The following is a 62,911-nucleotide window of genomic DNA, read 5'->3' on the forward strand; positions in this document are numbered from 1 at the left end:
GTTTTGTGGAGTCAAGTTGAACGTTTTCAAAGGAAAGGAAAATTAACACTAATTTTGTGGGTTTTTTTTTACTATGTTTCCATGGTACCATAAAAAAATATCAAAAAATGAAATTTTGTCAATAACAAAAGGAACAACCAGGGCACAAACATGATGTATACAGCAAGTTTTGTGAAGTTGAGTTGAATGGTTTTGAAGTTATAGCCAGAAAAATCCAGTGGACAGACGGAGCCCATGTTAATATTCCCCGCAAATGCAATTCATGGGGGATAATAAAGATTATTAAATCCATACTTGATAAAAGTTTACAAAATATAACTTAGGGGAAATATTTTCATTTAAGAATTTTTGTGATTTCTACCTGCTCATCCTGCCCTGTTGTCGAGGATCAAACTCTGGTCTTCCTGGTGGTGGGCCCCGGCCATATCTACGATCATCTGGGGACATCGCCCTAGGATCACGATGAGGATCATCCTTCTCTCTGCCCCGCCCTTCACGTGAACGTTCTACATCCTTCTCCTTCTCATAACGCTCCTCATCACGGCGTCTGTCCACTGGAGACATATTTCTGCGATTCCTTTGGTACTGTGAGCCTGACCTTTGTGACTCTGGCGAATAGTCCCTACGTGACTCTGATGTCTTTAATGGTGGTTCAATTGACAGTGACCTCCCCTGTCTTTCCTTGTCACGTGAGGTAGAAGCTGGACTAACAATCTGCCCACGATCTTTATATCCTTTACTACGTTGTTCCCTGTAATCTCTTGGTGATTCAGTTTTATCTGGATCCTCATACATATCTCGCCGATTGTCCTTCTCTCGTCCTGTACTTCCTCGGTCCTTGGACTGATCTCCCTTATGTTTCTTTCCTTTACGACTACGTTCTGGAGATGGTGCTGCCCTCTCCTGACTGTATGGAGAACCTCCACCATCTGAATAATAACCACTACGACTTTCTGCTTCCTGTTTATGTTTGTTCTGTTTCTGTTCTTTTTTATTCTTCTTTTTGATGTGTTTTTCCTCTGGCTCCCTCTTGTCTTCAGATGGAGAATGTGTCCTCCTTTCTTTCCGAGGTTCTGGGGACAGATCATCGCGTTCTTGTGCAATTTTGTGGCGTGGTTTTTCCCGACTTGGTTCCCTGTCTTTATCTCTCTCCCAGGTGTCATAGTCTGCATGGTCTCGACTAGACTTTTTCGATTTTTTCACCTCTGGTGAAGGAGTTCTGTTTGTTTCATATCGATCAAAATCTGAAGGCGTTCTCTTGGATCGCCCACGGTCATAACCAGCTACAGGTGTAGGTGACCTTGTGGGTGACCTTGAAGGAGATCTTGATACTGATTTTGACCATGATTTTTGTCTGTTTTTCTTGATGACAAACTCTTCATCAAATTCCTCATCAGACTGGAAGCTAAGTTTTGGCCTTTGCTCTGCATGCTTAACCTTTGAACTTTTAGCCACTTTTAATTTCTTAGACTTAACAGTGTCTATTTCAGGGGGTTCTTCATCAGAGTAGTCAGCATATCTTTTTTCCAAAGACATTTTCTTTTTCTTGTGTTTTTTTCTTGAATCTTTTTCTGGTTCATCATATCTGAAAATTGGAACAAGTTTTGTTTTAACTTAATCTTGGAGAATTCCTCTTTCAGGGGATTATGTAAACAATTTTAAACATGATCTCCCCAGCCACCAGTCTCCTCCAGTTCAATGCTTTGTAATGTTATTTTATCCGTAATTACAGAAATACAGAAGTACAACTGAAGTACAACTGAAACAAAGTTTGTCGGTCAATTATCCCTATGATGATAAACATATAGTTTACTCATTTTTTCCCTGTTCTATCAATCCTTGAAGCAGAGTCAAATGTATTTTTCTGACAATACCAATACATGTACAGTAAAGACAGAACTGGAGATTCTACCTTTTGGCCTTGTCCTTGGGGCTTGGAGAAAGAGCTTTCCCTTTGTGTGCAGGAGATTTGGAGGTCTTGTGTTTTTTCTTGTCCTTTTTCTTGCTGTAAAACCAACAATGTCAACAGATTATTATTGTGTTCACTACCAAATACAAGAAATGAGAACTAGTAGTAACAAGTAAAAAGTTCAGCCATAAAATTAGACGATACAGTGAAGAGAAAGCTAATTAGTCTATAAAAATTAGACAATACAGTGAAAAGATAGGTGATAAGTCTGTAAAAAATTAGACAATACAGTGAAAAGACAGCTGATAAGTCTGTAAAAAATTAGACGATACAGTGAAAAGACAGCTGATAAGTCTGTAAAAAATTAGACGATACAGTGAAAAGACAGCTGATAAGTCTGTAAAAAATTAGACGATACAGTGAAAAGACAGCTGATAAGTCTGTAAAAAATTAGACGATACAGTGAAAAGACAGCTGATAAGTCTGTAAAAATTAGACGATACAGTGAAAAGACAGCTGATAAGTTTGTAAAAATTAGACAATACAGTGAAAAGACAGCTGATAAGTTTGTAAAAATTAGACAATACAGTGAAAAGACAGCTGATAAGTCTGTAAAAATTAGATGATACAGTGAAAAGACAGCTGATAAGTCTGTAAAAATTAGACGATACAGTGAAAAGATAGCTGATAAGTCTGTAAAAATTAGATGATACAGTGAAAAGACAGCTGATAAGTCTGTAAAAATTAGACAATACAGTGAAAAGACAGCTGATAAGTTTGTAAAAATTAGACAATACAGTGAAAAGACAGCTGATAAGTCTGAAAAAATTAGACAATACAGTGAAAAGACAGCTGATAAGTCTGTAAAAATTAGACAATACAGTGAAAAGACAGCTGATAAGTTTGTATGAATTAGATGATACAGTGAAGAGACAGCTGATAAGTCTGAAAAAATTAGACGATACAGTGAAGAGACAGCTAATAAGTCTGTGAAAATTAGACGATACAGTGAAGAAATAGCTAACAAGTGTGTAAAAATTAGACGATACAGTGAAAAGACAGCTATTATAACTAAGAAATATTTCCAGCAGGTCATTTCTGATAGACTTGTTATCTTAACCCAATTTCAACATACCCGGTATGTAAGATTTTAAATGAGTTTCATTTCATATGAATTTTCCTGAGACAAGATTTTAAAATTTTTATTATTGCAGACATTTTTAATTGTCATTTAAGTAAAAATGGAATAGAGGGCAACATCAAACAGAGGCAGTCCTTCTGTTGCTTCATTTCACTATTCATGATATAACATCAATGCGGATGTTACGACAAGTGAATTTGATTGACTTAGCCATGACATATGCTCTTGTGGATATCATTCTAATGACAAATGGAGAAATATGGACAAATTCACTGGATAGCAGACAAAATGTAAAATCATACCTAATGCATTATCAACTACATGTAGATTTTCATAATATTAATCATAATCATAAAGTTAAACACGAATCATTATCTAATCTAATCCCGTCACTAGGATTCCGATCTGGGATCTAATGCTTTTTAGTCTTACAATCAACCAGTCCTGCTAAAATATCTAGAAAAATCACTTCAGCCGAGACATTTATTGTGGTGAGTAGTAATCAGAGTTACAGAAGTGTTCTTGTATGGCAAATGAATGATTAGTTAAGCACCTGGGTGACTTTGACATTTTCTTGTGAGTCCGCCCACGTTCCACGTTGATGTTCCCGTCACTGTCACTGCTGCTGATCTGAAACATGACATATTAAACAGATATGTAAAGGTACATCAGGATGTCGTGGTATTAAAGGTTTTCTGACAGTGACACTTAAAACATCTTAATTTCTAAAGCTATGGAAAGTCCTTTATGCCAACACTAGAAAGGGGTAAATAACAATAGAATATATTCTTACATAGATTGTTCTATTTCTTATTTCCTGAATTTATCTTGAAATTAACGGATAATAATGAAGGACCTAATATGGATATATGCTTGTTTACACACAAATATTATAACTGCATATAAAAACATGTTTTTTACTATAACATCAATATCCTGTAACAAAAAAGGGTTAAGAATTTTTTGTTAAATTTTCTTGTATGTTGTTCAAGTTTTGCCTCTTTTATTATTGATTTAGTATGTTTGTCAGTGTTAAGTGAGGAATAATATATTAAAAGAGACAAAATGAGGATGTCTTCTCTTTGGGCGAGTGAAAGTTACTGTATCTGTAATCTGTATATGAGGGTATTTGTTGAGGTATTGAGTCACTGTGTTGTTTCTATCTATATAGAAGGGGTAGCTGTCCTCTTATAAGTAGTAAACCATAATTCTATCATGTAATATTTCTTATCACCTTATAAACATACTTATTTTAGCTCCATCAAAGTTAAGTGTAGAATCAATTGTGAAGGAGTAAGCACCATGATGAAATTGTGCATTCACTATATCAATGACAAACAGAAACTAAAAGTTCCATTATATTTTACAACATTATTTTTAGTGTAAATTTTCCATTGCTAAAATAAAACATACCAAACCATATTTCAAGCTTTGTCGAGGATGGTAGATTTCAATATATATTTTTTAACATTAATATACTGAAATATTTATAGGAATATGGAAATCCTTGTTATTACTTGTTGAATTACTAAAATGCCTTGCCGGGTTCAGACCAGCATGTTATGAATGGTCAGTGAGTGATTTGTTGTTTCCACCAGGCAATAGGTCATTAGAGAGATCATTTTATACAAGCGCTGCTCCCATCAAACCTGCATGTGCCTGGAAATCATCTTTGGATTTTTCACTATAACTTAAATATGTACCTCTCTCTCAATGTGTAGATTCTCACGGACATCATCTGTATCCTCCAGCTGGCTAAGTTCCTGTCTCAGTTTCTGTCTCTGCCTCACCAGTTCCAGCTCCTTCTTGTAGTCCAGGCCTACATAAGCAATGATAAAGTAAACTACAGGTAAGACCTGACATATTTATTACTGCCTAAAGCTGTATGTAAATTAAGTTAAACGTCAAAATAGAAAGTTAGTGGGATATTTCAAATTTTACACATACGATTCAGAAGCACTTGTCTGATGAGAAAGATAGAATGTTCCAAATCTATAATTTTAGGTCTTTTGAGTACTCACCAGTCAAGGCCTCCCCTTCTTGACCCCAAGAACTTGAACTGTCACTCTCAAGGTCACTGTCCCCTCCACGGGATCTTTTAACAACAATGGCTGATTTTATTCTTGCTTCTTTCTCCTTTCTCGACTTACTACGTTTTTTCCTTTCTACAGATTCATTGTCACTGTGATCACTTGTTCTTTCCCTACGACTCTTTCCCCGTGGTCTTGGCTCATCAGAGCTGTCATCCTCTCTCCTATTCAAACATTGAAATAACAGAATGTATTCTTGCAGAATGTACAAAATTATGTAACACTAGAAGATATACACGTTTCCATGATAGTAATTGTTTTCAATATGTAAATGTACATTTGGAGAAGATGAGGATATAAAGTTGTAAAAACTTGTGTCTCATCCCTTGTTCTAAGGTTTACAATAAATATGTTTAAATTGATCACTGACTGACTGGAAAATGGCAATTTTATATGACTGTTTTTATTGTTTACATAATATTATCATCTAAATGATCTAATTCTTCAAAATCATAAAACAAGCATTTGAAATCTGATGTTGCATAGCATGGCTATTGACAACCTCCTATTCCTTCCATAGTGGCTGCTACCACTTATTGAACCCATTCAGCGGAGACTATTTCTTAACAAAGCACTTAAGAAATATCAAAGAATTTCAACAATTGATGATTCTAATATTGATATTCAATGGAAACCAATATCTTGGAGTAAAAGCACCTTACTGAGTTTTGATAACATTTCCATTATATACTTAGATGTATGTTCATCTATGTATGTATAGAATGTAGGTCTACATGATATACCTTGTTAAGTCTGTGTTCTCACTTAAAAAAAAAAATTATGACAAGCACATTTCTTTTCAGTCAGATGGACAATTCTAAAGCATCCTTAAAATGATTTAAATAATGAACAGCGTGTGAGTGATGTCATATGCATTTTAATATGGTTCTAAAATTGAATAATACTATTCATAATGATGAGTATCTACATATCATTTAGCAGTTGATGAACAATACTGAAGCATTACGTTCAAATCCATCTCAGTATATTTTCTATATTGATATGGTTAGTTAGAAAATAAATTCTCTGACAAATATGATTGGAGATTATTATTACATAGACTTATAATAATGGATGTTCTTTGGCCATATCTTGAACTGAACAACATATTGATATTTAAGGTAAGCTCTACTCATTTGAATCTCATGTGACCCCTATTTCTACACTGAGATTTTTTTTCTGCAGTTTGTGACATAAAGCACTGATTGGCTAGGTGTGGTCACATTACCGAGTCTTGATCAAGAAAAAGTGCCTGGATACATCAGAGGTACTGACAATAGGCCTCGGTATCACAACTACGACATGAAGCAGTCATTTGTGAGTAATCACAACAACAGATTTAAGTCAGAGTAAATACTTACTTTGATGATTTCCCCTTCTTGAAAGATCCATGGGAAAATTTACATTTGGTACCAAATGGACATTCCTCATTTTGCTGCCAGTACCGACATTTCTCTTGGGTATTTTGATAGTATCTTTCTCTCCTCTACCAACAGGTCAAACATAAAGCATAATTCATTGTAAGATCAATCTCAGATGCTAGATTAAATTTTACAAACTTTGAATGCTCGATAAAATTAAATACGATTATAAGCCTGTTTTACACTGTAATATTAAAACTATTTTTCACTATTGAAAATAATGCAACTCTTAATTATAGCTTTATGACTTTTTTATTTTGTCTTACGATTTTGTAAAATTAAGATAAGAAGGACATTAGGTTAGGTAAAATTCACATATTAATGATAATTATAACATAACTGCTCACATCTGATTCTTCGGTGAACGCCGGCTTTCTTGCTCCACCTGGACCCAGTCTTTCGAAGACACTGGGCTTTCTTCTTTCGCCTTCGTCTGGAACAGGCTTTCCTGCGTCCACTGTTACCTTGCGCTTGGCTTTACTCATGATACACGATGCAATTATCTGCAAACTTCATTTCTAGAGCAACAACAGACGCATGTAAGTCGCCATCTTTGTTCAGTTTCGTTATCACCGGAACAGGCAGTGGGTAACTAAATTTCGCCCGGCATTCCGGAATTTGTGTAATTCCAATCGATAAAATAAATAAAAATATAGTAGCTGGCAAAATTTGTGAGTATAAACACCGACGTGATGTTCTTGTTCTAAGTCACACAAAGCTGATTGGAATACCGACTATACAGCGTAAAATGTGCTGGTAACAATTGTATTGGGTCGAGGGTTCGTCCCTCAAAATGCTGCCCCTTTCAAACAGTGTTCAGCCTTTGTTCTACTGATGATTGATCGAAAGTTCACAGTCATTTGAATACGCGAAACAGGGATTAATTCATTTTCACAAATTACCCTTTTCCCCCCTAAATATTCATGACACATTCTTGGTTTTTTTTCGCGGCAATATTTCTTTTCAAAAAAGTTTTTTTTTTGTTTTTGTTTTTTTCCTTAGTGAAAGGTAAATAGCAAGAGAGTTGGATATTTAATAAGTACATAAAAAATGTGTAAACGCTAAATTTTCATTTGAGTGACCTAGATGCGTTATTTGATTACCTTCTAATATTGAACTTTTAAGACTTTGTGCTTAAAACGAGATATTGTAAGAGAGAGAGAGAGAGAGAGAGAGAGAGAGAGAGAGAGAGAGAGAGAGAGAGAGAGAGAGAGAGAGAGAGAGAGAGAGAGAGAGAGAGAGAGAGAGAGAGAGAGAGAGAGAGAATTGTAGATTTTGTTTCTACACTAGACGTAAAATTACATCTCAGGGTACAGGACGACGGAAAGATACGCTTCGTCATTTATACTGGTTTCTATCCTTCCGTTAACAAATACGGGACACCCTCAGAGAGTTACCCCCGAATTCAAACCGTTGGAGCAATACTTTGGTTTAGTAAAAGCAAATTTTGGCCCTCGCGCGAACTGTACATACCCGTTCTGCCTGTCAAGCGTTATGGAAAACTCCAATTCCCTTTATGCTACACGTGTGCAATTAAACGAGAATCAAAAACTATTGTCACGCACAAACGAAAACAATGCATTTTGAGTTGGTGTTGTATCCCCGAAGTTTAAAAGCAACTGAAATGGGTTACGATGTGTTCAAATTATATGAGATGTATCACTTTAAAGACAAAAGTAAAATTATATTTAAGGAATACATCAACACCAGCGATTGGCAGTGTTGGTGCAGCACTGAAGGAAATAAAGTACAGTGCATAGAATCGTATTATCGTAACGAGGACCACAACTAAAACCTGAGCATACCACACTAACACAGGGCTACACTCAGTTTCTAAACGGCAGTTAAACAATTTCTGTGGAAAGTTCGCACAGAGAGGTGTGTATGTCAAATGTAAGTATTTCAAGGGGAGTGAACTGTCCTATTTCTGATTAATACATACCCTACCTTCGAACTCGTAGACTTTTGACACAGTGAACGACAATCTGATGTATGTACAGCACAAAACCGAGAACTGAACAAGTATACCATAGCGACAACAGTAAATATTCATTGCTGCATTTACCATCTGAATTTGTTTCGGGAGGTCCGAAGAATGACGCGTTTATTACGTACAAGGGAAACATTGTATACAAATCAGGGGTTTCTCACTGAATGTACTAAAAAGGAGGAGTGTAAATTTCTCTGTTGTAAGAGAGAAAGTGCTATCCAGCCGTGCAACTGTTAGAGAATCTATAGACAATGAAATCCTACGAGACAAACAACCCCCCCCCCCCCCCCAAAAAAAAAAAAAAAAAAAAGAATCAAGAAAACTTTGCAGTTTTTAAGGAAACGAGGGTAAAACAGTACAGAATTGTGTACACAAAAAGAGTGATAGATAACACTACCATATAGACGTATCCTTACGGTTATTAATGCTGAAAAAAACACCTCGTTACAAGTTACTTATGTTAGAGAAGACAGACTTTTAATCGTAAAGACAAAACCATAATTTTTGTGAACCAAGACAGACTTTTAATCGTAAAGACAAAACCATAATTTTTGTGAACCAACACAGACTTTTAATTGTAAAGACAAACCTATAATTTTTGTGAACCAACACAGACTTTTAATCGTAAAGACAAAACTATAATTTTTGTGAACCAACACAGACTTTTACTCGTAAAGACAAAACTATAATTTTTGTGAACCAACACAGACTTTTAATCGTAAAGACAAAATCATAATTTTTGTGAACCAACACAGACTTTCAATCGTAAAGACAAAACTATAATTTTTGTGAACCAACACAGACTTTTAATCGTAAAGACAAACCTATACTTTTTTGTGAACCAACACAGACTTTCAATCGTAAAGACAAAACTATAATTTTTGTGAACCAACACAGACTTTTAATCGTAAAGACAAAACCATAATTTTTGTGAACCAACACAGACTTTCAATCGTAAAGACAAAACCATAATTTTTGTGAACCAACACAGACTTTTAATCGTAAAGACAAAACCATAATTTTTGTGAACCAACACAGACTTTCAATCGTAAAGACAAAACCATAATTTTTGTGAACCAACACAGACTTTCAATCGTAAAGACAAAACTATATTTTTTGTGAACCAACACAGACTTTTAATCGTAAAGACAAAACCATAATTTTTGTGAACCAACACAGACTTTTAATCGTAAAGACAAACCTATACTTTTTTGTGAACCAACACAGACTTTTAATCGTAAAGACAAAACCATAATTTTTGTGAACCAACACAGACTTTCAATCGTAAAGACAAAACCATAATTTTTGTGAACCAACACAGACTTTTAATCGTAAAGACAAAACCATAATTTTTGTGAACCAACACAGACTTTCAATCGTAAAGACAAAACCATAATTTTTGTGAACCAACACAGACTTTCAATCGTAAAGACAAAACTATATTTTTTGTGAACCAACACAGACTTTTAATCGTAAAGACAAAACCATAATTTTTGTGAACCAACACAGACTTTTAATCGTAAAGACAAACCTATACTTTTTTGTGAACCAACACTAAAGTAAATGGAAGAGAACAAATATATATGCAAGTCCTTATATAGGAAAACTCTACTGTAACAAACTCTCTGAGGAATTATTTATAAATTATTATTTTTGTTAAAAAGGTTAAATGTGATAATAGCAGATTTCATGTTCTACAAGAGATAGAAATTGTTTGTCACACACATACTTCACGAGGTACGGCTCTAACTCGTTGATTACCTCAATTATATGTCTAGGTTGTTTAAACTTAATGAATTGCAATCAAAGATGACACATAGATTAATGTCATCAACGGACTGGAACTTTTCTGTCAAATTGTGACCAGTGTCGCATTCTGTTGTTTCTACTGTTTGTCACACACAATCTTTACGAGATACGTCTGGTTAAATGCTGGTTTACTGAATAAATATTCAAACAGCTTCTCTCGGGATGATACTGATATTGGATTGACTCATCTCGTAGAACATCGTATTGATACCGGAAATAGATTAAAAAATCCAGCAGATACTGCATAATGCCTTGAACTTAAGCTTTTGCTGGGGAGAAACAGATGGCCATAGAATAGTTGACGCAGCAAAACGTCATCCAGAAATCTTAGTCTTCATCTACATGGATTTCTCCTATTTGTCTTGTCAGAAAGCAGTCTGGAAAAGTGAGACCATGCGTTGATTATCGTAGAGTCAACAATGTCACAGTTTAAGATGTTTTTCCTTGACCCCACGTATAAGAATGTCTAGACTCTGTTACTGGCGCAAAAATATTTCTCTGCCTTTAACCTAACATCGGGACATCATCAATTCCCTGTAAAGAAGAAAGATACACCAAAAACTGCCTTCGTCAACAAGTTTGGATTGTGCGAGAGGTAAAGTTGAAACAAGAAAAATTGTTCCAGAAGCGCCATTCCTTGATGGTATCTGAGAGTGGGGTCAAACCAAATACAGATGTTAAGAAAATATTAGACAACACCAGTAAATGTGAAGCATATCAGATAGTTTTTAGGGATGGCAAGTTATTACAGTGAATACAAGATTACAAGCTAAAAACAACCCAGAAGCAACAAAAGGAAATGTAACCTGGACCCCATGGCAGTCTTCATACAGTTTCAAAAACCTTAGTTATCTACAACAGAATGATGATGATCTCTACTATATATACCAATTGGTGGAAAAGGGCACTCGACCCAGGCATAAACAAATTATTAAGTGTAATTCAGCAATCAGGCATAATTGGCACAAACTCCACAGTCTTACTCTTCAGGAGAGTGTACTCTGTAGAGAATTCCGCAAAAAAATAAAAAAAAAAATAAAATAAAATAAATGGAACAGGACATTACCTGCAGATGTTAGTACCTCATGGGTTGCGAGATAATGTCATGATACACATGCACAACAACTTGTTAGGGTGTCACTTAGGGAAATAAGAAGACAAAGAAAAAATACGTGAAGAAGTCAGCCTCTGGATCTTACATTGTCATACATGTGGACAGACGAAGTCTAGAGATCAGAGTGGATGTGCATTAAATTGACTTGGATATATAAAGAGTTAGTCTATTTTTCTTATAAGCTTTATGCATACCGATTAATGTGTTCCAAATTTTCTGTCCTGGAAAATGTTAATTGATGAAGACTGAAATGACTCAATAATATTGGCCATCTTACTTGTAAAATCTGTAATCAAAGTATCTCTAAATATTGAACTAATGTGTGAATGATTGTGCGAGTCTGATCAGACTGTCAAAGTAACTAATTTCCTAATTAAATATTGAATTTTATTACAATATTTTAGTTTTCTTTACAACTGAGGTTTGATCTAAGAAACATGACTTGTTCACGGAATCGTTAAATGGTCCGGATCTACTGAGTCATTCTTTACTAATCAGAGTGACTGCCTTGTTAACCAAAATTGGATTACATAAAAAGGTCAAGTCTAGGTCAATGTAATGTCAAGGTCAGATTGAATTAAAAAGGATAAACTATTACCAAGAAATATACCAGTTTAATCGGAATACCTGGAGGCTACAGAACGGAACCTGGATTTAGTCCTGACGGCAGAGGGAAGGAGTTTAAGAACCTGATGAAGAGTGCTATTGTTATTTGTTATTTTATTGGGTTTAACTCTATATAAATTGTGACAGCTTTCCATGTTTTATAGACCCAAGATTGGGCCCAGATCACTTTGGCGTCACAATATAAATTAAATCTCGATAAATTGATTAACCATGACATGGAACAGCGAGGCTTTTCATTGCATTGGTCAGAGCTTTTAAATAAATTGTCGACCTCCCTTATCAAGGCACCGATAACACGGTGAGGACGTTATGAAATTGATAACTAGACATTGTCTAATGTTAGATAAGAATCCTTAAGTTAAAACAAAAATGCACGGTTTGACCCCGGCATGTTTGCAATTGTACACTCAAAGTTAAAAAAACCTGTTTTGTATGTGTATCTCAGCCCTTTTAGAACTCTATATATAGTCATTTTTGTGAGTGACGTGGACAGTTGGTCTGTTTATCAGTTGGTAGTTATGGCGGCCATCGGCAATAGGGGCAATCATTGGGTATTCCTTTGTTTAATACTTCAGGTAAGGTGTGTCGCATGGCATGTCATTGATAATGTAAACGACAACATGATGTAGACAAGATGTAAAGCTTAGTGTATTCTATTTGCAGGTCAGCAGCTCCTCGGCGCTACATCAACCACTGAAATCATTTATCAACTCATTGAACTTAGAAGATGGTAAATAATTGCATTGCATGCTCTAAATGTGATTTTAACGGGATAAAGTGTAAAAATAATGTGTAAAGGAAATTTTTACTTGTTGTAAACTTTGTCCATTATTTTATTACATGTACAAAACTAAGCTGAAAAATACAAAAGTGGGAACATTAACCAACACGTACTTAATTTTTTTCTAATCATCAGATTTGACTTGTTATTTATTCATATACTATTTCAACATTTATGCTTTATACATCTCGTTACTTATGGTATTGAACCTAAACATACAAGCTTCAATGTTTCCTCAGATTTCTATTCCTTTGTGGTAGGTGTTAACGTAGTAGTAGGTATTATGTTATAAAGGTTTATACAAAGACATCAAGGGACGTTTAATAACCAATTAAGAATTATATGCCGTACAGACAAATAATGAATTAAACTGCAATAAACAGCTGTTTTTTTGTCATTCTAGAACCCGTCAGTGACTTGCATGTTGATGTTCGTAAATATACACATGTACTTTAATAAGTAAAATTATCGCATATGAAAGAATATGGAGTTTAATTATTTATGGTGCTGGTTCAGCTTATTATTACTGATTTTCAGACTTTTCTGGTCAGTTTGGATTTTCTTTAGTTGCCCACTGTGTTTAGAAACTAAAGCCTTTACCATCGCTGACGAATCGTAGAAGGACGGAACAGCTGTATGATCCAGTTTGATTTATCAACCTGACTCTCCAGAATTCAAATTAAAAAGTTTTATTAAGTGTTTTATTTATTTGTGTGTTTTTACAATATTTTGATTGTTATGATATCTATAGTAGATTTGGTTATTTTTACGCATTTGATAGTCCTATACAATACATGTTAAGAGTCTTCCGCTTTTTAGCTGGATACAACGACTTCAGCCTGTCCACCATAAACGACGCAGATAACAAAATGTAAGTGCAGTACACGTGAACCGTCTATCACATAAACAATATAGATGGTGAAATGTCATAGGGAAACTGAATTTTACAATGGAAAATATACTCTTCTTTTGTGATTTCCGCAACTGAAAAAATAAACAGGAATTCAGTGAAATACATTGAGCGAAAATGTTAGTAGTCTGTCACGACATTCACTTAGACGCAGCGATCATTTCCTGTGCTTATGTCAGGACTTCTTTCTCTCTTATTCCTAGGAAATGGATCATATTTCATTACATTCTCTTTCACCAGACATAACCTTGCTACAGCAGCACTGCACAAGCGCACTTTGGCCAACAAGGATATTGAGTTTAAGATCCCAGTATTTGGCGAGGAACTGCACCTAAGGACAAGACAAATCCGAACCGTGTTACACCCCTTGGCAACGGTGTTAGTTACAAATGGGGATCACGAAAATGTTTGGACTGGACGTCATCCAGACTGCTTTCTATCTGGAGATGTGACATCACACAATGGAACGGTTGCATTGTCTTACTGTGACGGGCTGGTAAATATATTAATTAATCTCGTAAGCTAACACCTGTTAATGACTGTAGATGTTGGTAGAACATTTATACAACAAAAATCGTGTATTTTATTACACTGTATTAGATTATAAAGATGAATTTCATAACATTACCACTGTCGAAAAATTAATAAGAATATATAAAATATATGTATTGATTGATAACAAAACCTAACACATTAACTTAGTATTTTGTCGAAACAGCCTGGTTAGGTCTCCTGAGACGAAGTCCTAAGTAACCTATTCTAGTCGCCCCGTGTCCGAAGTCGTCCTTTCGTGACTCTTTAAAAAACAAATTTCATTTGTAAAAAACACAGAACCAATTTCAATGACAATTTGCAGTGAAATACAGTGGAATATCAAAATCTGCTCTCGCGTGACCCCAGGTATGGCAGAATTAAATCATCGTTATGGTTGCAAGTGTTCCAAGGTCCTTTATCAAAATGATTAATTTCGTGACCCCGGGGTTCAACATTTACATAAAACTTCTGCAGACCTACAATAGTGGAAATAAATAATTTCCATAGATGGAAGGATATTGAGGTGCTTGCAACTTTCTTATTTTAATTTTATGACTCCCAAGGTCCATGTTAACTCCAAAATTATGTTTAAATAGACTCCATATTTGGGCAAATGAAAATGAAGATGAAGGTCTCCTCAGGTACTTAACCGAATTATGTATTTTTTGACCCAGTTTCCATCCAGATTCCTTCAGAATTATTGACGTGGCATGATAATTCAATGTTATTCACATTATACATTTGTATTAAATAAACAGTATTGTTTAGGTAATTCTTAATTAAAAGTTTGAACAACAAAAACGACAGTTTTTATAGAACTCTTGTGACTGTTAATGCCCTTGTTATCAGAACTGACTTGACAAGTATAATGGACATATTTTAGTGTTCTTTAACCTTGATATCTTATTTCCTACTTTTTACTAAACTTTTTTATTGGTTTGTTTTGAAACCACAAACATAGTACATCGATTTTTAAAGGAAGTGTTTATTTTCCAGAACGGATTGATAACTACTCCGACACAAATATATCGAATTGACTCGATTCCGAGCCATCTTCTATCGTCAGAGAAACCTGCAGGTGTGGCGACAAATATCCTTATCTCCCGCAAAAACAACACGGGTGACTTCAGTGCACATGACAGAGGTAAGCAGTTACTTTCTGCACTACCTAAATGCCTTTATATAGGTGACGTAATCTGAGCCTGTAAAATATATTTACCATAGAAATTTTCTTGCAACTCCCAAACCGTTTCTCTGCTTGCCCCATAATTACGTACTCGCACCTGTATTGCAGGTTACGATCCGATTGTACTGCAGATCCCGATTCTCGCACAATTACTCTCCGTATTAGGATACGGCATCTTCTAAGATATCGTGTTCTGGGCACTATTGCATAAGCACATCAAATAACCACTGACCGAATCTTGAAAGTAAAATATCTTGCATAACCCATTTATGCATTAAATAATTTAGTCTCAACATGTCGACAATCATTTAGTCTTGACATGTCGACAATCATTTAATCTCGACATATCGACAATCATTTAGTCTCGACATATCGACAATGATTTAGTCTCGACATGTCGACAATCATTTAGTCTCATTTAGTCTCGACATGTCGACAATCATTTAGTCTTGACATGTCGACAATCATTTAGTCTCGACATATCGACAATCATTTAGTCTCGACATATCGACAATGATTTAGTCTCGACATGTCGACAATCATTTAGTCTCATTTAGTCTCGACATGTCGACAATCATTTAGTCTCGACATGTCGACAATCATTTAGTTTCGACATATCGACAATCATGAAAATGCTGATTCCTTTTCTCATTCCTTCGTGGATAGTAACGGGGGAAGAATTGGGATCTGAGTTGATAAACATGTGATGAAATAAATTGCTACAAAATAAAATGTCTATAAGACCATTCTACGTGTGTGACAGAGGGTTCAAAGGTCACCAGAACATAACCCCACGCTACGTGTGTGACAGAGGGTGCAAATGTCACCAGAACATAGCCCTTACGACATTCTACGTGTGTGACAGAGGGTTCAAAGGTCACAAGAACATAACCCCACGCTACGTGTGTTACAGAGGGTGCAAATGTCACCGGAACATAGACCTTACGACATTCTACGTGTGTGACAGAGGGTTCTAGGTCTCCATAACAAAACCCCTTACAACATTTTACGTGTGTGACAGAGGATGCAAAGGTCACCAGAATATAACACCTCACGACATTCTACGTGTGTGACAGAGGGTGCAAAGGTCTCCATAACATAACCCCTAACGACATTCTACGTGTGTGACGGAGGGTGCAAAGGTCACCAGAACATAGCCCCTTACGACATTCTACGTGTGTCACAAAGGGTGCATAGATCACCAAACCATAACCCCTTACGACATTCTACGTGTGTGACAGAGGGTGCAAAGGTCTCCATAACATAACCCCTTACAACATTTTACGTGTGTGACAGAGGATGCAAAGGTCACCAGAACATAACACCTCACGACATTCTTCGTGTGTGACAAAGGGTGCAAAGGTCACCAGAACATAACCCCTTACGACATTCTACGTGTGTGACAGAGGGTTCAAAGGTCACCAGAACATAGCCCCTTACGACATTCTACGTGTGTCACAAAGGGTGCATAGGTCACCAAACCATAACCCCTTACGACATTCTACGTGTGTGACAGAGGGTGCAAAGGTCTCCATAACATAACCCCTTACGACATTTTACGTGTGTGAGAGAGGGTGCAAAGGTCACCAGAACATAACCCCTCACGACATTCTTCGTGTGTGACAAAGGGTGCAAAGGTCACCAGAACATAACCCCTTACGACATTCTACGTGTGTGACAGAGGGTTCAAAGTTCTCCATAACATAACCCCTTACGACATTCTACGTGTGTGACGGAGGGTGCAAAGGTCACCAGAACATAGCCCTTTACGACATTCTACGTGTGTGACAAAAGGTGCAAAGGTCACCAGATCATAACCACTTACGACATTCTACGTGTGTGACAGAGGGTTCAAAGGTCACCAGAACATAACCTCTAACGACATTCTACGTGTGTCACACAGGTAGCAAAGGTCACCAGAACATAACCTCTACGTGTGTGAAAGGATTACACAGAGTGTATGACATCATCTCCGACATAATATATTAATGTTTTTGTTTATATTACCAAGCGGGTTTCGTTTTAGTAACAACAAATGGTTCTTTCACAGATCAAACATTTATTGAAAGTCATCTAGTTCAACATTCGACTCGCCAGAAGAAAGCTGTTCCATCACACGACATTACGATAGAGATGGCCGTTTTCACAGACGCTCCGTTTACCAAACTATTAGGTACCAACGATACAGCGAAACGGCTAGAACTTTTGATGTTGAAGTACAGTATGGTAAGGAATTGTGTTGTAATGGGAACTTTGTAAGAATTTGTCTCCAACAAATCAAACAATTATGGATTATCAATTCATTGAGTGGTATAACCTAAGTCTGTTCCGCCAAAATAAGTGTCGTCTCCCTGAGAGACTTCCTTTTTCGTGAAGAGCACAGTCAATAAACTGATACATTTAGAACCACCATTCTGCTGGTCATATGTAAGTCATGATAAATTATTGTAAGATACACAAATTATTTGATATAATTGATAATATTTTTTTTATATTATCTCATTTTATAATTATTAAATGTAAGTGTATTTTACTTATATATTATATAATATATTGTATATCATATATTGTGTTCAGTTGATCGTCTCAGTATAGATAAACAATAACAATTTACACCCCCCCCCCAAAAAAAAAAAAAAAAAAAAGCAAAAAATAAACCATATCCGACCATACCATTAGATACAAAGTTGTTGTGCATTAATATACATATCCGATGGATAGATGGCCGCGATGTATATACAAATGGACTTTGTGACCTGTTCCCAAGGATCAATGTGTAATTCATTATCAGTAATGTTTATTAACTGCATAATTATATATTCCATAACAAATTGGATCTACCTCCCCTTGCATGTTTAAACCCAATGATCGATGTAATGTAACAGAGAATATGTATTGTATTCATGCACTCAATTTGGATAGTACATACATAGGCATAGCCTGTTGTGTGATCCTATAAACATATGAAAGGTTAATAAAATTGTTAAAATTGTATGTTTAATATTACATTATCATAGAAAAACGTAAAGCTAACATAATTTTATGTCAACTAAGAAACTCTGCAAGTAATCTGAATTTTGATTTATTCAATTCCCACCTTAAAGATAACCCTGCCTGTAACTGTGGCCACCCAGTTGAAGATTGTACCCACTTCTTTTTCCACTGTCCCTTCTTTACTAACCAGAGACAACTCCTCTTTAATTCCCTTTCTGACCTTAGTGATTCTATACCTCCTACAATTGATACATTTCTCAAAGGTTCTCCTATACTTGATGCAAACATGAATAAATTTATTCTTGATATAGTTCAGAGATTCATAACTGACACTGGTCGCCTATTTTAGCAAATGTACATCCCATTCTATACTTCTATCTTTTCTATCTCTCATTTGTATTTGATGTTTCAAGTGTGGGTCCGCCTGTCCATTTTAGGGACTCAGCTCAGGATTATGTGCAAATGGACTGTTTGAACCTGCAGCCTGTCCCACCACAAATGGACATATTTTGACCCAGTCTTGTAATATCTTGTGATACCTAATTTGTATTTTTTAGTTTATGTTACTGTTCTGGAACCCTATAATACAAACGATGGTGATGCCTATTTTGCATTTCGGTTATATAATCATCCATTTGAATCTATCTTCTACATTCTTATTCCTAATATTATTATTATCTGTTATCTCTAATTTTGATTGATGTGTCTGTATACTTGTTTATGCACTGTAAGGAGAGGTCTTTCATAGGATCTGCCTGTTGCCCAATTCCTACTGTCAATACCACCATGACAATAAAATATTCTGAAAGAAAGAAAAACGTACCGTGCTGATTAGCAAACATGTCATATTTTAGGTACAAATGGAGTGGTCGCGATCTCAGATGCTTGGGTACAATGTGACATTCCAGATCAAATATGTCAATTTCTTTGAGACTGATCCAGTAAGTAACATTTCAATATGTTTTCCCCCATTCTAATCTCCTTATAAAATGACCATAAGTTATATCAAACTAAGGTGCCTATGACAATCAATTTTAGGACAATGCCACTTTAACCTTTAAGTTGCTGTGGAATTGTTTCATTGTCTTATTAGGACAGTATCTATATATCTTGGCATGAATTATAAAATCAACCAATCAGTGCAAAACATACTGACTTATACGAATATTTATTTTTCATTTATTTTATAGACTTGTTTTTGACTGTTTCAGAGCTGGTATACAGTATCTGGTGATAACTATGCCGGATTGCTGAGCAGTTTTTGTACAGGAACACAACATCTTCCACACGACCACGCGTTCATACATACAGGGTAAGTTATGTGCATATATTAATGTCACGACTTATAAATTTATGAGAAAATGGTGGACAATGGAGAGTATGATTGATGATACTGATTAAAATTTGAAGTTTTACAAGAACGAATCCAGTCGAATAACGATAGCCGTATTTAACATAACATTTTCCAAAGTGGGGTTAATAGGTAAATATGTATTGGAAATACAATATTACAGCTAAGGCGAAGATTTATATGCTTATAACCCTGGTATAACATGTAAGTTTAGAATTTATTTTAGTTCTGCTGAAGAGGCTTTCAGGTCTCAAAAAGTGTTCCCACACAAAATGTTGAATATTTTGTAAAATTACATATACGTGTCTTCATAGACATATCGCTCGGGCTTCGCTGAACATGCAGGTTCGTTTTCGAATAGGGAGTAGGGGGAATGGTTGGTTAACTTTTGTGTATATCAAGGAGGCGTTGTGATTTGGGATCTTCATATAAACAAAAAGCAAAAAGTATTATAAGTTGCCTTCTCCTTGGAACTAATCACGACATTTACTTCTTACGTTTTCTTTGACTTAGTGACAATATATCGAGAAAATATTTTGTTGACGTTATGAAAATGATTTCAAAACCTCAATAAATCAACTAATAAAAGACAAACAATTGCAAACCTACATAAACACTTTGAAATTCTAAATTGCGAATCGGAGATTTCACTGAACTAAAGACTAATTCGAAACGTATTGATGAGGACAGAATTGTTTCAGATACCATGGCAACACTTTGTTGGGGGTATCGTACCAGTCAAGGATTTGCCAACCCGTCTACCGCTGTGGGTTTGAGAGTAGCCGTGATATCATCACATATATTGCAACAGCTCACGAAATTGGACACGCGTAAGTTAGAGTTTCAGATTTCTGACGTTGTGTCAATGTTTTGTCTATGATGGCTGGGTGATAAATTAAACTTACCTTCCTATAGCGTTTTTGATGCCATGATTGCCTTCGAACGACCAAAATATGACAAGGATTATGATATATGAAAAGAACCATGCATTTTTTATATGAATCAATTAGGGGGTTGGAGTGGACGAGGTCCATCGGAAAGTTGCATAGTCGGAACCGTGATTTAGAATTGTATTGATTTATTGATTAATTGTATTCGATGCCCGTTTGTAAGTTTGGTGACTCCACCGATATTCAAAATGTGTTTCATTTTTGTCAAATGCATTTAAATCTTAATAAAACTCTCCAAAAATCAGACCTAAGGACAAGTAGAAGGGATGATGAACTGTCGCTCTAGGATTACTATTTAGAGATGATGTAGATCAGAAATAGATTAAAACTACTTGACATTAAATGTTTGAATGATAATGTAATACAATGTGATATAGTTTAACTAGTATAGGAGATTGTCACTTTCTATATCATCCTAATCATTCATTGTCTCTTACTTTTGTACGGACGTAAACCCTAAACAAAGCACCTGCATATTGATAAAACAACCTGTGTCTGTTTCTACATCCACATCTACATAGTATTGGTATGTACCACGACGTAGACCGCGGTTGTAAAACTCCTGATGTAGGAATAATGGGATCGTACGGAGCAGGCTGGAGCAGCTGCAATAGAAACGACATGGACTCTTTCATGAAGTATTGATCAATTTCTGTCCTTTTTTTTAAAAAAAAAAAGAATAACATTTAGTTCATTGTGAAGGCAGCGGATTTAACTTTATTACAGTCTAAGCAGATCTTAAGTAAAGCGAAATCATACTTCGATATTAAGCCCCAGTAACCAGAGTATGTAATGACCGGATTGAAGAGATCGTGTCCTGTTTTCCCAACAAATATAAATAATGCTGTAAAGGAACTAATAAATAAGTTGTCAACATGAGTTTTTATAATACGTGTACTTTTGTTGTGTACAGCTCTGGACGCGCTTCATGTCTGTGGAGAGAAGATGTTCCACTGACCAACGTAACCTCATCTCTTCAAGCTGTCCACTTCAAGGAGGAACTGTTAGGTAAGTATTCGTCAGATATCAACAGCATTGAGGTTCAACCTTGATTTGAAAATAGTCAGATGATGAGTGAAATTTAAATATTCTCTGTAATTGAAATATAGTTCTGTATTGTTCAACGTCTTATAAAAATATGGTCAGTTTATAACGCTCGTCATACATACTTTGCCATTTCTACTACCTTTCAGACCATTATAACTCCAAACCTCTTTCAGACAATATCTCTGCTTGTATTAGTGTCCCTTTTACAAGAATTAAACAATAACTTATTGTCATTTCCACGAGTGAGCATTTTACTTTATCTTTGTCATGTGACCAACTTCAAAATTAACACACGCTGTTCTGTATTACTACATAAATTTAGCTCGAGTGTTTCAGTCATCACCAACTAAATTATTAACACATTGATGGGATGACTTATAGCGAATTCTCAGCAGAATCGTAGCTGTTCTTTGTTATGATCTTAAGGGACATAGGAGAGACCAAAATAGACTTAAAATATTCTTCTTTCCTATTGCTTCTAACTTTCTGTGCTTTCTCATCCAATGTCAACATTGACACCCGCTTTCATATGACTTTACCTTTTAAGTGGACGTTTAACCTTTTGCAAACAAAAATAATGGTAAATATTGAATGTATAAGTATGTTATTTTCGTCCTGTTATTTATACATTACTAGCACGTGTGTATTTCCATTGTCTATTGTTTATTTATAACACTACTTGATGAACTAGGTCAGCGGTACACTCCAGACGAAGTTTGTGAAATTCTACACGGGACTGGATTTCGTTTCAGGAAATATCCTCATTTAAACGTGAGTAGCATTAGAAATGGTACAAAGATCAATAAAGAATACGAAATATCCTCATTTAAACGCGAGTAGCTTTAGAAATGGTACAAAGATCAATAAAGAATACGAAACATCCTCATTTAAACGTGAGTAGTTTTAGAAATGGTACAAAGGTCAATAAAGAATACGAAATATCCTCATTTAAACGCGAGTAGCTTTAGAAATGGTACAAAGATCAATAAAGAATACGAAACATCCTCATTTAAACGTGAGTAGTTTTACAAAGAAATGGAAATACAAAGGTCTTTAGAAATAAAGAATAACGAAACATCCTCATTTAAACGCGAGTAGCTTTAGAAATGATACAAAGATCAATAAAGAATACGAAACATCCTCATTTAAACGTGAGTAGCATTAGAAATGGTACAAAGATCAATAAAGAATACGAAACATCCTCATTTAAACGCGAGTAGCTTTAGAAATGGTACAAAGATCAATAAAGAATACGAAAAAATATCTATAAAATTTTAATTCAAACACTTCCTCGCTGAGATTATGGCAAAATGAGAACAAAAGAAAAGTTCTCGGGAAAGTCCAAGTATAACGATATCAGACTCTGTAGACGGGTCACCTGCCATGTCAATCCAAATAAATAATGTCGCATTTCCAAAGGAGAACAAAGAAACCAACACGCATAATGAGCACCAAACACATCAAGCTAAGAACGAATAAAATAAAAGTGCATCGAATCTAGCATCCTGCCTATACCGTCATAAAGCAGAACAAATCAAATCATGAAAAAATTATACAAAATAATCTGTAAGGTTTCCCTTGGTTAACTATTTAGGTTTTGTACAGTGAGACATCTGCGTTTAAAGAAGTGTAAGTCTAAGCGAAATATTGGTGTTCAGCACGTGTAGTTTAATCTTTATTTTCTCTGCAAAATGCAATTAGAATTCGTCTTATTGCGTCTCCAGGTTTGTCAGTTATTCACCTGTGTAGACATGAATGATGGTCCATTGTACGGTCGCATGCTCCGACACAACAACAATATCCCAGGCCAATATTGTGACGATGGAAAGGTATGTAACATCAATACCCCCCCCCCACCAAAAAAAAAAATATCCAAATTACCCATGGACGAAATAGTGCTGAGCATCTAGCCTTCTAAATACTGATATCTGTCTTGACAGCTGATAATTTTGAGTGTACAAACAGCGTCAACTAAAGCGATAAAATTCGGTTGGTCATTTGTGCATACCTATAATTGTCCGTCTTTTTTTCCAAATACTAATGTTGATTAATTTCATTTGTTTTCCATATTCAGCTTTTGTGAGAGGCTTAATTTAAACCTTTGACAATTTGATTCATAGATTTGTTTTAAAAACGGATGTGCCACGTGGGACTATGCTAGGGAGTACAACCTCACGGTGCAGGCCGGAGGATGGTCAAAGTGGACTGCGTGGCTACCGTGCACGCGCACATGTGGTTCAGGACTATCGTATCGAATGCGTAGCTGTACAAATCCAGCGTATGTTAACACATGCATTAAAACAAGTGGCGGTATTTTACACTAGCTGATCAGAGCCGAGTCTACTTTATTGTTTCTTATTATTTTCTGTAAACCAATGCGCAAAGAATATGCTTTACTTTCCATTTGTAGGATATCTTATATAACGATTAGTGATATACAGTATCGTCACTATTTCATTGACGACAAAGACATATTTAAATCTTGCTAATCACTACATTTGCGTGTTATATAAAATAACTTTCACTTGTATATTTGCTATTCAGTAGGAAATTTTCGTCAAATAAATAAATAAATTGATGTCATTAATTGTATGTAGATCACTGTCTTCCAACCCTCCACAGTATTGTCACTTTGAGTACTTCCGGTGTAGATGTATTTTTATAATCTTTAGGCCGAAAAATCATGCAACGTGCAAAGGAGACGCATATCAGGCAGTAACCTGTAACACAATGGTAGGACCTGTTTTAAAACATTTATTTTAAAAGAGAAACAAATGCACCAGTTTGTTGGATCACAAAAACCAAAGAAATTATAGTGATATTAAGTTTGTAGACATATTTGAAAAATTATGATTTTTGTAAATGTCTGAATGGAAACAAAAATACTTCAATTGTTATCAGTACGTATCTGTTAAATCATACGATTAAGAATTTCCGATGACAATGCAACAGTGTAAATGTATACATGCTATTCATTCATATAATTAACATTGATATTTCAGCCTTGTGAAGGCGACAGCGATGATAAACAGGCATTGATCAAACAACGAGCCTCAGAGACTTGTGCTCGCCTGATAGCTGCAGGGCATCTAAATGGGTCGCATCATCTGCCAACTGGAGCAAGGTTGAACAATGAAGCAGGTAAGCTACTTATCAGATGTGATTTTGAAATATATGTGATATTGTAGAAATTGTACAAAAGGAGAACAAGTCTATAGCGGCTTTAAAAACAAATTCAAGAGTTAAGATATGTAAACTAAACTGCATGATACAGCTGCTTGTATCCAGCACACGACATTAATTCTAGGTAAATCCTTGGAGGCGACTGTGGAAGATCAAAAGTGGTCGAAATGTCGATCAAACACCAACAAGTACACTAACCCAAAAATTGCTATCAATGTAATTTTAAATGTTGAATGATTTCAAAGAAAGTCAAATTCTTGTGTGTGAAAAATTTAAACGTGTCATACATTTTTTTTTAGAAAAAAAAATTTCATGTAGCATTGATAACTAAGGGAATTGAAAATTTTAATGAGGCATTATTTTGATTGAATCATCTTGCAATAAAGGCAAATTTGATTCATAGTATTTTGATTTCTGATTTTCAGTATTGTGATTTTACAGTATTTTGATTTCTGATTTTCAGTATTGTGATTTTAGATTTTCAGTATTGTGATTTTACAGTATTGTGATTTTACAGTATTGTGATTTTAGATTTTCAGTATTGTGATTTCTGATTTTCAGTATTGTGATTTTACAGTATTGTGATTTTAGATTTTCAGTATTGTGATTTTACAGTATTGTGATTTTACAGTATTGTGATTTTAGATTTTTATTGTATTTTGTATTGTGATTTTACAGTATTGTGATTTTGATTTTCAGTATTTTGAGATTTTCAGTATTGTGATTTTGATTTTAGTATTGTGATTTTACAGTATTGTGATTTTAGACAGTATTGTGATTTTACAGTATTTGTGATTTTTATTGTGATTTTACAGTATTGTGATTTTAGATTTTCAGTATTGTGATTTTACAGTATTGTGATTTTAGATTTTACAGTATTGTGATTTTCATTTTGATTTTAGATTTTCAGATTTTACAGTATTGTGATTTTAGATTTTCAGTATTGTGATTTTACAGTATTGTGATTTTACAGTATTGTGATTTTAGATTTTAGTATTGTAATTTTACAGTATTGTGATTTTAGATTTTCAGTATTGTGATTTTACAGTATTGTGATTTTAGATTTTCAGTATTGTAATTTTACAGTATTGTGATTTTAGATTTTCAGTATTGTGATTTTAGATTTTAGTATTGTGATTTTGGACTTTCAGTATTGTGATGTTCAGATTTTCAGTTTTATGATTTTAGATTTTCAGAACACAAAGACATTGCTCCTTTTGGCGGTAGATACATGTGATAACTATTTTTGTGCCTTCTCAGTTTGATATGAATATACAGAACATGTAAATTATACACATCATGTCTACATATATCTAAATTGTCCATTAAACCTCTAGAAATTGGTCAGTGTGAAGTCCAGTGTGATCACGTGACTGGGTACAAGACCCCGGCTTTCACTAGGTTTGGCCTCATGCCGGATGGTACACCATGTGACACGTCGGGAGAATCTTCCTGGGATAAAAATAACTGGCCTAGAAAATCGGGCTTGCACGGTCGATGTCTTCAAGGTCGTTGTTTCGTAAGTAAAAACAAAAGATTTTATAGATATTTGAAATTAGATCTTCAATGTCTATTATTTTATCAAATCAAATGTGTTTGTTTGCTTAATAACATATTCTTGAGAAATGGTTTCCTTTTCTCCATTTTTTTAGTGCCCAGCCAATCCTGTATATTTTCAAGAGTATGCATAAGCGTTGGCGTGACTTTATTTCGTGTTATATCTAATCAATATTTGTACATATGCCGTACATGAAAAAGAAAGAAATGAAAACATATCATATTTAATTGTTATTTGGAAGAAAAAGTATTCAGTGGGAACAGAATGAGATAAGGAAAATGAAAAATGAAAATAAAAATCTCGTTTCTATCATTTAGCCTTTTCCTCAACATTTTGTTAAACTGATCATATTATTCAATCGATTGACAGAAATTCGACTGTGATGGAAAAATGGGTGATAAAGTATTCGATGCTTGTGGTGTTTGTGGAGGAGACAACTCAACATGCCGGACATACAGCGGCGTTTATTCGGATTTTTTGGCCAAGGGTAAGTCTTTTGAAAGCTCTAAGTACAATTGTTTGTTAAACATAAGGACCACCTGATTAAGGGTAAGATTAGGGAGGCACTTGGTACAATACTTTAACATAAGAACCACATGATTAAGGTGAAGATTGGGGAGGCACTTGGTACAATAGTTTGTTTAACATAAGGGCCACCTGATTCAGGGTAACTATGTGGATACGCTTGGTACAATTGTTTGTTAAACATAAGGACCACCTGATTAAGGGTAAGATTAGGGAGGCACGTGGTACAATGTTTTGTTTAATATAAGAACCACGCGATTAAGGGTAAGATTGTGGAAGCGCTTGGTACAATAGTTTGTTTAGCATAAGGACCACCTGGTTAAAGGTACGTATTGGTAATTGACAAACGGCGAGTAATTGGCGTTGTATTTTAGTGTGTTTTAGTAAAGGACGGCAACACTAAGTACAGGTTATATATTTTGTTAGACTGAGTCTATCAGTATAACAACTGAACTAAAACAAATCGAAACAGAACAGTACATTTTTATGGTCAATACTTCATCTAAACTGAAATTTACAATGGCCTCCATCTGGAATCACTTTTTAGGTTCAATGCAGTGTTGTATGACAACATAGCTTAAAATACCGAGTTTGGAATTGTTCACACAACTTCCTTGTATTTTAGACAATTACCACTTTCAACGCAGCTTCAACGACAAACATTTTGAACAGCTTTCAATTGCTTTTAATCATGGTATTATAATAATACGAAAGATCGACATAAGTCGAAAACAAGTAAGAAATACATTTGTCTCTTTACTGTGTACTGTCTGTGTGTTAACAAATGATTAAGATATACGACTGGTCCTCATTGTTTTTAAAGTGTTTGATGGTGATTTCTGAGAATATCACCCCCAGTGTCAAGTATTGTTTTAAAATATAATGCAAATCTGTCTTTGGTTATAATGTACAAATCACTGTGATGTTTTCATAAAACTCTTAGATGTATGATAATACTCTGTTTGAACAATTAAGTCACACGTCATACCACCATAGTTTAACGTTAACCGATAGACGTTATCTGTCACTCTGTATGACTTATACATGATGGTCTGATTAGTTCACGGTTGACTTAATTCTATTTAATACTAAATCACCTCAAACGATTATTTGTCATTGGTTCCTTTTTTACCTCAAGGTGATCGAAAGACGCTTGCTGTACTGCCGACCGGAGCATATAACATCCAGTTCTGGGTAGAATACTCCCACACACATCAAACATTTGTAGGTATGATATCGTTACATTTTTGCACAACTAAACCCAGAGATTTTATTTGACAGACAGACAACATAATATAATGAATATGTTACATACTTAAATTTTATGCTGACATAGGCAGAAAATGTTGCAAGTTACTTTATAGAACGGTTAAAGGTACCTAAACTTTCTTAGCAAGGAATATAACTACTGAAAATTCAAGAGATTACGTGCCCGATTGCAGTTATAAGGCGTGACTAATGATATTCATCAGTTTTCATTACTAAAGGATTTCAAATAAACTATGATTTAATTAGCCATCACGTAAGTCAGTGCGATTCGCCACTGGTTATATCAAAATAGTTTAAAGCAGTTTTTCAGGTTAAATTTTGTTTCTACCGTTGTTATTTAATTTTAAGTATGATTTCTCAGTCTGTTTAATGTTTAAATGTACGGTAAATATTGATTATGTGTTCCTATACGTTAGATGATTTGGGTCAAATATTACTTCTTTTATCAAGATATGTCAAACATTTGTACATCTGATAAGGATACTAGACAGTCATGCTACTACAGTTATTTTTGTACCGACAATTATGACTCAGTAAACCTGCTTTCCTTTTTTCCAAGGCTTACATAAGTCATAGTGTACTGCATTTTACTTCCTTTGTAGATTTTTGAAAAAAAACTTTGGACAGATCTTTGTTTCCTCATGAAATCGAAAATACAAAATTTGTGTCAGCATGGGTCTTTTGCATGTCTTAAGTATAATCATAGTAAGCCTTTGTTCATGAGCAATATTCTAATTGGCGGTACATTAATGATGATGATTTCTAATATTTTATCTCTATCCTTAAACAGGAAAGTGCTTCGGAGTCTATCACTATATATATATATTATATATATATATAATCATTGGAAAGGTTGTTCGTTTGTCTTTGACAAAGAAACGTATCTCGTCCCGGTATATATGATTTTGTATCCTAAAGGTGGACAATTTAGTTCACATCTAGAAGATTATCAATTTTCCCTAACATTTCTCTGTCGCCAAATACAAGTCAACATAAAGGTGTATAAATCTCACAGAACGTAATGACGCATGACATGTGCTACATAATTGATGTCCCCAAAGGATGAATGATTACCTTCAATGATTTCTAGTCAACGTTGGTGTTTCATTTCAATTCGAATCAATTTAAGAAAAACATCCAATGACATAAAGTTGATTAGAAAATGATTTGGTGTAAAAATTGATGTTTGAGTTCCCATACTAATTACTCACTCTGGTTTAAAAACTTCCATAAATTATCCTTTCAGCATCTGTTTATCTGGTACGGATGCCTTATATGAGGCGTGGTAAAATAGAGAAGAAAATTGACTTCCATTCTGATCGTTTTAGAATAACACTAATACGTGTTATTTTTGCAAATTTGTCAATAGAGTGAAGTAAAACAAATATCCTCAAAACCATCTAGTTAAATTAATTTCAACATTTCATATTTATTTTTACAAAAGGATGTTTGTTTTCTTTCAATATCTCAAATAATTAAAGTGGCACCCCCATGCTTTGTAGAGTTATGGAGTAAAGACGAAGTCCCTGTGTTAGCTAGCTACGTGGTTAGTAGTTGGGTATTCGATGATTTGGCGAACCCTGTAGAATTCGACGGCACATACTGGTACTTCCTGTTTTATGACCAATACTTGTACACAGAAGGACCAATTACATCACCAGCTGTCATCAAGGTACATCAAGGCATTTTAGTCCACCATATTGATTATTCAAATCAGTGATCCGTCCATGCGTCCGTCCGTAAACAGGTTTTGTTATCACTTTCACGAGAAGTGCCCAATGAAACTTTCTCAAATTTCAAATGTAGGTTCCCTAGATACCTTGATATTCCTGTTTGGATTTTGAGATTAATTCGAAAAATAAAATGGCCGGCAAGCAGTCATCTTGGAATTTTTATAATGAGAATATATTATCGCTATTTCATGAGAAGTACTTTACATAATTTCCTCTTGGTTTCTAGCCAGGCCAGTTTGATTTTAAGACTAAAAAAACAAACAAGGCCTACAGGTGGCCACCCTGTATATCAACAATGAAATATTGCTTTCGGTATTTCTTGAGAAGCACTGGGTTGATCTTTTCAAATTTCAGCTGTAGGTTCTCTTGGTCCATAGTTGTTCTCTTTCGAGTAAATGACTGATCAAAAGACCAAAATGGTCGACAGCATCTTGGATTTCAACAATCATCGTTATCTCTATTTCTTGAGAATTGTTTTTCATATGTAGTTTCCAAGTGGTCTCTAGTTGAGCCCGTGTGATTTTGAGATAGATCAGAAAAACAAGAATGGCCGACAGACGGCCAACTTGGATTTGAATAATGAAGTTTGTTATCACTGTTTTGTGAAAAGGACTGGATGGATTTCTCGCGAATTTGATATGTCGGTTCCCCTTGGTTCCTTATTGTGTCCATATCATTTTGGGAATGATCAGAAAACAAAATGACGGAGAGACGACCCTGTTGTATTTAGCAGTTAAATATTATCATCGCTGTTTCTTCAGAAGAATATTAAGATCTCGTATAGTTTAGAACAGAACAGTGAAGAGAAGGACTAAGAACTAATAAACATCAAATAATGATGAACATCAAGACCCCGTCAGGTCTCTCATTTAGATGACCTGATTCTTCTTACTTCGTGTAGTGTTTGCCTAGTCCACTTATTTTTTTCTTTGATGATTGTTGCTTTTTATTTTCATTGTTTGGTAATTTATTTTGTAATCGGTTTTATTTTTTGTTTCTTTTATCAAATTTGTGTTTATTAAGTAAGACTATATATTATAGCATTGTACATCTATGAAACTGTGGTAGTTGAATTTCTGTTTAGTATTACCCAAATACTGGCGATATGAATTACACTTAGAATAGATCAATACGTTATGCACAGATTATTTGTGTTTTTCCTCAGTCTTTGACAATCCAAGTGTAACCATTCACTAGTTATTATCTCTGGAATTTAATATTAACAACCATTGTTCTGCTCTGATGCATGTCGCATTGAAATGTATACAGTTATTGGTGTGTTGACTCGTGACTCGTGTGCGGTAAACGTAAGATACAGGTGCTTTATTAGTGTGTGTTGTAAGCAAGTGTATAGAAGATACACTTGTAATTGTTATGCCGTGTCCGAGCTAATCGAACATCGGAAAAATACAAATAAACAGCTCCCCAGAGTTTATGTATCCATTTGTTAGAAATTGAGTGTGCTTGTAAATCATTTTTTTTACGACGAAACGGACTGTTTCATTTTGGCCGGTCTCGATAAGTTTCTGTTGCGTTTTAAATACCGAAACCGTTTTATGCAGAATTCAGTTCGATTTCTAGCAAGTTACGGAAAATAATCTAAATACCAAATGCTATCATTTCATTCGCCTTCGGTATCAATACATTCACTCCAACAAATGTCACCACTAAACATGATGTGTTACGAGAACACTGTCAGAAATTAGTGCTGATAGCAACAAGAATATGAAATGAGTAGATGAAACAACTGGTGTATGAATAACTATGTAATATAATATTTTAACACTGTACAAAATCTAAATGTTTAATCTAGGCATTTCAGCATTTGTCAAACCACACCATGGGAATCCATTACGCCTACTCCGTTCCCCTGTCAGGTAAAGTTGATTTTTGCCTTTTATAACAAATCTAGATTCTTGTCGCTACAACCATACCTGTATTATCAAACCCGGTCTGTAAAGCGGAGTCATGTTTAGTAATAAGTGTATTCCTTATTCTGCCGGATTACATTGTCTTATTCTTGAGCTCTTTCAGGATTATCGTGTAAACCTTCATATTTTATATTCAGTTCAATAAATCTGAGTTAAGATACTGACTGTGTTGATTTAGTATCTTCCTGTTCCGGAAACTGTCAACACGGTGGTACCTGGAATCACACTATGTGTTCTTGCGATTGTCCGGACCATTTTTATGGTAAAATTTTCATTTCCTTGCCTCCAATAAAGTACAGTTTTGCCTCAGGTGTAAAAGTGATGTACGTGTTTTGTAGACAAACTACTGAATTAGAAGTATTTAAAAAGCAATGGATATTTAGCTTAACGAACCTTCATCGCTGAGTATAATATTTTACTTTTCATCGTATCTGGAGATGTTCTAATCTCTGCCCTAACGAATGTAAAATGAAATAGATATATTGTCACATTAAAACTCAAACATAATATGTGTAAGAGAAATAAAGATCTTACTTGCACCAATGAATTTTCTAAATCACCACGAGTATTTCTGATAGACATTTATATGCAACATTTGCGGGAATAATTTAATTGTATTGAAATGCTTTAGGTCACACGTGTAGTAGCAGGTGTAACAAGTATTGTTTGAACGGTGCACCCCTGAACAAGAACACGTGCCAATGTACGTGTAACGATCGTCAAACTGGTGGAAACTGCAAATGCAAGCCTCTGTATTCTGGCAAAGAATGTAGGAACTGTGTCACTGTTCTTGACTGTACGGAACACGGCAAATTCAACCTTAATACGTGTCAATGTGAATGTGCGACTGGATACACGGGGAAAACATGCGAAACCTCAGGTTGAGATACTGATAAGTTTATTTGCTTCCTCTTTCTTTTGGTTTTCCCATTAAATTTATCTGAAAAATATTTAATAAGGCAATCGCTCCTCAGGAATTATGATTCGAAGTTTTTGATGTCATTCGTCAAGGCTTTCCATTGCAAGCCATCATAGTTATCAATGATATTTGCATAAATTTGTTGTTACAACGTTAATGTTTAAGGAAAGCTTATAATGATTACAAATGTCTTAATTTGCTTTCGGTTTTGTCACTGCGTTATGCCGGACCTTGGAGTTCAAAATAATAATTAAGAAAGAACATTTTTTTTGTGTGAATGTAGCGTTATTAAGGCAATACATCGAGCTGTACTACAGGGTCTGGCAGCTTGTTTTTGTACATGAACTTCCCTGCTAAGAATCTAACACTTCCAGTGACAGTACATTGTGTTCTTGTTTGATAACTTGTTTATTAATCTATCTGCTACAGCTACTGGCCCTGTAGTTGGCTGAGACGTGGTCCTGTTCAGAAGTCACCGAACTTCGCCAGAAGAGGAAACATGTTTTTGTAATAGCATGTTATTGCTAGATATGGTTTGGTATGTGTAATGAGATATAAAAAACTACTTTCACAAGAATAGTTTCCTTATGTTTCTCGCGCGTTTTCTTACCTTTCTCAGTTTCGGGGGAAATCTCTTGTACGTCATTGTCATGCACATTAACCAATATTAACAAAGGATTTGGGTATTTGACAAAAGATGTCGGATTCGGCATCGTGTTCACAAGATCAGGTGTTGAGTGATGTGTTTCGCCAAATTCATGAAATAGTGCCTGTTTTTGCACGAGATATTTCTTTTCAACGTCTTTCCAAACAGTTGCACAAGGAAACCTATATGAACATATTGCAGTCTTCCGCAAACAGAAACACTCAATAGATGCAAACATAGGGACACCGTAATTTAAATGGCCATACCTGTTAGCAAGATGTTGAACAATATAAAACCCAGACAAGTTTTAGTCTGTATTAGTACTAATTTATATAACAAGAGTCTTGATGCAACTTTTTATTACTATTTATAAACAGGGAGCTGTATTGAGCCTTTGTATCTTAGTAAAGATAACCTTTCTATAACTGCTTTGGTTTATACAATATCAGTTCTTCACCAGATCAGGTTTTGGTTTACACGGTGAGCATACATTTCTTTGACATTGTTTAGTTTTTCTAACAAATGAATTACGCTTTGTCAAATTATTGTGATAGCTAAGGGCTTATTTCTGCCCGATTTAATAAAGTCCTAGATTTGATAGATTGCTAGATTTGATATATTTTTGATTTAATAGATTCCTAGATTTGATATATTTTTGATTAAATAGATTTAATAGATTCCTAGATTTTATAGAGTCGTAGATTTATTTGATTCCTACATTTGATTGATTCCTAGATTTAATAGATTTAATACATCCCTAGATTTAATACATTCCTAGATTTACTAGAATCCTATATTTGATAGTTCATTGATTTAATAGATTCCTAGATTTAATAGATTTAATAGATTCCTTTATTTAATAGATTCCTTTATTTGAGAGATTCCTAGATTTGATAGATTTAATAGATTCCTAGATTTAATAGATTTAATAGATTCCTTTATTTAATAGATTCCTTTATTTGATAGATTCCTACCGTCACAGTAAAAAGCGATTGAAAAGACATATATTTGTTTATTGAAGTAAAAATGAACATAAAAAGGAACAAATATGACTATGGTATCTTGGCACTCACATCATCTTAGCTTTATTGGTTCATATGATAAGACCACTGTATACGAAATACCTATATACAATCTAAAATGGATTCACATTCAAATACATGTCTGCGTCTTAATATGGGAAAGAGTGACATAGTCAAGTTCGTCCCGATTTAATGTAAGTATCACTCAAATGTATTATTTGATAGTTTCTGGTCAAACTTTATAGAAAGGTCAGTTATGAGTATACTCATCGTTTGGTTTTAGGACCGAAAGTTAATGCGAGGTCACCCTTGCTATATAATGAGACTCCCACACAAATCGAACATATTATAGTATATTAGTATCTTACCATGGTTACATAAATAATCCTTTCTGCTCCAAGGTTGTTAAACTTCAAACACTCGATCTACCCAACCCCTCACCCTCATCTACACAGTTAAGAAGTGAGGTCTTGATATCAGGTTGGAGACTTATTCTTCTTAAAAATCTCCTGTAAACTGTAGACAAAGGAGATACAACTGCTCAAGGTAAAACAATTATGGTAAGGTTGACGAATGAAAGGAGATTTCAACATGCAACCGACTTGATATTGTAGATTATAGATTTGTTTAAAACAGATGTAATTCGCATTATGAGTTGAATTACTGGAGTAATGACTGAAAAAGAAGAGATAATTCGGCAGGCCATGATATTCACAATCAATTACGAGTATGGAGTCAAATTTCCGAAAATTACCTGATATTCTTCATTTCATATCGTTACACATTTCTGCAAAAAATCCGATGATATTTCGATAAAGCTTTACCATTCGTGTTATTTACGAACTTCTCAGACCGTCTCAGTCATTGTTAGTTTGCTATGTAGGAAGCTCGTCAGAATCTTTAAAGATTGCTGTTGGTGCTTAAATGACACTAATGTGTGAAAGCATGACATTCCACGTGAAAACATCGATGTATGTTACTGTATTCAACATTAGATCCCAGATCCCGATGCCCACCATTGAATGACATTTATTAGTTATATGCAAGAATAATCTTTTCTGTACTTTGTTTCCTATTTCATTTTAATCATTTGGTATCAAGTAATAAGAACTTTTATTCTAATATAATCATTCATATGTTATCATAGAAAAATTTAACAGAACTTTTCCTAGAAATGAAACTTCACCGTCGAAATCCAAGATGACATCCGTTGATCTATCTTCTGAGGAAACGATTTCGACGAAGGGAGACATATACATCGAGAAACAGTGCTACAATCTGAAATTATCAAAATACAAGATGGTCGACTGTCGGCCATCTTATCTTCCCGATCACACAGAGTTTTAAGTTATGTTAAAACTGATTGATTAACGACTTTTGTCGGAATTCTGACGTTTGCTTTCTGTAAATTATTCAACGAAAAGTTTGAACATTTTTTACATTTCCGGGGGTGTCTTAATGAATTTCGGCGAACAAAACATGTTAACATTTAAGGAATATTGTGCGAGGTATATGTTTACATCATGATGGTCAGTCAGAGTAATGTGGTCGTACAGGTATCATAGCTATCAACAGACCAATAATACTCCAACACTACCCAGATCAGGACGACTTCATTGAATGAGAGTCCTGCAGCATCCATTCATCTGAACTTTGCCCTGACGCCGGAAGACTCAGGTGAGAAAATATTCATATACAATCTTATCAAAAAAAGATAAAATACCAACAGGTCGGAAAAGCGGGCAGATCAATTTGACTTTTTTTACTCCAAATGGACATCAATATTTTATTGACCATTTTAAGAAACACATGATTCTATAAACCTCAGTCTAATTTCAGCATAAAATTGTACCTAATATGTTGCCTACAAATTGACTACTATTAAAGGCAACCATCGTTGTATGCCCACTTTGTACATTTTGAAAATCAGAAAATACCCATAACTCATATATTTATGAAACGTCAAATAGTTCGAGATTGACTACAGAGCTGGGGAATACTCTTAGAAGCACTTCTGATTCCTTTCCTTATAAATAATCATTAAAGTTTGGTTTCCGGCCAATTAGAAACGAGCTCAGTAAAACATCATCACTAAACACTACATTTACAAAACTAGATTCCTGGACACGGCAACGGCTAAGGATGATGTTTCCCTTGAAAGTTTCAAAGAGAGTTGAGAAAATGGGAAACAATTACTTATTTAGACTTGAATTGAACAGTTTTTTATTTGCATTTCTGTCTATACCCATTCTTATCTATTGAAGTCTTCGCAACTCTGATAGTTGGTTAAGAGCTAATGTTTTCAATAAAACAGTTGTCCATTTGATTTGATACTTTTTGAGTTCTGGAAATCCTGTCTCTAATCCGTCGACATTTGTCCCTGTGTTAATTGTCTCTGTGCTTATTTGTCTTTGTATTCGTCTGTCTGTACATCTTACTGGATCTGATATTTTTGCCTCTGTGCACGTATCTACTATTAAATTGTGTTTAACTCTTTTTCCTTTCTTAACCCCCCCCCCCAAAAAAAAACAAAACAAAAAAAAAAAAAAAAAAAAAAAAAAAAAAAAAAAAGAAAAGAAAAAAACACAGCATATGACTATTATGACTAGTTTTATTCCAATGTTCTAAACTGACATCTTAAATCGATTGAAATCTGATGCATCATACTAAGATATTTGAAAACATGAATTAGGAATGTATGTAATGTGTGAAATGTTTGATACGAGTGGTGGTATACAGATATCTGGTATACAAATGTCTTTATTTAGATCTATGGATGAGTGTGCTGTGGAATACGTTATGATTTTGTCATGTATGTACTTTGAAAAACTGAATAAAGATGTCAATTAAATCAAAGTACTGAAAGTACTGAGAGGCTAAACATACTGAAAAATGTTCACAAATAACCGCAAAGCTATGTTACTTTCCCCATCACTAAATCACTAAAATAAGAGAACCAGAGGCTATTTTTCTTAATTTTAAGCGATTTTATATCTTCTTTAATTCTTATTTCAAATTTGACGACAATAATGTGAACAAATCAAAATAGGTAAAAAAAATAACAAAATACACACAACCATATATTTATCGCCAACAACCCAAATGATAAATAGCTCTATGATGAAGTTGACTAAATAAAACCTTTGAAATACCCAAGATGTTGCAATTACTATCCTATCAATATGAGGATTTAGACAAATCGAAAGGACTTTATACCTACTTCTTTATTTTGAATGTATTGCAAAGTAATAGTCCTTACTTATTATAATTATATTTGTAGTTGAGGGAAGTAGATAAGGTGTACACAGCATTTCAGATAGATAAAAGTGTAAGTAATTACATTAAATGTATTTACATGCCTATCTTCCTTGAAGTATCATGGTTAGACTTTTCATCCAGTAATTATGTCTATAAAGACATAGTTCTTTGAGATTAAACCAGACTTCCATATATATACAAAATTTACAATATTTTCACTATAGCTACTACTATTTCTGATTTCCAATGCATTAGATAATGTCACCATGACACGCTAAATGAATAAATATGTTATGGAAATATTTCTTTCTAGTTAATTGATAAGTATAAACATGAATATTTCGGGTTTTTTTTATACGTGCTTTGTTTGAAGGAATATTTTCATTTCAAGGAACTTTGATACACATTAACAAACCTTGAGAAATCAGCACATCAAATAAAACGAAAAGAAAAAAAAATAGAAGTTATAACAAAGTCAACATCATGATCAGTACAGTATTAAAAATATATTATTCATAAATCATGAGCACCAAATGTACCTTGCCTACGAAGTGCAAACTTTTTATCTTCAAAAACTTGAAAAAGTGTCATGGCGGTGGGTGTGAAAAACCTGAAAAAGTGTCATATCGGCTTGTGTGCGCGTGGGACGAACAGTCCAATTCGGTGACGTCTAATGAGGTAAAGTGATGTTATATCTTAAAACGATCTTGCCACAACGAAAAGGATTAAAACAAAATTGATATTCTGTTTGTAAGCTTTGTTTGTTTATAAGTGTTGTTTGTTGATAATTCAAACCAAGCCCCCAGACTAGCTTCTTATCAACTCGCACGTACAGTTTTCTGTACGCTTACGTCATGTCGAGAATTCCGTAAAATATATTGTTCAAAATTTATCAATAGTTCAACCACACTGTGCTTCTTTTTTGAAATATATAGTAATCGTATTGTTATTTAAAAAATAAACTAATTTTGTATGCTTTTAAAATAGCGATTTGAAAGATCACGGCATTATTTACGCAGAAAATTGCCGCCAGAGGGCTCTAACTCTTTTCGATATTTCAGCCAATGAGAAGGCCAGAATCGGTAAATTTTGTCTGAAAGGCCGTCGCAATAGGCTATGCGTACTGAGTACGTTTAGCCTAAAAACAAGCTGGAAGAGGAATGAAAGTTACGCCACCTATCAGCCACCAACGACTTGTGTATTAAAGATGAAAACTAAATGTGTAATTATAACCGAAACATTTGTCTTAGCATTAAAATCTGTTGTTCCACTTTAATAGTAATTTTTTTATTTTTTATTTTGGTGTCCAGTACATGCTCAAGAAAGTGACAACTACACTAGATAATATACAGATAAAGAGGTATATATACAAGTAAGGGCGAAATAAAAAACATCATATATTTATAATGATATAGTTCTGTTTATGTATAACAATAGTATCTTACTTCACGTATGACATGTACCTTAGTATAAATGTTACTTTGTTCAGATATATAATACATCAAATTGTTACTTAGTTCACATAAATAATACATACAAATTGCTACTTAGTTCACATAAATACTACATACAAATTGTTACTTAGTTCAGATAGATAACACATACAAATTGTTACTTAGTTCAGATATATAATACATACAAATTGTTACTTAGTTCAGATATATAATACTTACAAATTGTTACTTAGTTCAGATATATAATACTTACAAATTGTTACTTAGTTCAGATATATAATACTTACAAATTGTTACTTAGTTCACATAAATAATACATATAAATTGTTACTTAGTTCAGATATATAATACTTACAAATTGTTACTTAGTTCAGATATATAATACTTACAAATTGTTACTTAGTACAGATATATAATACTTACAATTTGTTACTTAGTTCAGATATATAATACTTACAAATTGTTACTTAGTTCAGATATATAATACTTACAAATTGTTACTTAGTTCAGATATATAATACTTACAAATTGTTACTTTGTTCAGATATATAATACTTACAAATTGTTACTTAGTTCACATAAATAATACATACAAATTGTTACTTAGTTCACATAAATACTACATACAAATTGTTACTTAGTTCACATAAATAATACATATAAATTGTTACTTAGTTCAGATATATAAAATGAACCTTAGCGGAAATGCCAGATATTTAGATGTATATAATGATCATCAGTTCCTTTTGTCAACATTAGTTATGTGGTTGTTTAGTTATAGATAATAAATACGGAACATATGACTTCGGTGTAATTACCAATTTGAATATACTATTGACATAATTCATAAATGTTATTTTACATGATCATATTTTAAGTGTTATCTTGAATGTGATGCATGCAAAATTTTATCAAATCAATTTCCTTTCAACTTTATGTTTCCGATTCAGAATCTGAATATTGAGCGGACAAGAATATGTCTGTATTTCACTGTATGTTGTACAACTAATTGTAGGACACTATTGATCGTATTTGGTCTCTGTGATGTCGCCTGTCCAGGAAACATTCGAAAGCCCAACAATAAGACACGTACACAACTGACAAGGACGACAACGGCGGCATATTGTCTTTCATCGCCACGCGTCCTGTTAGAACTTATGATGGGCTTTATCATAGAAATCTACAGGCAAACTATCATACCTATGCGCCTTCATAAGAAGACTTTTTAAGGTGTTATTAAATTTTACCCCTGTGACACTGAATATATCTCAAGATTATTCCCTCTGCGCAAACTTTGTCAGAGTTTATACTTCTTGGCCTCTTGGTAAGTCTAAAAATGTTTTAAGATTTTAACAAATTTGACCCGTGATACCTTTCTATGGGTCCAGGTTTTTCCCCGCAGAATAAGTCGGGCTTTATCCTTGCACATACCAGACAAATATTGTGACAGTTTGCCTCCTGGTTTTTGAAAATTGAGAGATTCATAAAAATCGAAAAGTTGACACCGGACGTACGACGGAGGCTAACTAAGACCTCGTGCCAATTTCGCTAAAATTGTTTTGCCCCTAAAAATAGAAAAATAGTTCTGAACCCCCCTTCCCCCCCCCTTTTTTTTTTTTTAGATATATGTAGATTTGAGAATCAATCATTTTAAAATCCTTAGCGTGCTTAAAAGTATCGATTAAATGATGTACGTTTCACAAGTAAGTACAAACAAACTCATATGTGCAAAAACGTCATTACGACCTACTTATCTAGCAGCGTTGTTTTCATGCCGTAACACTGTTGTTACAACTGAATATTTTCTTTCTTCTTCTTCTAATTATGTTCTTGAGTGAAATTGATGGAGGCCCCACTGCAAAATGTAATGATAATTTATTGTAGCATTCTTTCGCTCATTCAAAACAATACAGATCTATAGATATATCACATATGTTAGTAAACTTCGTATCAAAAACTAAAGTCAATTAAGGATGGCCTCATGGGTGCAAGCAAGGTGCACGTGGTGAGGTGACGTCAACAATTCTATGTAAGCCTTCTTATACTACTTTTGTAGTGCTATCACACTGGAACATACTGCCGATGGATTCAACAACAGCCCACTCGGTCACATTGTAGTGTTTATGGGCGAACAAGTCGTTATACTATCACAATCTGGATCATTAAACAAGGGGCGATAACACTGCTGAGATTGGTATATTTCAACCATGGGACCCAAGACCTTTTCTATAACTAAACTGATGGGCATAAGTCAAACGAAGTAAAGTTTTATCTTATAAAGGGGTCACATCAAGTGATGAAATGTATTGTAAAGACATCGCATGGTGATGCGCTATATCTTAAAGGGAGTCACATGTAGTGACGTCATATATCGTGACGGGTCATAAGTGGTCGTGCGATATATCTTATTTCCTAACGTCTTTTGTCTTATTATACTTGTATTATTATTGTATTACTTACGGTCTTTCACAAATGTACAAAAGCTCTTCATCACATCGTAGTTGTAACACTGGGTTGCTAGCATTCCCCGGAGTCAGCGCAGAGCACATTACTGCCGAGCATTGTTTGGTATTGATCCAGTATTTGTTTACTGAAAGATTAAAGAAGATTAATATCGGAACTGATGTTGTCATCTGTTGGTTTTGCACTTCTAAACCTAAGTACGTCATATAAGAATATTCCTACACTTACACTTTTAAGTTTGTATCAGTCTACATAGAAAATATTTTCAAATATGATATTACAAGCAGAGTGAAATCTGTTATTGCAATAACATCATTAACATATCAGATAATCAAAACGGAAACGCCTGTTTAGTTAAAACTATCTAACTATTAATAAAAAACAAATTAAAAAAAAAAAAACCAATATCATACACAGAAAACTCTACACACTACTGTATAATTATCAATATCATACACAGAAAACTCCCCACACTACACACATACTGCAATACTTTATAATCATCAATATCATACACAGAAAACTCTACACACTACTGTATAATTATCAATATCACACACAGAAAACTCTACACACTACTGTATAATTATCAATATCATACACAGAAAAAAAATACTTTATAATTATCAATATCATACACAGAAAACTCCCCACACTACTGTATAATTATCAATATCACACACAAAAAACTCCCCACAACACTTTATAATTATCAATATCATACACAGAAAACTCCTCACACTACTGTATAATTATTAATATCATACACAGAAAACTCCCCACAATACTGTATAATTATCAATATCATACACAGAAAACTCCCCACACTACTGTATAATTATCAATATCATACACAGAAAACTCTACACACTACTGTATAATTATCAATATCATACACAGAAAACTCTACACACTACTGTATAATTATCAATATCATACACAGAAAACTCTACACACTACTGTATAATTATCAATATCATACACAGAAAACTCCCCACACTACTGTATAATTATCAATATCATACACAGAAAACTCCCCACAATACTTTATAATTATCAATATCATACACAGAAAACTCCCCACACTACTGTATAATTATCAATATCACACACAAAAAACTCCCCACAACACTTTATAATTATCAATATCATACACAGAAAACTCTACACACTACTGTATAATTATCAATATCATACACAGAAAACTCTACACACTACTGTATAATTATCAATATCATACACAGAAAACTCTACACACTACTGTATAATTATCAATATCACACACAGAAAACTCTACACACTACTGTATAATTATAAATATCACAAACAAAAAATTTATTATCCTGCTGGGTAATTAGCAATACAAATTGCAGTCATTAATCTTTGAACGTTTCAACTTGACCCCGAAATAAAGTAAACGTTATTGGTTCGTTTGATGAGCTGATTTGTTTTACTGTTTATGAAATCACCATTAAATCATAAGACACAAAGAAATTGTATAACACTTACGGAAGTCGGTAGCATTCGCTATACTGGATTGAAAGTGTAATGCCATTGAAATGATCAGTCCCTCCTCAGCTTCTGTTAACACCGAGACAACTTTCCCGGCTAATTGTTCACACGCCGTCTGCAATTACATAAAGTGTAATGGTATTGACGTGGTATATAGCATAGCCAATATATCATTATTTTGTTTAACAGTACACCTAAGGCAAAGCAACCGTGAGGTAAGATGGTGTTATCTTAACACAGACTACCGTGAGGTAAGATGGTGATATCTTAATACAGACTATCGTGAGGTAAGATGGTGATATCTTAATACAGACAGCCGTGAGGTAAGATGGTGATATCTTAATGCAGACAGCCGTGAGGTAAGATGGTGATATCTTAATACAGACAGCCGTGAGGTAAGATGGTGATATCTTAATAACTATAACCGTGAGGTAAGATGGTGATATCTTAATACAGACAGCCGTGAGGTAAGATGGTGATATCTTAATGAGACAACTGTGAGGTAAGATGGTGATATCTTAATACAGACTAACGTGAGGTAAGATGGTGATATATTAATAAAGACAACTTGAAGTAAGATGGTGATATCTTAATGCAGACAGCCGTGAGGTAAGATGGTGATATCTTAATACAGACTAACGTGAGGTAAGATGGTGATATATTAATAAAGACAACTTGAAGTAAGATGGTGATATCTTAATACAGACAGCCGTGAGGTAAAATGGTGATATCTTAATAAAGACAACTTGAAGTAAGATGGTGATATCTTAATAAAAACAACTTGAAGTAAGATGGTGATATCTTAATAAAGACAACTTGAAGTAAAATGGTGTTATCTTAATAAAGACAACTTGAAGTAAGATGGTGATATCTTAATACAGACAGCCGTGAGGTAAGATGATGATATCTTAATAACGATAACCATGAGGTAAGATTGTGTTATCTTAATAAAGACAACTTGAAGTAAAATGGAGTTATCTTAATAAAGACAACTTGAAGTAAGATGGTGATATCTTAATACAGACAGCCGTGAGGTAAGATGATGATATCTTAATAAAGACAACCGTAAGGTAAGATGGTGATATCTTAATAACGATAACCATGAGGTAAGATGGTGTTATCTTAATACAGACAGCCGTGAGGTAAGATGATGATATCTTAATAAAGACAACTTGAAGTAAGATGGTGATATCTTAATAAAGACAACTTGAAGTAAGATGGTGTTATCTTAACAAAGACAACTTGAAGTAAGATGGTGATATCTTAATACAGACAGCCGTGAGGTAAGATGGTGATATCTTAATGAGACAACCGTGAGGTAAGATGATGATATCTTAATAAAGACAACTTGAAGTTAGATGGTGTTATTTTAATAAAGACAACTTGAAGTAAGATGGTGCTATTTTAATAAAGACAACTTGAAGTAAGATGATGATATCTTAATACAGACAGCCGTGAGGTAAGATGATATTTTAATAAAGACAGCCGTGAGGTAAGATGGTGATATCTTAATAAGACAACCGTGAGGTAAGATGGTGTTATCTGAATAACTATAACCGTTAGGTAAGGTGGTGATATCTTAATACAGACTACCGTGAGGTAAGATGGTGATATCTTAATACAGACTATCGTAAGGTAAGATGGTGATATCTTCATACAGACAGCCGTGAGGTAAGATGGTGATATCTTAATAGAGACAGCCGTGAAGCAAGATGGTGATATCTTAATACAGACAGCCGTGAGGTAAGATGGTGATATCTTAATACAGACTATCGTGAGGTAAGATGGTGATATCTTAATACAGACAGCCGTGAGGTAAGATGGTGATATCTTAACACAGACAGCCGTGAGGTAAGATGGTGATATCTTAATACAGACAGCCGTGAGGTAAGATGGTGATATCTTAATAACTATAACCGTGAGGTAAGGTGGTGATATCTTAATACAGACTAGCGTGAGGTAAGATGGTGTTATCTTAATAACGATAACCGTGAGGTAAGATGGTGTTATCTTAATACAGACAGCCGTGAGGTAAGATGGTGATATCTTAAGAACGATAACCGCGAGGTAAGATGGTGTTATCTTAGTACAGACAACCGTGAGGTAAGATGGTGATATCTTAATACAGACTACCGTGAGGTAAGATGGTGTTATCTTAATAACGACAACTTGAAGTAAGATGGTGATATCTTAATACAGACAGCCGTGAGGTAAGATGATGATATCTTAATAAAGACAACTTGAAGTTAGATGGTGTTATTTTAATAAAGACAACTTGAAGTAAGATGGTGCTATTTTAATAAAGACAACTTGAAGTAAGATGATGATATCTTAATACAGACAGCCGTGAGGTAAGATGATATCTTAATAAAGACAACCGTGAGGTAAGATGGTGTTATCTGAATAACTATAACCGTTAGGTAAGGTGGTGATATCTTAATACAGACTACCGTGAGGTAAGATGGTGATATCTTAATACAGACTATCGTAAGGTAAGATGGTGATATCTTCATACAGACAGCCGTGAGGTAAGATGGTGATATCTTAATAGAGACAGCCGTGAAGCAAGATGGTGATATCTTAATACAGACAGCCGTGAGGTAAGATGGTGATATCTTAATACAGACTATCGTGAGGTAAGATGGTGATATCTTAATACAGACAGCCGTGAGGTAAGATGGTGATATCTTAACACAGACAGCCGTGAGGTAAGATGGTGATATCTTAATACAGACAGCCGTGAGGTAAGATGGTGATATCTTAATAACTATAACCGTGAGGTAAGATGGTGATATCTTAATACAGACTACCGTGAGGTGAGATGGTGTTATCTTAATAACGATAACCGTGAGGTAAGATGGTGTTATCTTAATACAGACAGCCGTGAGGTAAGATGGTGATATCCGTGAGGTAAGATGGTGTTATCTAATAAAGACAGCCGTGAGGTAAGATGGTGATATCTTAATAAGACAACCGTGAGGTAAGATGGTGTTATCTTAATAAGACAACTTGAAGTAAGATGGTGATATCTTAATCTGATATCTTAATAAAGACAACTTGAAGTTAGATGGTGTTATTTTAATAAAGACAACTTGAAGTAAGATGGTGTTATCTTAATAAAGACAACTTGAAGTAAGATGGTGATATCTTAATACAGACAGCCGTGAGGTAAAGAGCCGTGTAAGACTATAACCGTTGAGGTAAGATATCTTAATACAGACTATCGTAAGGTAAGATGGTGATATCTTAATACAGACTATCGTAAGGTAAGATGGTGATATCTTCATACAGACAGCCGTGAGGTAAGATGGTGATATCTTAATACAGACTATCGTAAGGTAAGATGGTGATATCTTAATACAGACAGCCGTGAGGTAAGATGGTGATATCTTAATACAGACAGCCGTGAGGTAAGATGGTGATATCTTAACACAGACAGCCGTGAGGTAAGATGGTGATCTCTTAATAGCGAACCCCGTGAAGTAAGATGGTGATATCTTAATACAGACAGCCGTGAGGTAAGATGGTGATATCTTAATACAGACATCGTGAGGTAAGATGGTGATATCTTAAGGTAAGATGGTGATACATACAGACAGCCGTGAGGTAAGATGGTGATATCTTAATACAGACTATCGTGAGGTAAGATGGTGATATCTTAATACAGACAGCCGTGAGGTAAGATGGTGATATCTTACAGACTATAAGGTAAGACATATCCGTGAGGTAAGATGGTGATATCTTAATACAGACAGCCGTGAGGTAAGATGGTGATATCTTAATAAGACAGCCGTGAGGAAAGATGATGATATCTTAATAACGACAACCGTGAGGTAAGATGGTGATATCTTCATACAGACAGCCGTGAGGTAAGATGGTGATATCTTAATACAGACTAGCGTGAGGTAAGATGGTGATATCTTAATACAGACTACCGTGAGGTAAGATGGTGTTATCTTAATAACGATAACCGCGAGGTAAGATGGTGTTATCTTAGTACAGACAACCGTGAGGTAAGATGGTGATATCTTAATACAGACTACCGTGAGGTAAGATGGTGTTATCTTAATAACGATAACCGCGAGGTAAGATGGTAATATCTTAATACAGACTACAGTGAGGTAAGATGATATCTTAATAAAGACAACTTGAAGTAAGATTGTGTTATCATAATACAGACAGCCATGAGGTAAGATGATGATATCTTAATACAGACAGCCGTGAGGAAAGATGATGATATCTTTATAAAGACAACTTGAAGTAAGATGGTGATATCTTAACAAAGACAACTTGAAGTAAGATGGTGATATCTTAATAAAGACAACTTGAAGAAGTAAGATGGTGATATCTTAATACAGACAACTTGAAGTAAGATGGTGATATCTTAATAAGACAACGTGATGTAAAATTGTGATATCTTAATAAAGACAGCCGTGAGGTAAGATGATGATATCTTAATAAAGACAACCGTGATGTAAAATTGTGATATCTTAATAAAGACAGCCGTCAGGTAAGATGGTGTTATCTTAATAACGACAACCGTGAGGTAAGATGGTGATATCTTAATAAGACAGCCGTGAGGAAAGATGATGATATCTTAATAACGACAACCGTGAGGTAAGATGGTGATATCTTAATAAAGACAGCCGTGAGGTAAGATGGTGATATCTTAATATTGACAGCCGTGAGGTAAGATGATGATATCTTAATAAAGACAACTTGAAGTAAGATGGTGATATCTTAACAAAGACAACTTGAAGTAAGATGGTGATATCTTAATAAAGAAAACTTGAAGTTAGATGGTGATATCTTAATAAAGACAACTTGAAGTAAGATGGTGATATCTTAATAAAGACAACTTGAAGTAAGATGGTGATATCTTAATAACGACAACTTGAAGTAAGATGGTGATATCTTAATAAAGACAACTTGAAGTAAGATGGTGTTATCTTAATAACGACAACTTGAAGTAAGATGGTGATATCTTAATACAGACAGCCGTGAGGTAAGATGATGATATCTTAATAAAGACAACTTGAAGTTAGATGGTGATATCTTAATAAAGACAACTTGAAGTAAGATGGTGATATCTTAATAACGACAACTTGAAGTAAGATGGTGATATCTTAATAAAGACAACTTGAAGTAAGATGGTGTTATCTTAATAACGACAACTTGAAGTAAGATGGTGATATCTTAATACAGACAGCCGTGAGGTAAGATGATGATATCTTAATAAAGACAACCGTGATGTAAAATTGTGATATCTTCAAAAAGACAGCCGTCAGGTAAGATGGTGTTATCTTAATAACGACAACCGTGAGGTAAGATGGTGCTATCTTAATAAGACAACCGTGAGGTAAGATGGTGTTATCTTAATAAAGACAACCGTGATATAAGATGATGTTATCTTAATAAGACAACCGTGAGGTAAGATGGTGATATATTAATAACGACAACCGTGAGGTAATATGTCGGGCAATCCTTATGTGAAGTGAGATCTTGTTATCGGTTTTTGACAATCCTTATCTGAAATAAGATGGTGATATCTTTGTCGGGACAAAATATGACCACATCCATAACGATATTCACAAAATATATTACAGTGTTAATACAAATGGTCAAAATATACTTCTGTCGATGTAGAAGGACAAATTCTTTCTAGCGTAAAATACTACTAATGTACCACAGCGTCAACACATATAACGACGTGTATTTGTGTCAACACACAAGTACACAATATCTGACACAAAGACAATATATATGATAAGATATGGGATATGACAATGTGTATTGGTGTCAACACACAAGCACACAATATCTGACACAAAGACAATATATATCATAAGATATGGGATATGACAATTTGTATTGGTGTCAACACACAAGCACACAATATCTGACACAAAGACAATATATATCATAAGATATGGGATATGACAATGTGTACTGGTGTCAACACACAAGCACACAATATCTGACACAAAGACAATATATATGATAAAATATGGGATATGACAATGCGTATTGGTGTCAACACACAAGCACACAATATCTGACACAAAGACAATATATATCATAAAATATGGGATATGACAATGTGTACTGGTGTCAACACACAAGCACACAATATCTGACACAAAGACAATATATATCATAAAATATGGGATATGACAATGTGTATTGGTGTCAACACACAAGCACACAATATCTGACACAAAGACAATATATATGATAAAATATGGGATATGACAATGTGTACTGGTGTCAACACACAAGCACACAATATCTGACACAAAGACAATATATATCATAAAATATGGGATATGACAATGTGTATTGGTGTCAACACACAAGCACACAATATCTGAAACAAAGACAATATATATGATAAAATATGGGATGTGACAATGTGTATTTGTGTCAACACACAAGCACACAATATCTGATACAAAGACAATATATATATCATAAGATATGGGATATGACAATGTGTATTGGTGTCAACACACAAGCACACAATATCTGACACAAAGACAATATATATCATAAGATATGGGATATGACAATGTGTATTGATGTCAACACACAAGCACACAATATCTGAAACAAAGACAATATATATGATAAAATATGGGATATGACAATGTGTATTGGTGTCAACACACAAGCACACAATATCTGATACAAAGACAGTATATATATCATAAGATATGGGATATGACAATGTGTATTGGTGTCAACACACAAGCGCACAATATCTGACACAAAGACAATATATATCAAAAGATATGGGATATGACAATGTGTATTGGTGTCAACACACAAGCACACAATATCTGATACAAAGACAATATATATATCATAAGATATGGGATATGACAATGTGTATTGGTGTCAACACACAAGAACACAATATCTGACACAAAGACAATATATATCATAAGATATGGGATATGACAATGTGTATTGGTGTCAACACACAAGCACACAATATCTGACACAAAGACAATATATATCATAAGATATGGGATATGACAATGTGTATTGGTGTCAACACACAAGCACACAATATCTGACACAAAGACAATATATATCAAAAGATATGGGATATGACAATGTGTATTGGTGTCAACACACAAGCACACAATATCTGATACAAAGACAATATATATATCATAAGATATGGGATATGACAATGTGTATTGGTGTCAACACACAAGCACACAATATCTGACACAAAGACAATATATATCATAAGATATGGGATATGACAATGTGTATTGGTGTCAACACACAAGCACACAATATCTGACACAAAGACAATATATATCATAAGATATGGGATATGACAATGTGTATTGGTGTCAACACACAAGCACACAATATCTGACACAAAGACAATATATATCATAAGATATGGGATATGACAATGTGTATTGGTGTCAACACACAAGCACACAATATCTGACACAAAGACAATATATATCATAAGATATGGGATATGACAATGTGTATTGGTGTCAACACACAAGCACACAATATCTGAAACAAAGACAATATATATGATAAAATATGGGATGTGACAATGTGTATTTGTGTCAACACACAAGCACACAATATCTGATACAAAGACAATATATATATCATAAGATATGGGATATGACAATGTGTATTGGTGTCAACACACAAGCACACAATATCTGACACAAAGACAATATATATCATAAGATATGGGATATGACAATGTGTATTGATGTCAACACACAAGCACACAATATCTGAAACAAAGACAATATATATGATAAAATATGGGATATGACAATGTGTATTGGTGTCAACACACAAGCACACAATATCTGATACAAAGACAGTATATATATCATAAGATATGGGATATGACAATGTGTATTGGTGTCAACACACAAGCGCACAATATCTGACACAAAGACAATATATATCAAAAGATATGGGATATGACAATGTGTATTGGTGTCAACACACAAGCACACAATATCTGACACAAAGACAATATATATATCATAAGATATGGGATATGACAATGTGTATTGGTGTCAACACACAAGCACACAATATCTGACACAAAGACAATATATATCATAAGATATGGGATATGACAATGTGTATTGGTGTCAACACACAAGCACACAATATCTGACACAAAGACAATATATATCATAAGATATGGGATATGACAATGTGTATTGGTGTCAACACACAAGCACACAATATCTGACACAAAGACAATATATATCAAAAGATATGGGATATGACAATGTGTATTGGTGTCAACACACAAGCACACAATATCTGATACAAAGACAATATATATATGATAAGATATGGGATATGACAATGTGTATTGGTGTCAACACACAAGCACACAATATCTGACACAAAGACAATATATATCATAAGATATGGGATATGACAATGTGTATTGGTGTCAACACACAAGCACACAATATCTGACACAAAGACAATATATATCATAAGATATGGGATATGACAATGTGTATTGGTGTCAACACACAAGCACACAATATCTGACACAAAGACAATATATATCATAAGATATGGGATATGACAATGTGTATTGGTGTCAACACACAAGCACACAATATCTGACACAAAGACAATATATATCATAAGATATGGGATATGACAATGTGTATTGGTGTCAACACACAAGCACACAATATCTGACACAAAGACAATATATATCATAAGATATGGGATATGACAATGTGTATTGGTGTCAACACACATGCTTTGATGATTTATATCAAGCACACAATATCTGACACAAAGACAATATATATATCATAAGATATGGGATATGACAATGTGTATTGGTGTCAACACACAAGCACACAATATCTGACACAAAGACAATATATATGATAAGATATGGCAGCGTCGTTGCTCAACATGTGGATTATCACTCACCATTTTCCAAACTCGTTCTTCGACATAATTTTTCGTTTAATAAACAGAAAGATAAATATGGTATGGTGTTTATTATTAGTGCAGGGAAATCCAACTCTGATGTCTGGATCACTAACGGACTATTTATGTAATTATTTTTTATGGAAATCAAGCACATTGAAATTGCATTGTTGATAAAAGAAAGCCATCTGGAAATTTCTCCTAAAACCTGTTTTAAGAGAAGAAGAATGTGATTGGTTCCTTGTATTTTCCCTTCAAAGTGAATTCGTGATCAATGTTTCGTTATTGAGTTTGCCTCCTTGGAAACGTGGCGATGTATGTATTGAACGATGTCTTATCTTCAGCGTCGCTATTACGTGTCTGATTTTTATGGGAGTGCATAAATTATGCATAGACTTTACTGAGATACATCCTGTTTCCCACAATTAACTTTAAACACTTAGATGGTATCGGAATTTGTACATAACATATATACTGTAAGTAACTGTAGTACATTACAAATACATTATCCGTACATACATACACCCACTTTTCTCTTATACATATCTTTAGTCATATGTCATCGTTGTGTTTAACTGTTTCAGTGTTTGGTGGGGTGTAATGTTTTTCACATATTCTCAATATAAATGTTCTTCCTACTATATTTAATGTACCTCTGCTTGTTGTTTTTGCTTGAGAGCAGTATAGAACTGTACACATCGTCCTTCGTATGGCACCCATCTGTTCGTGCAAGGAGTCCACGTAAAACCTATAAGAGAGAAAGTTACAAAGTTAAATGAGATTTATTTAATTATATACTCGTGTAGAAAATAAACCAATTGGGTGCCAAAAATAAGTCATATCATCGTTTGCGTTATTGGAGCAAATTTTAAGTGTAGAAGCTGATTCTTCCAATATGTTTTTAAAATCATTGTCATTGCATATTTATAAGGATATTTTGTGAAGATGGGGCTATTTCTAGTCATTGCCTAGTAAAATGATGCGTAAAACATAAACACATGTGTTTGCTTGATGCATTTTAGTTATCAACCTGCCAATATGGGTCACACCATTCAAATCTTCAAACATTTCCAATCGTCACATATTTTCACATATTACAACTTCACAATTGACTCTACTAGAATTGGCAAAATCCATTCAATGCAATACACATCTTTCTACCTTCGATGATTATATGTGTTTAGTTATATTTATAATGTTGATATAAAACTGACTAATGACTTAATAATGTTTACAGTGGTATGAACGCTGCCGATTTAAGTAACGCAATGCATTGTTCTAATGAATAGACTGATAGACGATACATAAATTACAAACTGAAACAACGATAATTATTTAAATCAATTAATGCGTGTTTATGATTGATACCAGAGAGCACATTTGTACATATATAAGAGTAGTTAAGTAAGAATTACTATCACCAAGGTGAATAATGCTTTGATGATTTATATCTCAAAACAAATTTGTACATAGATATCAGTTAAGTAAGAATTACTATCACCAAGGTGAATAATGCTTTGATGATTTATATATCAAAACAAATTTGTACATAGATATCAGTTAAGTAAGAATTACTATCACCAAGGTGAATAATGCTTTGATGATTTATATCTCAAAACAAATTTGTACATAGATATCAGTTAAGTAAGAATTACTATCACCAAGGTGAATAATGCTTTGATGATTTATATATCAAAACAAATTTGTACATAGATATCAGTTAAGTAAGAGTTACTATCACCAAGGTGAATGAAACCTGTGTTCATCACACTAATCCGATCAAATTTAAAAGTGCTTTTTATTTGTATTGCTTATATACGGAGATTAAAAGGGAGAAAGCGATAACGCAGTCTCAAAATCAGGATTTGTTAGCACTGTGGATATGTTGAATGTAAACATGATTGTTTCCTAATCTCCGGACGTAAAACGATCTATGTAATATGTGTTCGGTTTCCTAGACTTACATGTGTTAGGCTAAAACATCGACATCAGATCCCTTCACTTTAGAACAAGATTGCACTGGTGTACTTTCTACAGCTAGATTCGGTACTAGATGGGAGGTAAGTGACGTAGGCGACTTTTGTAAGCTCTGCTATTACATTTTTATCAAACATTATCTATTTTCTCACAAGATCATCTTGTGCATAAAAAATGTAAACATGTTACCTACAGAAACAACTTACAACCCTTGTCGAAAATCATATGTAAACAGGTTACCTACAGAAACAACAGACAATCCCTTGTCGAAAATCTTATGTAAGCAGGTTACCTACAGAAACAACAGACAATCCCTTGTCGAAAATCTTATGTAAACAGGTTACCTACAGAAACAACAGACAATCCCTTGTCGAAAATCTTATGTAAGCAGGTTACCTACAGAAACAACAGACAATCCCTTGTCGAAAATCTTATGTAAACAACAGACAATCCCTTGTCGAAAATCGTATGTAAACAGGTTACCTATCGAAAATCGTATGAAACAACAGACAATCCCTTGTCGAAAATCTTATGTAAACATGTTACCTACAGAAACAACTTACAACCCTTGTCGAAAATCATATGTAAACAGGTTACCTACAGAAACAACAGACAATCCGTTGTCGAAAATCTTATGTATTTTGCCTACTATACTACTTCTTTCGCCGATATGATTAAAAAAAACATTGTCAGCTAATAAGTTATTATACAAGAATATACTAACATGTAAACATAATCCAAACTCAAAATCATACTAGTACAAAATATGAACAAAAAGATGATTAACACGGAAACTCCTACAAAAAACCAGGTGTTCCGGAAGAGTTCGCGTCTTCTGCACATTGGTCAATACCAAGTAAGCAATGTCACGTTCTCAAACAAGGGCAAGGTATACAGCGGAACCGTCAGGCAAATAAATGAACATCAAACATGTGCAGATTAAAATTATTTTTTTCTTTTGACATTTCATATGGTATGCATGGGCTACAGATAAACACATATCACTTGTCAGTAGGTATAAATAAATACATATTGCCCCGACGAAGCATTAACCGAAAAGTGTACAAAATACACAAGTGAATAGCACCTTTCAACGCAAGATCAGATCCAGTAGAACCAGATAATAAACAGGACTGCATCATACAGTAGATTTGTCCCGCTTGGGACATAGATATATAGGAGGGGAATAATGAAGATAGAAATAAATGTCAAAATCTAGACGCGCATTAACCACGTAATACTATAAATATCGTTATAGAAGGGAGAGTCATCACAAGATTTGTGTTTATACGCTGAAGTTAATGCTAGCAGTATTTACAGCAAGCATGACTGATCCTATTAAGGGAACATGTAAAGATTGATTTGTGAATCTTCGGTATGTAGAAAGTAAATCCCTTAATAAACGGTGAATACTGTATAACCATGTAAGACATTACATTACCTACCCATTGGATTGCAGTTGAACTCATATTGAGGTATTATATCACAATAAGAACCCAGTGGACAAGAGTGATTCCTGCAGGCCTCAGTAAAGACCTAAAAGCAAAAACATATTTTGAGAAAAGAGTCAATATCAAAAAGCTACAGAGCAAATAAAATCTGGATTGTACAAACGAATTGTGTAAACATATGATAATAATCCAAACTCAAATTCAATTAAACTAGGACAAACAAAAGACAGTTTTCACAAACACTCTTGGAAAAGTTAACAAATTGGAATTTGTGTTCGAAATTTGAACCAAATGTACATATCATTAACAGCTATCTGATACTTCTTATGATCCTAGCCTATTTCGAAAATAATGTTAAAATAAATTTTCCAGTCTAAGCTATTGTAAACTTTACCCACGCCCCCCTCAACCCCCCACCCCTGGGGAAACGTGAAAACCAGGGGTCAAGAAATACATGTTTTTAGGTAAAGTTACCCGAGACCCTTTTGTGAATGAAGAATATTTTATTCCACCCTTCCTGTGTCTTGCGAAGAAAATTTTCAAAGTATCAAGGGTAATGATGTTAATACCATCATTCTTACACTGTTACTAATTTGAGAATTCCTACCACATCATAACTTAAAATGTGTTCATAAACGGTGTCTTCCCTCTATTAACCATTGTAAAACCTACCGTTCCTGGTCAAACGACAACGGCCAAAATTTACATACAATTAACACATAAAGAGGAGAAATATTACTTATCATATGGAATCATTTAAAATAAAAATGTAATAAAACAACCCCCACCATACCAAAAAGATAAATAAATAAATTGGAAAAAAGATACTCTTTTATGGAAGAGCATGTTTATTCTAGCCTAGTTGTATAACGAAATTGTTAAGGTCACATGAGATAAGTCTCCAGTGAGATTTAATTTTACAAACCTATATGATCCCAGGTATTCGAGAAGGTAGGTCAAAGAATACAGTTATGGCCCGTTGTATTTTACAATCAAATTAAACAGATGTTGATACAATTCGTATCAGCGCGGTAATTTATCTGTGTCTACATGTTATTTACATGTCACGTACATATATTACCTTGGATGCACTCTGTTTTGTCACGAGATACGCCGATGGGGACACAGTAAAACCGGTCCAAGTTGAAATCTGACTTTCATCCACTGGGTACAACAAACACTTGTGAGAATGATATCCAATCATTTTACACAATTTGTATTGAAAACACATCTGTATACACTGGTACCAAGTTTCCGCCTCAATCGTATGGAAGTTATAGAAACCCCAAACGGCAGATCGTGTAAACATGATATCAGCTGTCCCACAAACAGCTGTAAACAATATAACGTTTAGGACTACTTCAAAATTCATGATGTCAGAGAATAGTGAAAAAGTATTATAGCAAAGACTTTATAAGTGTGTAAATATCATTTAACCGTGATATCTGGGTTCATCCAGTTACAGAATTCACACACACATTTTATGATTCCGACACCATTATGTTTCGTAGTCAAATATTCTGTGCATTCTTTGTGACATGTGTGAAACGCTTCAAAGATGTCTCTATGTTAACTGTTGTTGAACATCATCTACTTCCTTTGGGTAGATCTACTTGCCAATTTAGCTTAAGCCACTCCCTTCTCAATCGATTACCTTGAACATGCTTGAGATTACCAGATACATACGCAATACATATCTGAAGAGCCATTAATCAGAGGACCCTTCATACATAAACTAATGAAACATTTACCATCTTTTCCAGAGGTAGCCCTGCATACATAAATTACGTCAATATTTGTCACTTTCTTCTTTCTCAACAAACTTATCAATATTTGTCAAATCCTCACTTCACACTGACAACCATTAAATAGACGACAGGTATTCTCACCGCTCTATATTTAGGAGTAAAGTGACATTATTTTTAACCTTCACAGCAAATAAAAATTTATGAATGTCGCTAGAAAGAAAGATAAAGATGAAAGTTTTGCAATTGGGTCTTAAGTTGAACAGAAGACATCGACAAAGACTGTCCGACCTGTATGGGGTACCTTGAACATGCTTGAGATTACCAGATACATACGCAATACATATCTGAAGAGCCATTAATCAGAGGACCCTTCATACATAAACTAATGAAACATTTACCATCTTTTCCAGAGGTAGCCCTGCATACATAAATTACGTCAATATTTGTCACTTTCTTCTTTCTCAACAAACTTATCAATATTTGTCAAATCCTGCTAACAACGTTACCCTAACATAACTAGACTATGTCAATATTTGTCATATCCTGCTAACAACCTAAACCCGATCATAACTAGACTATGTCAATATTTGTCAAATCCTGCTAACAACGTAACCCTAACATAACTAGACTATGCCAATATTTGTCAAATCCTGCTAACATTGTAACCCTAACATAACTAGAATATGCCAATATTTGTCAAATCCTGCTAACAACGTGACCCTAACATAACTAGACTATGTCAATATTTGTCAAATCCTGCTAACAACCTAACCCTAACATAACTAGACTATGTCAATATTTGTCATATCCTGTTCACAACCTAAACCCTAACATAACTTAACTACGTCGAGATATTTCAAGCGATCATCGTAGATATGACCAATATAATATACAAATATAGGTATCAGTTATAAAAGTCAACACATCTACGTCACGTAAGGCATTCGAAAATCCACTAATAAACCTTTTCTTTTAGAAAACCACGTTTAACCTGACACTGAAGGTGACATTTAGAAATCATCTTATCATTTTATCTAAGATATATAATTTCGTGTTACATGTTCATGCATACAAATTTTTCATTTTCTTTTTTTTCATTTCTTTAACTTTGTTTGTCATAAGGAGATAAGGACGTGTTGGCTTTGCCAACGTTACTGTTACTTATCGAAGTTTAGGATTATATAGATTAGTAAAAATGGGGCTGGACTATCCTCGGGAACAGAAAGCTTCCTCACTCCACACTGACAACCATTAAATAGACGACAGGTATTCTCATCGCTCTATATTTAGGAGTAAAGTGACATTATTTTTAACCTTCACAGCAAATAAAAATTTATGAATGTCGCTAGAAAGAAAGATAAAGATGAAAGTTTTGCAATTGGGTCTTAAGTTGAACAGAAGACATCGACAAAGACTGTCCGACCTGTATGGGGTACCTTGAACATGCTTGAGATTGATGATACCGTAAGTCTAACTGTTTGTTAGAGTTAACTGCCTCCCTAATGTGATACATTACGGTATGCCGTGATTCAAATTGTCTGTTTATTCGCTTGACTGGTTCACGTGAACTGATAAAGCATGACCTACAGATAAAGGTGGTGCGTTCAATCATTAAAGCAGACTCAAGATGTATGGATGTATTATGTTGTTACATCATGTATTCTAGGAATTGCAATTCCTTGTTGTAATAACTGAATAAGGTTTAGTGTAGGTACTACGCAGTACATACCTATTAGTCACTGGCTGACTACACTTTAGACTTAGGAACTACTTTATGTTTTGGAAGAAAAGTCTGATGATTTATATCGTGTCCTGATAAGTTTATTACTATTTCCTTTCTGTTTGGTTTGTCTATTTTCTGAGTTTTAAACCGACTACATCAGAGTCAGTTTATTTTACTTTCGTAATATTAAAGACAACTGATGATTTCTTCACTATGAATGAAAAAACATATTGCTTAAAATCAGACATGGGACGCAGGAATTGACAAGTAGATATTTTCGAAAACAGGTTGATGTAGTAATGAAAGGATAAGTGACAATTAGAAGGAATTGATGACTTCACTACGACTGTTTTAAACTTCAGCAATACCGACAGCAAGAATTATTCTCAAAACGGGGTATATTCGACAATGATGGAGTAAATTCGAAATGACGGAGTTAATTCGAAATGATGGAGTTAATTCGACAATGACAAAGTAAATTCGACAATGACGGAGTTAATTTGACAATGAAGGAGTTAATTTGACAACGGCGGAGTAAATTCGACAATGACAAAGTAAATTCGACAACGTCGGAGTAAATTCGACAATGACGGAGTAAATTCCATAATGAAGAGTTAATTCGACAACGTCGGAGTAAATTCGACAATGACGGAGTAAATTCGAAATGACGGAGTTAATTCGACAATGATGGAGTTAATTCGACAATGACGGAGTTAATTCGACAATGACGGAGTAAATTCGACAATGACGGAGTTAATTCGACAATGACGGAGTAAATTCGACAATGACGGAGTTAATTCGACAATGACGGAGTAAATTCGACAGTGAGGAAGATAATTCGACAATGATCGGCCATTTTGGACTGTACAGAGATTCAACTGGAGCAGCTTTTCTAATAAATAAAACATAATACATGATTTTGCATGCATTTTCCTTCAATAAAAATATTAATAATAGAAAAAATATAGAAGACGCAGACATTATGTCAGTATATACCAATGTCTACCACTAGTTCCATAATACTTCCCCAAAACCAAAGGAAAGCTAGTATGTTATTATATTGTTTGCTTGTTCTATTTTAACAGCTTCTGGATTATTGAAGTAACACAACATAATAACATTTTGACTATATACTGTTTCAGGACTCAATACTTTCCGACGTCCCGAGTTGTCAATCAGGCGAAAATTGACCCGAATGCTCTCGTTCAAAAACAACAACATATTGATCAATTAGGCTAATGATGACATTCACTTTCAACGATAAACTCATGTCATTTTTATTCACAATACAGACGTTATCAGCAGCCAGGCTCAACTGAAAGGAATTATACCGAGGTGCATTTGTAAGTATTATGTATCAACTTTGTCAGTAAGCATATTTTTTTCATTCCAATCTTTTATTAAAACTTTATAGAAATGCCTCAGAATTGTCACTGTTAATGTCAAAATAATCGGTTGGTGTGAATATCATGATTTTGGTTGATAATGTGTTTTTTTTTCTTTAACGGGAATGTCTGTTTATGTATTTATGTCATAGAAGATGTTAAGTAGGTCAACTGGAGAAAATAATGCGTATTACCTTACTTTTAAAGTATACATATTTCCAATCTACGCGGAATGGAGATCGTTCGGATACTTATGGAGTAATTGACTTTCGTTAAAGATAAATCTGATATCAAGCAAGAAAATTATCAAATCGATCTGCCCTGAGAATAATCAACTACATCATCTGTAAAATTTTCGAGACTTTCCCGACGCAAATGATCGGATTAATAGCAGCACATTAATTGTGTTTTTTATCAATCCTGGCTATACAATGCTTTATCAATGTGCTAATTTAAGCTGGGACGGCTCTCAATTATAACTACTTACGTTCCTTACGAATTTCATTATACCATTTGACGACATCTATTGCTGCACTGGATGGTGTGTTGTCTTACAATAGACATCCTTTGTCGTCTTTTCCTGGAAACATTAATAGATTACACTAGGAGATCGTTGAGATACCACTGTTTTAACGTACAACGTGATATTGTAAACTATACACATATATTTCAGAATCTGAAAACTTACGTTCGAGTTCAAAAGGTAGAAACACGCGCTACACGTTTTAAAGTTTTTTCATAAGAAATGTCGTTGTAAGTATAAACATAGTATAATACTGATGTATATATATATAACACAACTGTAACTCAACTTCAAATCGATGAAACAAGGAAAATGTATATATGTATGGACATTTTAAGTACAAGGATAAAATCTAGTGGTTTCACGAAAGGATGGGAATCTTTTGGTGACAAAATGTATTTAATAGCTAACTGCGCAATTTACATAGGATTCTTCCTCTCATTAGTTATACATGTTTTTCTCAACAACGATGCATATTGTTGGTCTTCTCTTTGGTTTAACTTCTCTCTGGTTACTGTCTTTTATAATTGAACCATTTTTAGGCTAAATGTACTCAGTACGCATAGCCTATTGCGACGGCCTTTCAGACAATATTTACCGATCCTGGCCTTCTCATTGGCTGAAATATCGAAAAGAGTTAGAGCCCTCTAGTGGCAATTTTCTGCGTATATAATGCCGCGATTTTTCAAATCGCTATTTTAAAAGCATCTAAAATTAGTTCATTTTTTAAATAACAATACGATTACTATATATTTCAAAAAAGAAGCACAGTGTGGTTGAACTATTGATAAATTTTCAACAATATATTTTACGGAATTCTCGACATTACGTAAGCGTACAGAACACTGTACGTGCGAGTTAGCGCCATGATGAGAAGCTAGTCTGTAGGCTTGGTTTGAATGTTCAACTAACAGCACTTATAAACAAACAAAACTTACAAACAGAACATCAATTTTGCTTTAATCCTTGTTGTGGCAAGATCATCTTAATATATAACATCACTTTACCTCATTAATCGTCACAAATTTGGACTGTTCGTCCCACGCGCACACCCACCGATATGACACTTTTTCAGGATTTTCACATCCACCGCCATGACACTTTTTCAAGTTTTTGAAGATAAAAAGCTTGCACTTCGTAGGCAAGGACTTATGAATGACACATTTTTAATACTGTACTGATCATGATGTTGACTTTGTTATAATTTATATTTTTTGTCTTTTTGTTTTATTTGATGAAGGTTGATTGTGCTGATTTCTCAAGGTTTGTTAATGTGTATCAAAGTTCCTTGAAATGAAAATATTCCTTCAAACAAAGCGCGTTTAAAAAACCCCAAAATATTCATGTTTATAATTATCAATTAACTAGAAAGAAATATTTCCATAACATATTTATTCATTTAGCGTGTCATGGTGACATTATCTAATGCATTGGAGATCAGAAATAGTAGTAGATATAGTGAAAATATTGTAAATTTTGTAAATATATGGAAGTCTGGTTTAATCTCATAGAACTATGCCTTTATAGACATAATTACTGGAAGAAAAGTCTAACCATGATACTTCAAGTAAGATAGGCATGTAAATACATTTAATGTAATTACTTAACTTTTATCTATCTGTAATGCTGTGTACACCTTATCTACTTTCCTCAACTACAAACATAATTATGATAAGTAAGGACTATTACGTTGCAATACATTCAAAATAAAGAAGTAGGTATAAAGTCCTTTCGATTTGTTTAAATCCTCATATTGATAGTAATTGCAATATCTTGGGTATTTTAAAGGTTTTATTTAGTCAACTTC

At 34.2% G+C, this 62,911-nt stretch overlaps 2 protein-coding genes across 2 annotated transcripts in view; one reads left to right on the forward strand and one right to left on the reverse strand.

Annotated features, from left to right (window-relative positions):
- The window catches only part of LOC132552066 (zinc finger CCCH domain-containing protein 13-like), a 21,097-nt gene extending 14,051 nt beyond the window's left edge, over positions 1 to 7,046 (reverse strand). The window contains exons 1-7 of the mRNA XM_060216207.1: positions 6,909 to 7,046; positions 6,502 to 6,626; positions 5,072 to 5,304; positions 4,754 to 4,869; positions 3,604 to 3,680; positions 1,913 to 2,005; positions 362 to 1,585 (exon numbers count right to left, since the gene is read on the reverse strand). Coding sequence (XP_060072190.1) covers positions 362 to 1,585; positions 1,913 to 2,005; positions 3,604 to 3,680; positions 4,754 to 4,869; positions 5,072 to 5,304; positions 6,502 to 6,626; positions 6,909 to 7,046 — 2,006 coding nt within the window. The remainder of the gene's footprint in view (positions 1 to 361; positions 1,586 to 1,912; positions 2,006 to 3,603; positions 3,681 to 4,753; positions 4,870 to 5,071; positions 5,305 to 6,501; positions 6,627 to 6,908) is intronic.
- A 5,573-nt stretch (positions 7,047 to 12,619) lies between these two features.
- On the forward strand, positions 12,620 to 32,938 carry LOC132552074 (A disintegrin and metalloproteinase with thrombospondin motifs 2-like). The gene is made up of 23 exons (XM_060216217.1): positions 12,620 to 12,676; positions 12,765 to 12,831; positions 13,702 to 13,753; positions 14,033 to 14,288; positions 15,323 to 15,470; positions 17,563 to 17,738; positions 19,361 to 19,447; positions 19,718 to 19,818; positions 20,559 to 20,687; positions 21,329 to 21,445; positions 21,721 to 21,815; positions 22,546 to 22,625; positions 23,579 to 23,683; positions 23,975 to 24,132; positions 24,527 to 24,587; positions 24,857 to 24,995; positions 26,375 to 26,556; positions 26,965 to 27,082; positions 28,259 to 28,348; positions 29,892 to 30,061; positions 31,936 to 31,999; positions 32,232 to 32,315; positions 32,685 to 32,938. Exons 1-23 carry the CDS (start codon positions 12,620 to 12,622, stop codon positions 32,936 to 32,938), a joined length of 2,790 nt encoding a protein of 929 aa, XP_060072200.1.
- The last annotated feature ends 29,973 nt before the right edge of the window (positions 32,939 to 62,911 follow it).

This window comes from Ylistrum balloti, unplaced genomic scaffold, assembly GCF_031769215.1.
Source record: "Ylistrum balloti isolate Yb309-2 unplaced genomic scaffold, AGI_CSIRO_Ybal_v1 Utg370234, whole genome shotgun sequence".
NCBI lineage: Eukaryota > Metazoa > Mollusca > Bivalvia > Pectinida > Pectinidae > Ylistrum > Ylistrum balloti.

What these genes read in the sequence shown, in the direction of transcription:
- LOC132552074 (XM_060216217.1), top strand. Translation starts at nt 12,620, where the DNA reads ATGGCGGCCATCGGCAATAGGGGCAATCATTGGGTATTCCTTTGTTTA. An exon ending in GTCTTCAAGGTCGTTGTTTC is followed by an intron (nt 26,557 to 26,964) that starts GTAAGTAAAAAC and finishes ATCGATTGACAG; the next exon opens with AAATTCGACTGTGATGGAAA. An exon ending in TTGTCCGGACCATTTTTATG is followed by an intron (nt 32,316 to 32,684) that starts GTAAAATTTTCA and finishes GAAATGCTTTAG; the next exon opens with GTCACACGTGTAGTAGCAGG.